A 72,089-nucleotide genomic window follows, 5' to 3' on the forward strand; every position below is an offset into this window, starting at 1 on the left:
ATTTGAAAAGAGGAATTGTTATTCCCTTTCTTTGGAATCAAAATCAATTAAGGCAAGCCCTGTTTGGTTTAATTTAAAATCAATTAGAACTAGAACCATTGTAATCGAGTACTGGACATTGAACTTGGACATTCAATCATCTACTTTGATTTGGTTCTACCGGGCTGCTACAACGAAGGAGATTTTCAGGTATTTTTACATATTGTAAATTCCTTTCTATTATTTTGGTTTCTTTCAAGATTTGCCAGAAAAATCTTGTTATTTTGGTTATCTGATGAGAGCCAGGAAAACTCAGAAGTGGGGGTTTTTTTAATTGTGTAAGCCCACATACAAAGACGCAATTGTAAGGGTTTTGGGTGAACCTAGGAAAACCTATCTTTAGTGAACGCTAATATCCCCTGTGTGAGGATATTGGAGTGGAGTAGCTTTTTGTGTGGCTGTTGGATAACAGTTGGTGAACACACAGGCGAACCACTATAAACCCTTGTGTTGTGGTTGATTGTTTTACTCTTCTAATTTTTATTTTTTTTGTGGGATGTATGTATGGTGGTGAATGTTGTAATTATTTCAAGCTTTGTGAGAATGTTGTAATAGCTTAGAATTTACTTTCTGCTATTCCTTTATAAGCTTGATTTTCAATTTCATTTGAAAGTTGTTCCAGCAAGGTTGCCCTGCCATTTTTATGGTGTATGACTGTCCCTAGAACAATACATCTTTAATTACAAGTTATTTCATTTCAGTTTATATTTAATTCTGTATTCCTCTTCGATTTGAGACTTGATACAAAGACCTTTTTAGAAATAAGGTTGTCCTACTATAAACTCTGTTTTTGGTGTAAAGTTGTCCTTAGAATAACGTTTGTATCAACCTCTCAAGATCTGAATTTTGAGGTTGTTTTACTTTCCTGCATTTTTATTTAATTTGGCTATCATTTTCTTTATTATTCCGCTGTTATAAGTTTTTATTTGGCATTGTCCTATTCACCCCCCCTCTAGGACATATAGCTTGGCCTTTTCACATAGATCCTGATGTTCGCACAACACATCTTTGAGCGAATGCTGCTCCTCATGCCCTCAGTGAATCGTCGCATCTTGGTCGCCTCTTCTGTAATCATTTGGGAAGCATAGCGCGACAATTCAGTGAAACAGTTCTCATATTGCGCTACAAACATCCCTCCTTATTGGAGGCATAAGAATTCATTCTCCCTTTCATGCCGGTATGTCTGTGGGAGGTACTTTTGATTGAAGCGGCTCTCAAACACCTCCCACGTCCATACGTGGTTCTTGGGAATGGCTCGGAGAACACTCTCCCACCATAGGTCCGCCTCTTTCTTAAAGAGATTCGAGAGGAGCTCGACACTCTTAGATTCAGAACAGTGGAGAGGTCGAAGTAGCTTGGTGACTCAGTTGAGCCAATATTCCACCTCCTCTGGGCGGTGGGTACCAGCAAAAGTAGGCAGCCTGAACCTTTGAAACCGGTCAAATAGATTGCTTGTGTGAGTTACGGGTGCGGCCAAGCCGGGTTGTTCCGGTTGTTGCATACCCATGTTATGGGCCATGGCTCTCATCATGGTGGCCATCGTTTACTGTTGTTGTTGCATGAGAAGTAACATCTGGCCTATTTGGTCCATAGCTGGCATCGAGGGAGGTGCGGGTGCCGTGGCTGGCATTGGCGGCACATTCGGGGCCGCTTCCTGGGTAGTACTACCCATATTTTGGGAACCGGTCGCCCCTTGGGGGCCTTGTTGGTCATCAGAAATTTGGTCCCTCTTGATTAGGCCGTCATGAGATAAGCGGACAAACGAGCTTCACTCCTAGGGGGCATCTTCCTAGAAAAATTTTCTTAGAGTGTTAATCGCTAGAGCATAGCGTACACCAGGCATACAAGACCTATAGATTTAATTTATGATTATAACAACCACACATGCAAGGCACTCGCAAGCAAGAAGGCAACTTCAAGTCAATCCATACATTCACATTGATTTCAAAATGCTATTAGTATGGCCAGTTACATGTTACAGCATAGATTACAAACATTACTAAACATGCTAGACGTAAAAGAGATACAATCTAGTTAAGCAAAAGCCCTTACTATCCTTCAGTACATGCAATTAGACCTAACCAACTTAAAGCAAACTACTAGCTGTTCGTAGAGTTAATCTATTATTCTTCTGAGTCAGACAAGAATGGGGGTGCTTCCTCCCCCTTGCTGCAGCAGATCAGGGTCTTTATGGCCCAATACATTTTCTTATTCCATTTTTCCTGCTTCGCATGGTGCCTGGCTTGGTTCTTCTTGATCTCTGCTACCTCAAACTTGAGCGCATCCAACCGCTCGCATATATCTGGGATGGTAAGGGGCTCCCTACCAACTTCTTCGATTTCCTCAGTTTGTTCAGCCCTTTCAGCATTTTCAGTTCCTTCTTCTTCCTCATTGCTCTCCACGTCTTCGTCGTCTTCGTCGCCTTCCTCTTCTTCCTCATCGGCATCCCCAAACTCCTCAATGTGAGCCTGTTTTTGTTTGGGGCCTATCCTCATATTATTCAACATCTCATCCCCCGATAGTGGCATCGGTATAAAATCTCCATCCAATCCACCTATCCCATAGTGTCAGGCCAGATGGGAGACTAAGCGACCATAGGGAAGGGCTACGTCCTTCTGTATCGCCTTGGCGGCCTTCACGATTTGATGGAGCACTATGCTAGGGGTGCACACATCCGTTCCATGACCCACTTGATACAAGAACTCCACCATGTAGCGGGTGCACTCGGTGCGGTTCTTCAATCTTGGGTATATATTGTAGGTAGCAATGCGGTGAAGTACCCAATATTCGGTGCCAGTGCTGTCACGTACAGGCCGACATCCCGCGTCCATGGGGTAGCTCGGCCACACAAGAAGCGAGTCCGCTCATCGCAGGCTTGACCTGATTCCAAATTCTTTTCATCGATTTGCACCTCCCCCAATGGCACTCCTATTAATTCAGATAATTCCTCAACCCCCAAGTGGATGTTCTTGCTACGTACTATAATATCGAATCCCAAGGGCTTGAGTTGAGGGTCTCTAATTCGAGTGTAGACGCCCTAGCCTGCCCTACATCGGCCTGCTGGCTTCCATATAACATAGGGCCCCAATCCTTCTCCATAAGCCGGTTGAGTAAAGAGTAATTACCTAACAAATGTTCCTCCATAGAAGCCTCAACAGCGACTTGGCGCATGCGGAAGTTTTTCAAATCTTCAACGAGTGTTCATCTATTTAGGGATCGTTTCGCCTCTTAGATCGAGTTTCCGAGCTTGTTTTCCCCTTTGGATCAGCCTTCTGCTTACTACGTCTTTCTCAGCTCGGTCCCGGCTCGGCGGGAGTTGGTCTCTTCTTCCTCATGAGGGAAAGAACCACCAGTTGGTGAAGGGGGAGACAAGGTTGAGAAGGTTTTGAGAACGAACTTGGGAAATGGGTCCTTGGTATGGGGTTTGGTGTTGGGTTTTAAGAATGGATTTTGTGAATGGAGTTTGGAAGGGTTGGAATATGGATTTAGGAAGGAGTTGAAAATGGGATGTGGAATGTGAGGATTTGGAAAGGTGGGTTTTCCTTGGAAGGGGTAAGGGGTTTCCTTGTTGAAGGTTTGAGGCCTTGAAACTGGTTGGGAGAGAAGTGTTGAAGGTGAGGTTGTTGAGGATGGGTTTTAGAGAAATGGGGTTTGAGGAGATGTTGGGTGAGATGGAATTGGGATTGAGTTGAGGAAATGGAGTTGGGGATGGATCTTGGAAATGGTGGGTTTTAGGATGGGTGTTAGGAATGTATTTGAAATGGGTTTGACAATGGGTTTGGAGAAGGTGAAGGGAAATGGGTGGAAGTTGGATGCTCTTAGATGTATTTCTTGAAGATGGGTTTGATGTTGGGTTTTGGAAGGGATTTAGAAAAGAAAGTTGAAAATGGGGTGTGAAACGTGAGGATTTGGAAGATGGGTTTTCAGGAGTTTGAGAGGGAGAGGGTTTTCTTTAGAAAGTTTGGAGAATGGGTCTTGGGAGGGGAGTGAGAAGAATAGAAGAAGGTTTGTGGGGAGTAAAGGAAGATGAGAGATTATTGGAGGAATGAGGTGTTGACAATGGTTGGGAGGCTGATTTTATGGAAAAGGTTTTGAGGATGGGTTTTAAGGGAATGCGATTTGTTGGAGGGAAGGGAAATAGGATGGTTGTGGAGGGATTTAAGAGATGGAGGAGGTGGGTTTTTGAGGTTTGGAGATGTAGGTTTGAGATTTTTCTCTCTTGGATGGCTAGTAGAAGAGTGTAATGAGAGAGAGAAGAGGGGTGGAGGTCTTTAATGTCTAATACAAGTGGGCCCCACACCAGATTTTGGGTGCAAAAAGGAGTGGCAATCGGCGGTCCGGCGGGGGCCACACCGATTCGCTGGACAAAAGGGCGAGGGCCACGTGACATCGGCAGGGGCCACGCGGTCAAGTGGCGGGGGGACAACAAACCCAGGCGGTGGGGGCAACACCGATCGGCGGGGGCCACGTGGTCCCCTGGACCAAAGGGCGTGGGCAACACAGTTTTGGAGGGGGCCACGCCGATCAGGGGTCTGGATACCTTTCGGCATTCCTGGGCGTGGGAAAAGCTCCCCGGGAAGTGTCATATATGATTTTGGGGTAGGAGAAGCTGATCTACGCAATGGACCTAGTTGTTTCACGAGATTCCTCCTGGTTAACAATCGAAATCCTATTTATTCCCATTTCTACTATTTTTGGTAAATTTTTATTCACCCTTAAGTCTTTATCCCAGAATGAGTCGGAATTATCAATTTCGGCCCAATATTAACTCGTTCGACCTAGGACGATGGTTTTGACCGTCCAATCATTCAGTTTCCGACTCGTTTCTCTCAATGGGTTGAGGTCCCTAAGACTTTCGGACCCATTCTCTAACGTCGCTACCTTCCCTTGCTACCCATTCCTAATTCCTTGGAAGCACTACGCTCTGTCTATGATTACCAGTTCAGGGTCTAGGATGGTTCCTATCATTCTAAGTCTCTGTTGCGTTTACTCTCGAGTCAGCGGATGCGTTAGTGAGTTCATGACCCATGGCCCAATTAATTCTAAACCATTGCTTTGATACCAACTTGTAACGCCCTGGAAATTGGGGGTCGTGCATACACTCGACTCCCAAGTTCCCGGGTATCACTTATGCTAATTTTTACTAATTGGCATTTAATTAAGTTTAAATGCGTAGCATGAAATTCCTTGGAACATGAAACATAATCACAACTGATCTGTTGACATGAAAGAGGTCAAATATATATATATATATATATATATATATATATATATATATATATATATATATATATATATATATATACAAGTCCAAAAGAATGTAAATGGGTCACACCAAGCGTCGCCTAACAAAATCACAAAAAGAATATCATGTCCAAAAGAATAGGGCTGAGTCCACTACTTAACAATCCAAATCCCATCTACTGGGCCGACGAGGAACCGTCCATCGGATAAAAGTAGGACAGCTCGTTCTCCTCCTCAAGGCTCGCACTGCTATGCTCCTCATACTCTACATCACCTGCGTCTACGAGAGAGTCTGGTTGATGTTTTAAAACACCGTCCTAGAGTGGGAGTGAGTGATCAACTCAGTGGGTGCTATTAATCTTAAGTTGTAACAGGCATCAATTATATTATGAATTTAATGAAAGAAGAGCATTCATAAATGCCTAACTAATCTTGTTAATACAGATGCATGAAAATGATATGATGCATGCCCTCGCCACAACACTCCCTCAAGCAACTCCGTCTAACGATCGCACATGACCAACACGCCCTCAATGCGACCTCGACTGCCAAGTCACCAACCTAACTAGTGTGATGTGTTATGATAGTGTTAACCAGGTTCTTAGTTAATCACATTCATTAAGCAGGTTGGGGAAACTGATACAACCCACGTATCAATGCCCTCAACTAGTTGCGATGCCAAAGCCCCTCAACGTGCGAGGTCAGGGCACCGTGATCCTTGATTCCGTCGGGTTCTCCATCCCCGACTTCAAGCATATGGGGAGTGCTAAGAAAAGGAATCTCTCGAGGTCACTACAGGGAGGTTAGTCACCCTAGCGTAGGCCGACAGCTCGAACACAGTGTCCCATTCCACCATGTCCGGCTCACGAGTCCGTGGATCAGCTTCAAATAGTTAGCAATGGGATACAATGGTTGAAGGGTATTCCAGGTTCTATACATATATGAGCAGACAGGGTTAATAAACAAAGTTGGTCAGTAAGTAGACTAAACCGCACGAGTTCAGGTAAGCACGTGGCAGACGACATGGGGTACGAGCGTCCCATGTAGTCTAACTACTGTCGCCCACACGCACCCGCCTAAATCCATGGGTTTAGTCTCAGGATAGTCCTACCAATGGGACCACCTTCACTTGCCTCATATTCCTAACCAACCCAAGGGTCCTGATGGTGAACCGTAACATGCCAACATTCAGGGTTATCATCTAGCATATGCAATATCACGCATTCATATTTCTCAACATATAACTCAATTTTACTACCAAGCAAAGCTAACATTGTTGTGACATCAAGTGTGTGTGTGTGTGTTGTGTGGATTAGTGAGGAAGCTAAGCATTTCACACACACACACACACATCATAGGAATGAACGCACATGGGTTAATAAATCATACATGCTACAAGGTAACATCATACCCAAATCAATAAGATATGTACATGCAACATCAAATTTATACCATTCATGGGAGAGAACGACATTCCATAACTATTCCATGTCGATTGAAAGAATCACTGTAAGGTCTTTCATAGGTTCTCTCTAGATCCTTCAAATACATCATCCAAGTAATCGAAATCATTAAACTCATACTAAAATTGGTGTTAGGTCACCTAAGGATAATAGTCCGCACCTATGGATCGTTGAACGCTTGGAAATTGACCTAGGAGCGCCGAACTTAGAGTCGATAGCCCGAAATCGTAAGACAATGTACTTGCATGTTAGAACTTCATGCTAATCCCTTCTCAACACAAGGGTTTCAAGAAAGGGATGAGAGATTTACCTACTCAATCGGTGGAGAGGGGTTCTCCCAGTTGTGAGTGAAGGATTTGTTGAGGAAGAGGTGAGGAGTTGCGAGAACCGGACTCCCTTGGGCCCCACCTCGATCTATGGTCCACCCTTGCTCTCCTTCAATTTCTCTTTCTTCTCTCCTTACTCTCTTTCTCTCCCTTTACTCTCTTCGGTGGTTGTAGTAAAGGAGGGAGTTATAAGAGAGCTAGGGCTTTATTTCCTAAACTTGGGCCCCTTGGCCTTAAGTTTCCTCAAATGCCCACAATGGCCCTCCAGGACTCCCTATTAGTTTAGGGGCGGCCCTATCACCCCCTTGGCCACTAAACTTGGTGTGTAAATGTCTCATAGCCCTGATGAAGGGCCATGCAAAATTTGGGGACAAACGGATGTGGGGTTCTATCGCACGATTCTGATCTTTAAATGGCCCTACGATGTCCATTCTGGTTATTGGGGTGGTTCTGGTGGCCCTCTGGCCCTAAAACTTATAGGGTAGGTGCTCCATGGCCCGATGAAGGGTCATGCCAAATTTGGGAATGATCGGATGTCGGGTTTAATCGTACGGGTCTGATTTGCGATCAACGGTCACCGTTCCATGATCGGGTCCAAGATTTTGTAGGCAGGCGTAGAAAAATACGATAGACCTTTACCGTAAATATAGAAGAGATCCGATGGCTGGAAAGCCTAAAATCTCAGTTTTATTTACAAGTGTCAAATTCAATTCCGGTCTGGGATGAGTTGCGTTTGGCAAGTGCCGCTGGAACGGAGCGGATAATTAATTTCTTGGTGTCCACTGAGTTCATGGTTCGCGATGGACCACAAGCCCAGTCAGATCTACGGTTCCCTAAATTTTTAGATTTTTCTAACCCTCCTTAGTCACTGTATAGCCCGCACGGGCTGATGTTAAGTGTAAACGGGTCATCTGGCTTGACGGCCTGCACTTGGTCCAATCATAACCAGGCTGGTCTACTCTAATGAGCTAATCTTAAATTAATTTACTTATGATATCCCACCACGAGTAGTTAAACGAACGGTCCTGCGGCAAATCCTACGTGAACGCCTCAGGATACTATTCTAGTTGGACAGGACGTTACACCAAGCTCGAGCTCAAACTCAAGGAGAGCATGGACGAGCCAATCCAACCTTAACCCACCTTGACTCGATGTACAACCCTAATCGTATCTTCCAATATCTTACCCGTCTATGGCCCTAATTTAAATGGGAAGCAAATTGCGTATTGAGTAAACTGTGAGGCCCATCGTAATTTATGTATTTTATCCATTCCGTTCATCCATTTTACAAGATAATTTTAGGGCTTGGCCCAAAAATGAAGCATATCCAAAGCTCAAGTGGACCACACCACATCCAAAGCTCAAGTGGACCACACCACAGGAAGAAACAGTGTGAATTGAACGTCTACCATTGAAAAGTTCATGGGGGTCACAGTTTTTGGATCTAGCTGATATTTGTGCTTTCCCTTCATCCACGTCGGTGTGATCTTATGAACAGGTTGGATGAGAAATAAACACTACTGTGGGCCCTAGGAAGATTTCAACGGTGGAAATCATTATTCCACTGTTTCCTGTGGTATGGTCCACTTGAGCTTTGAATATGCTTCAATTTTGCGCTCAGCCACTAAAATTAGCTGGAAAAACAAATGGACGGCGTGGATAAACCACATAATTCACGGTGGGGCTTTCAGAATTTACTCAGTACGCAATCTCATTTCATTTGAATGCACCTCTGCCCCTCTTGTTCTCAAGTGCCAATTTCCCTAGTTTTAGTTAATTGCCTTGATTATTTTAACTAAAGGAATTTTAAAGGTAGGTCTGAGATCAAGAGAGAGTTGATGGTGGGCCCGGGTTGGCCCATTTTGTGTGGCCCAAACCCAACCCATTAAATAGTCAGGTCTTATGTGGGCCAGGTCAGGTGATCTTTGAAGTTCCAAAAGTGACCCATCAGTAGTTAATCAGTCCATGTTTTTGACTCGGACCCAACCCAGTGAATTCGATTTCATATGCAGAACAGATTTTCACCCCTAGCAATAGCATTCCTGCTCTTCCCAAACTATTCTGAGCTGAATCATTGTAAAACTAGTCTCGGTAGAAAACAACATTGTAAATCCTAGATCCATAAATGATGGAAAACATCATAATCATCGAAGAGATGGATTCCAATTCCATAGAGGCTACTTTTTTTCCGAATTATTCTGGATGTTTTGCTTGCATTTCATTTCCTCCCAGTCTCCATGTTTCACCATGGTGATCCAGACCGTTGCCGTAGCACGTACGGCCCAACATGGATGAATTATCCCATCCATCAGATCCTCATTTTCCTCCAGAAGTTGAAATATTCATCAATATTTCTCATTATCAGAAGCATGAATGGTGCAGATCTCTGATTAGGGTGAGTTTTTCCATGTGTTCCAATCCAAGGATGGATCTTCTGGGTGAATGCTGGGAAATATAAAAGGAGATGCAATGATTTTTGTATGGCAATGCAAACAGGCAAGTTTAAAAAGAAACCCCAAATAGTCCCAAAATCAAACATTATCATACCGTTTGGCACGTCCAATCTCATCAGATTGGATGAGATTTTATTAGAGAAAGTATTGTTTGGCATATCCAATCTTATCGGATTGGATCAGATTTTATAAGAAAGAATTTTCCTAAAACAGATTTATTTGAAAACGAAATTGTCTGTTGTGTTTGGATAATGTGTGGGTGGTTGTGTGTGTGTGTGTGTGTGTGTGTGAGAGAGAGAGAGAGAGAGAGAGATGGATTCCAATTCAAACAACCCCTAATACAAGCCAGACACAAAAACTGATTCTCCCCAAGCATTTTCATCAACAGAAACCCAACAAAAAATCTCCCCACAGCTCCAGTGAAAACCACTGCACCTCTAGAAATTACCATGGTGAAAGAAAATGCTGATTTCCTCGCAAAATGATATAAAAAGCATATTCAAATTAAAAAATTAAAGAAAATACTACAGATGAGATTATTATGTTTGGCCCTTATTCTCGATGTCAGCTTCTTCAGAGCCCTCCATACTGCCCTGCATGTCGTGAGGACGGTGAAGATTTTCTCTGAATATTACACCGACGAAGACCTTGTGTGCTATTTGTATTGCTGAGAAACATCCCGCACCAGCTTATCCATGAACTGATATTTCTTGTCGAAACCCCACCCTGGATTGCTCTGCATGATAATTGTGGGGAAGAAATCAGGCATTAGGTTAATCTGATGTACTTCTTTTTTTTTTTTTTCAAAACCTACCCTAATAAGATCTGGACTGCTCACCTGCAATCCATGTGATTGATGAGGCACATGGAAAATGTCAGGCCACTAACAACTACTAAACTCTTGCAAGGAATAAATGACCACCACCCACTTTAAGGCCTCTTTCTGGTCTAGCAGTTAACATCATCTGACTGGCCTCATCTTTTGGGTGATGGCCTGCATATGGTGGAGGAAAAGCTGTTTGGTACATACCTAAAAATGAATTCATCTCGTTTTACTTAATGGTAATTATGAATTAGAGATCTTTATCTCTAACACATGATGAATTCATGTTAATGGAAATTATGTATTAGAGACCAAGATCTCTAATAGATCATTACTGCTAACTAAAATGAGATGAACTCATTTTTGGGCATCTACCAAACAGGGCTTTATCCCAGAGTTCCTAAAAAACTCAAGCGTATTAATCATCATCATCTAAGCCTCATCCCAACTAATTGAGGTCAGCTGCATGAATCTTTTTCCACCATTGCTGATTGCACCCTTTATCAAGGCTGGAAACAGAATTTAATCATTATCCCAAGAAATACTACGCCAACTCTAACATCCCCCACTAACATAAAAACCCGGGAATGAATTCCCCAACAACCAAACAGTAAGTTTGTTAGCAAATAGAAGTCACGATTTTGTAAGGCTCCCATTAAGTTCTCAAAGATGATTTTTTTTTTTCAAGAACTTCATGGTTATTCCACGTACTAAAGTATTAAAGCCCATTTCAGACACATAAGATTATATCATTATTTTCCATTGGTAAAAATAGTATAATTGAAATAGAAGTACTAATGGATACCCAGTTTGTACAGGACAAGATTTGTAACCAAGGATTTGTTAACTTATTCATAGATGCTTGCGAGTTGCGTCCTCATTTTACAAGTACAGAATCATCGCCATCATCATAGCCTTGTCCTGCTATTTGGGGTCAGATTTTCTCACAAGTGCTTGGCAAAAGCTTTAAAACCAGCTGCCTGATGAGATCAACTCCCATTTACCCAGGCTCAGGACTAGCCGCTGTGTTGCACCCAAGCAGAGTTCTATAATGATAATATGCAAACATGCATGAGCGTTCATGTCTTACATAGCATGGAAGCATGCTTGTATATCGCATGATACAAAATATTGAGACACATTTTTTATGAACATAATTCCAAGAACTGAAAAATAAAGTTTTCGAAAGCAGAAACATACTAACTACTAAAGTTAAATCTAAGAAACGCTGTATTAGAAAGCTATTAGATCACTAGCATGAGCCAACTACGAGTTTAGTCCATCATGCATATTCCTGCCGAAACATCATCATCATCTAACCCTTTCTCCCAATAACTTAGGGTTGGCTTTCAAATGGTAAGATTATCGTTGTTATGATCAGCTGCACGCTAGAGATATCAAACTTCCTCTTTTACCCAGGTCCTAGAACCAACCATGGTAAAGGCTCACATTGACACAACCCGTATGTCTACCCAATAGTAACCCCGAGCTGTCAAGCTTGCAAAAAAGATTAAGGGGCAGTTGCAGATAAACCATGTCAAGCACACTGGACACAACCATGGAGTTCCCTCACATTAGATAATAAACACCAATGTTCCTGGTGTCATCAACATTATTGATAACATCCATATCGAAGATATTCAATAACATTAATGGTGATCATGGCATTACAATATGGGCCATAATGGCTGTTACAGCTCCCTTTTTTTTCTTTTTTTCTTTTTCGAAAAAAAACAAACAATACCAGCCCACTACGGACCGTTTTCCCATAACGTGTAGCAGTCCCACTGTTACCATTACGTAACAGCTGTTACATAATCATTTTTACATACCTTGATAATATTGGCCAACATTACCTGTACCCCAAGTTAATGATACAGATATTGGGGGTAAAATAGAATTTGCAAAATATCATTGATATCATCGCTACTACACGTATCAATGATATCACGACATATAAGCAACATCCCTTTGAACAAGAAAAAATATATACATTGTATAGTCGATACTATTATATTAACAACAATACGAGCATTAATACCTGCAAAATTCCAGAAATAAAAATAAAAATAAAAGTCAAAAAAACCAAAACCAATCCAATTTTTTGAATATTTTGAGGGGATCTTTCCTAGGGGGGTTTTAAATTAGTGCATTATGTGTTGAATTATTTAGCATCATAGTGATTAATTAAATATTTTTATCCAGCAGCACATAATTTGGCCCTTATACAATGGAAACCTGTTATGTATAGTTGTTTCGTAATATTTTGAGTAATCATGTGTCTTTTAACATCTCCTAGAGTTTCATTGCAAAATTCCACCATTTTCCTTTTCCCCAATGTTTCCCTCAAAAATCGATAATTTTTTCCGTTGTATCTGTGGTTATATGGACGTATCAACACATGCTTCCAAATTCCCAAGTCATCAACACATGTAATGGTAACGACGTTCAGAATATTGATAAACGCAGGAACCCAAGTTAGCACCAGTGCACACACATTACTGCCTTTATACTGAAAGTGGAGAGGACGTGCTCAAGTAGTTGACTGCAAAGAATGTCGATAACCCACTGAAACATTATTACCGAAAGCCACTCACAGGACAATGTACTTCAGCCGATCTATTGTGTGTTACTCAAAATAATAAAAAGTAATATCAAGCAAAGTATTCGTCTATAAATCAACGTCGAATAAGAGGATGCAGGAAATGACTTGTGTGTTAACTTCAGGGCACGTTTGCAAAGAGAAGTTCCACAAATGTATAGAGCGCATGCAGAAAGAGAAGTTCCATAGCATGCAAGACTAACAAAAGAAAAGCAGGACTGGACTACTTTTCTATTCAATTCGAGTAGGCTTGGACATAGTTAATGTACTCAACTTGGAAAGAACTCAGATTGGATAATAATTAGCAATAACTTGCTGCGGCCAATTTCTTCAATGAATTTTTCACATATCATATTGTGGATATTCCCCTTCCAGTATCAAGATATTTCCAATATACTATTGTCAAGCAACACTTCTCTTGGCAGATTGGACTGATTAGGAGATTAGCAGCAACAGATCCGGGTGGAGGAGAAGGGAAGCATTTGTATGAAAATGTTTTCAAGTATAGATACGTGGGCAGTGAGAGAGGGAGCTTGAGTGACACGATTCGAAGCAAGAGCAACACCTAGTTAGAAGGTTCATGCAACTACGGATTCAACACATGGAGAGCCAAGCATAGGTTCAAGGAAGCAAATTGATGCAGACAGCAGTGATGCACCCTTTAGAGTGTACCAGAGGAGGAGGCGTCGCCGACAGAGTATCAGAGCGGAGGAGTTGATGTGAATGGACGTTGATGGACCCAATTTCTAACGCACTATGAGTGCAGGAGCGGCATGACCGTACCTTGACCATAAATCCATGGGTCGGATTTCACACCTTACCACACAAGTGTTTTAGTTTTAGGCATTTTTGTTATATTTCCTTATTTCAAGGACTTTATTGCACTTTCTTTACTTTTCATCTTTTTTTGTTATTTTTCTTGTTTTCAGGGGCTTTAGTGCACTTTTACTTTTTCCATAGCTTATATATACGTTGTGAGAAACCCTATTTTCATTATAATTGAATGAATAGAAATTCGTCTCTTTTCTTCCTCTTTATTCAAGAGATTAGGGTTTCAGGATTGGCCCTTGGGTGTTGAGGATTCCACCCCGATTTCAGGTTTCCTTCTTTCTAAATCTTCGAGGTGCAGAAAAAGGTAAGAATCATCCTCTTTCTTTTCTTTTGACAATAAAAGGACTTGTCATTTTAAACCCTTCATTCTTCACCCATTTTGTTCCTCTCTGGATATCCCCTTTCTAGTTTAAACGGAAAAGGGGAATGGTTAGTCAGTAAAATCAGATCCAAACTTGACTGTGGACTGACTTATGCTAGATCTAGGATATCCCCATATCCCTAGGTCCTCCCTTTTTACTGTTTATGCGATTTTATACTAAGTGGCATGATCCTGACGGAATGACCTCATCTTTGTTTTGAAATTTACCTAATTCCTTTAACTGGAAACAATTAGTTAATTGGTGTATTTATTTGAACATTCTTTAACTTGATTATACATGCATCTAGGATTAGGTTATCACATGTCCCTACATCACAAATGCAGCTGCAGATGTTAGGCCAAATCTGCAATTATTCGTTACCACGAATGGAGAAATGGCATTCCTCCCTTTCTCGCTTAATTGGATCAATACTCCCCCACCCCAGATGGACTAAAGAACAACTAGCAAGGCGACCCTCCATCTGGATCTACCCATACACCGACCTCCACCGACATGCCAAGAACAAAAAAGGCTCTCAATCAAGCTCGATATTCCCCAGGAAACATTCGAAGAGAGAAGAGTGTCGGACCAAACAACCCTGGAAAAGGGGCAATGAATAAGTGATCCACTCACTCCGCGTCATTAAGGCAAAGGGGAGACATTCAGCCGCACCATAACTCTTTTGCACAGGTTGTCAACTATAAGAATCCTCTTCCCACCAGCATGCCACGTGAAAGCCGTGATTTTGGGAGGAGCTCTGTAGGACCACACATGGCCAGTGCGATTGTACCAGAATTCTCAGACCAGGACAAGATCAAATAGGAGGACCACACTAAGAATTTTGGCTTTTTAAAATCACTTGCAACAATTGCTTTCCAATCCATAACAAAGACTAAGGTTCTTCCTTAACAAGAGCTCGATTAAAAACATAGTTCACAACCACTCTAATCTTTTTGCATTGACCCACTACATTGTCATAGATTCTTCCATTTCTTTCCAGCCATAATCCCCAGATAATAGCAAAGGGGGCACTTGCCACAAAATTCCAACTCATCCAGAAAGTTGGAGAATTACCGCCTGTGGTCCACTTTTAATGGAGGCCAAATTGAACAGTTAGGATAAGGGTATCACTCGTACAACATGGGTCCCACCATATGAATAATTTGGATACCAAGAGGGCCCCACATGTACAGTTGTTAGGCCAAGATTTTTATTTTTAATGGCAACTAAAATCTTGTTGGAAAAAAAAAAAAAAAAAGGAAAAATAAGAGATGATGAGCAATCATCTCCAAAAGAAAAATTACCCCTGCAATCAAAACATACTAAAAACAAATTAAAAGTCATCCTGCGAGAGAAAAGGATCTTGAGGGGAGGGACCCATTTAAATGATGAACTAGACATGGCCCACTCCAAACTCATGAAATAGATCCTCACCTTAAGAGAATCCACTGAAGCACATTTGTCATTAAAAAAATTCTGCAATTCCTCTTTCCGTAATTCCCACATCACTTCATAGGCAATCATCTCCCATATAGCCACTCATCTAGGATTAAGCAGACCTACGCGACCATTGCACATTTCCTCGCAAAAGAAAATGACAGAATTCCTGCCTTTAGATTACCTGCCTAGAAATCAACTCCATTTTGTTCCCAGAATTGTTTCTTTTTTTTCTTTGTTTTTTTTTTTTTCTTCTATCTTTTTTCTTTCTTTTTTTTTTTTTTGGCCCCTAAGATAGCATGTCTGAACAGTGAACACCACCTCCCACCCATTACTATAACTTTGTGATGTTCCTAAAACGTTCAAAACAAAACTATTAAGTAGTTAATATATGATAAACTATCTTCATCTTCCCAATCTAAACAATGGCATGATAATGTTGTAACTAGAATAATTAATCACAAAGAACATAGAGGATCATACACAGGTGGTGTTTTAGCGATATACAGATCTACTTGGGAGATCTGTAACCATAATTAACCAGTCCATGGCACTAGTAAAATACCCTAATTGAAAGATTTAAACCAAAAAAAAAAAAAAAAAACGCATGATGTCAATTAATACAAAATCTGAAATTACATGCGGAAGAGAACAAACCTGTAGAGAAAGAAGAGCACGATCAGTGAATCTCTTCACAGAGGAAGGTATGTTATCAGGTAGAGTTTTTGCTATTCTTTCTAACTCCTCTTGTTGTTCCTTTGCAGTTACTCTATCAGGCCCGGCATACATATCAATAATCTGTTTCAAATATGGTACCTTTTCCATCGTATCTTTCATAATTTCCTGATAAAGAAAGCAAGAAATTAGGAGAGAAAAAAAAAAGATGCCTTCAGAATCGACACATGAGTCCAATAGAATAGCAAATAGAAATGACTATGCAGGCCACGGAATCCTCCCCTTGTTCTGAACTAGAAATTGTCCACTCAAAAGGAAAGAAATAGCCATAACCAAGTCATATCTCATAGCAAGGAATTCATTAATTTTCATCTGATAGTGTAAATTACATGGAATATAAGTTGCACTGATTTGGTAGGTTAGAAGCAAACAACATTTACCGTAAAGAATTTTCCAAAATCCATGTCTTAAGTATTGAGCAATTTCAACGCAAAGGAAACTATACCAACCTTTCTGTCTTGATGATCGGAGCTTTGCAGCTTTGACACAAAGACAAGGGGTCAACGATGGTAATCGTCCTCCCAGCAATACAAAGGAAATTCTGAGCAATTACACGATGTGTTTCTTATGTTTGATGGAACCATTATTCCGTATTAGAAAAGGCTAAACATCATACCTATGGCTAGCAAATCATTTCATGAAGTGTGGAAGAGCTAAAACCTTTTATGAAAAAAAAAAAAAAAAAAACAAAACAAAACAAAAAAACAAAACAAAACAAAAAGGTGTATAAGAGCTAAAGGTATGTCCAACAATTAATCCTCAATTTCCAACATTTCGCTTCGGCTTCTGTGTAGCACTTGTTTCCTAAACAAAGTGACAGGCAACCTTGATTTCTGAATTCTGTAATCTGTAGCACACTGATGTCACAGTTCAAAACAGCAATCTAAATTAAAAGATAAACATTACACTATGTCATAATTAGCTCAGCTCCTGAATTCTCCATTTTCCAACATTCTGTTTTTGCACTTAACCTTGAAACATTATTCTTCTTACTTCTTATTGAACCATGATATTTAACCTTGAAACATTATTCTTCTTACTTCTCATTGAACCATGATATCACCTTATTTCCCAAGAACACCCAAATCACCAAAGTCAATTTTCTATCATTAAGTCACCCGATCAGTATTATGTTGTATGACAACAAATAATAATGATAATTGAGCATCATTCTTATAAAAAGATCCAACGCTAACAATGCATTTGCGGCATTCAGGTGAGAATGAGGCTGTTACGAAGTTGAAGGAGACTGATGCGCCCAAGTCTAGCGTGTTCGCAATTTGGCAGGTAAGACAGCAATCAACTCTCAGAAGTGGAAAGACAATGAGGATCTTGAGTAGGGAGGTTCTCTACGATACATCCAAAGTATTGCTATTCTTTATGTTAAAACTAGCTATTGGATCTAGGCTCATGCTGTAATGATCCAAACCATTAATAAGATGGAAACCACCATCTATGAGTGGTGCAAAAGATCTGATAGATTAGAAGATCCGATCAATGGCTCACAAAACAAAGTCTAAAAGGGGACAGTCAATAATCAAAGGAAAAGAGTTAATTGATCGAAGGGTTAAGTATTCCAATATGAGTCTTTTTTTGGTGCAAAATCCAATCCAATTTATCGTAATTGATTAGTTGACATGTTGATTAACCGTATTCTGAAACACGGAAAATAATCGTTGGTATACTCCCAATCCACGCTGAGTCCCATCACATAGATGGTTCGGACCATTGAAATGTGACTGGTCCTATGGCTAACATACCCATGTAGCAGTCCACTGGAGTCAGTTACCAAATGAATAAGAGGGAATTCCTACAATAGTTCACCACCATTTTGAAAATGATGGTGACTAAATCTCCTACATGTGTCGGCCGTGTATGGCTATCCAAACCATCCAAACCGTGGGGCACATTGTCAATAGAAATATCAAAAATAACACTGATCAAACAATCTAAACCATTCATCTACTTATGGATGGTTAAAGTAGTGACTGGTCCATATCCCAAGGGTAAAATCAGATGACTATGATCATATTCTTATTGTAAATTTTGTTTTATGCTCCATCAATAGTCTGGATTGTCATAGAACCATTTTTGTGCATGGTTACAGAATCACCACCATTTAGCATTGGTGAACTATCATAAATGTCTAACCAAAGAACATGGAATAATTGGAAATGTCATAAAAATCTAGTGGCCTTTTGTTGTTTTCTATCATGCAGAGACGTCAATGGGTTCGGTCGGAAAAAATAAAAACATGGGGTGGTTAGTCTAGGCAATGTTTTAAATATCGCATAGTGTATTGCGTAGTGTTCAGCCCTCTATAGCACGTAGCGTAAGCTACACGCATGTAGCGTAAGCTACAAGATACTTCTATTTTTTAATTAAAAAATAGGAAAATTATAATAAATAGTTTTAAAATATATTTTAAAAATCCAAAAAAAAATATTAAAAAAAAAGTGCCTAAAACATGCTTCATTTTTTCAAGTAAAAACATGTTTAGAACAAGTTATTAATTATCATTTATCGAAAGCCAACCCACTTGTATTTAAACCAAATCATGTCATTATCACATCAACAACTTTCTAAGCAAACTAGTTTGATTAATGATGTCTAATTGAAACCAAAGTCACAAGTATATGCAAACAGCATATGAGATGCCAGACCTTGTATAAATCGTACAAGCCTAATCCCCCTAATTAGCTTATCTATATGATGGCCTATTGAGTAGGGTTTGTCCATTCAGCCTCTTTAGTTTAGTTTCCCTATTCGGTTTGCTTTCTTCTTTTTCCATTTCAAAGCTTGCTCAAACAAAACTATAAGAGATATTATGAGAGCCAATATGCATTTAGCCTTGGATTCTTTAAACTGAAGCAAGATTGTAATTAGGTTGTTTGGCTCCTAGGCATGGTGTGCCTTAAAGGCCGTTACATAAAGGTAAAGTTGGCATCCATTACACATTACAAGGTCATAATGGTTGTAACAACTGTTATGGAAAAAAAAAATGACCTATAACCGCTGTTAACGGGCCCATTACGCCCCCTATAAAGGATATAACAACCTCATAATGGTCTGTTATGGGGCAATATAGGTTTTTTGGATTATTATTTTTCAATATTAAATAAAATAAAATAAAGAGAGAGAGAGAGAGAGAGAGAGAGAGAGAGAGAGAGAGAGAGAAAAGGAAGAAGAAGAAGAAGAAAGAAACTGTAACGGCCATTACGGGGGTTGTAATAGCCATAACAACTCGTATCGTAAAGGTAGTGGTGGTGGCCGTTATGGCCACTATTACTGTTACAGAATACCTTGCTCCTAGGAATCATAAAAAGGGTTGTGAACTGTTTCCGGAAATAGATTCCAAGAGCAAGAGATTCTGCCTATGGTGGGGAAAGCTATTCTCAGGAATCCAGTTTGTGTTTGGATAATGGGAAAGAGTTGTTAGGAGTGAAGAGGCCTTTCTATCGTTTTCAAAAGTATAATTGTAGCCAAACTTTGGGAATTGGATTCCAAAGGCCACCTTTCCCAAGACCTTGACACACATTCAACCCCTTGATCATTTTCCCAAGGGCTGGATTTCCATGAACCAAACAACCTCTAAACGATTGTGAGAGCCAATACGCTATTAGTTGTGGCTTCTTTAAACTTAAGTGCGATTGTAAAGGAAGCTTATAACTGCCATGAACATGTAATTTAGGATGGTTACATTGATATGAATGGTAATTTAAATGGATCTAGAGTTTTATTTGATCGTCGTGTACCACTCAAACTAAAAGGAAATCATATAGGATAGCTATAAGATCAGTCATGCTTTATGGACAGAATGTTGGGCAGCTAAGGTATAACATGTTCATAGGATGTGTAGCTGGAATCAAGGTGTTCCGTATCGGTATCGGTTGGCGTAACGATGCCCTCCAAAACCGATACGGATACGGGAGCGTAACGGCTCGTAACGGTGCAAATTTTATTTTTTTTTGCCAAAAAAATATGAAAAAATATGGATTAAATCCGGAATATTCCAAGCATTCCAAATATACATTCATTTATAAATTGGAACATGCTTATGGTGGTGTAACGGTCCACTCTTTGGTGAGAAGTTGTATCGGACTGTCTGATGAATTTATGAACCAGATAACTTGAATTTGACTACAAAATTCATATATTTAATTTTCTAAATATCTAATTTATATACTTAACAATTTGATATCATTTCTCCCAATAGTTCTTTTAAAAAATGAAATTAAATTCAGGTAGATCGCGTTGCCAATTTGGGGCTGACTTGGAGGACCAATCCATGCCCCAAATCAGCCTCAAATTCATGCAATTTATTGGCATTATCCCACTTGTGAATTGGTGAGCATTTATTGGATAATGAATCATGAAAGAAAAAAATCAAAAGGCCCTATTTTAAAAAATAAGCGTCCACAAATTAACAATTAAAACTATTCAAACAATTTGATTTTGGCATTTTGAGTTAGCAATTACAGTCCATAATTTAATTGGTAAATTTTAAGTTAATACATGTCTCGTGTACAATTTTTTAAGGGCCCGAATTAGGTAGGACTCAGATTGTGAAGTGTAGCACACGAGTGTCAAAGTTTTTTGGACCCCACTCGTGATGAATGTGTTATATCCACACTGTCCATCCATTTTGCCAAATAATTTTAGGGCATGAGCCCAAAAATGAGGCAGATCCAAAGCTCAGGTGGACCGCACCATAAGAAACAATAATAATTAAACGACTATCATTAAAAATTTATCGGGGCTACAAAAGTTTTAGATCAAGCTGACATGTGTGTTTTCCCTTCATCCACGTTAGTGTGACCCTATTAACAGGTTAGATGGAAAATTAACATTACAGTGGACCCTAAGAAATTTTTAATGGTGAGCATTCTATAACCACTGTTTCCTATGTTGTGGTCCACCTGAGATTTGGATCTTACTAATTTTTTGAATCATAACCTAAAATGATGTGGCAAAATGGATGGACGGCATGGATAAAATACATATAGCATGGTGGGGCCCATGCGGCACGTGTACATTTTATTAAATTGTGCAACGTGCTGCGTAACGCGTACTAGTCCATTCATTCGACGCAAGCAAGTCCTGTGGGTCTAATCATGAGGTATGTGTTATATCTAAACCGTCCATTCATTTGACGAGCTCGTCTTAAGGCTTGACACGAAAAATAATACAGATCTAATTATCAAGTGGACCACACTGCAAAAAGCAGTGGGGGATTGAACGTCTACCATTGAACCCTTTTTGGGATCACAGAACTTTTGGATCAATATGAAATTTGTTTTTCCTCTTCATTCAGGTCATTTTGACCTTTTGAATAGATTGGATGGAAAATAAACGTTATGGTGAGCCTACGAATTTTTTAACGGTGAAAATCATCATCTCGCTGCTATTTTTGGTGTGGTCCAGACGATCTTTGGATACGATTTATTTTTTGGCTAATGCTCTAAAATGATATTTAAAAATAGATGAACGGTGTAGATATAATAAATACATCACTGTGGAGCCCACGTAACTTTGATCTCCTTTGAACCGTTCGTACAACTCGGAGCTCGAGGACTGTCAGCGCTCGTCTTAGCATGACACGTACCTCCAGCTGGTGCGCGGTACACCTCCGAAAAAAAAAAAAAAAGAAGGGAGAAACCAAAAAGAAAAAAGAGGGAAAGAAGAGAGAGAGAGAGAGAGAGAAGAAGAAGAAGCAGCAGCAGCAGTAGGCCACCGCGACCGCAACCACAGCTTCCCGAGAAGAAGAAGAAGAAAAGAAAGAAAAAAAAAAAAAGGTAAGTATTTGTTTGTTTTTTTTTTTCCCTATTTTTTAAGGCCCGAAACAGCCGCTAGGGGTCAGTAACGGCCGTTACGGTAGCAAAATCGAGGCATCGCCCGTTACGCCCCCGTATCGCGTAACGGACCCCACCGTTACCGTTACGTATCGGCCGTTACGACCGATACGTAACCGATATGGGACACCTTGGCTGGAATGAGGATGTTGAGATGGATAGGTAGCAAGACGAGGAAGGATAGAATTAGAAATGAATGCATTCAAGGAAACTTAGGAGTAGCACTAACGAGTAATAAGATGAGGGGAAGTAAAATAGATAGTTTGGTCATGTGCAACAGAGACCAAGAACCCTGCCGGTTAGGTGTGAGTTGGTATAAGTCGGAGGCTCTAAATGGGTAAGGCGAAGGCCCAAAGGGACATGGATGGAGGTAGTCTTGTACGATACAAAATGCAAACAATGGATAGAAAGTTTATAAATTCTGTTTGGAGAGTTAAAAGAAAAGGAATGAGTGTCGTTGGATGTAGACAGTGCAGCAGGGTGTTTGGTAGTTATGTGGGATTCAAAGGTGTGAGGTTAAGGAGGATACATGTGGGAAAATTTTAATGTCAGTGTTGCTGAAAAGGGTCACATCAGGAGCAAGGTGGGTATTTTTACTTCTAGTTCCAAGGTTAGCATTTTGGGAGAGTTAGATTCAACTTGGAACATGTGGCAGATGCCATGGGTGGTGTGAGGTGACTTTAATGTAGTTAGATTCCAATTTGAGAGGTCAAATGAAGGGCATATAACGAGAAGCACGAGAGATTTTTCAAGATGGTGTACATTCTGATGGGTGATGTCAAGTTCACATGGAGCAACAATCGGGATAGGCCCATAATGTCAAAGCTCGATAGATTTTTGGTTTCCACGGATTGGGTGGATATAGACAGTGTTCGCAATATCGATACTATCGACCAATATTATCGGTATCACAATCCAGCGATACGAACGTCGGAAGAGACCAAGAAATTTTTTATTGTGCGTAAATATCTGGAAAAAAAAAGGAAAAAAATAAAAATAAAAGGAGAGAGTTTCAACAGGGTGGATTTTCGTACCTATAGAAGAGATTGCCCTGATCCGAAGCTGCATTTGTTGGGTCATTCGAATCGAAGCGCGTCGTTCATAGGTTGGTGCAAACAAAATATCTGATTCCCTTTTTTTCTTTCTCCAAATAGATCATTACTTGAAAACACAAAACGCAAGTGATTTCGGAAGATAATGTGAAAAAATCCGGAGAATTTCAGAGATTTGGGAGAGAATTTAGGGTTTTAGTGTTCCGAAAGGCCGAAACCTGCTCTGCTTCCAAAAATGGCTTCTGAGCCGTTCTTGATCGGGCGCAGATGGACGCGGATTTCGTGTGAAAGCCTTTTGCGCATGAAGTTTCTATGCTGGAATGCTAGGTGGGGCTCACCATGATGTTTGTGAGAAATCTTCCACGACCATCTGTTTTGCCAGCTCATTTTAGGACATGCAACCGAAAATGAGGTGGATTCAAAACTCAGGTGGGTCGTACGAGAGGAAACAATAGGGATTCAGTGACCACCGTTGAAACATTTTTATAGCCACAGAAGTTTCGTATTAGGATAAGTTTTTCATGTTTTCACTTCATCCTAGTGGGAATGACCTCATAAACGGTTTGGATGGCATATAAACATCAAGGTGAAGCCCAGGAAAGTTTCAATAGTAGGAAACTTTTTCCCCAGTTTTCCCTCTCATATGGCCCACTTGAGTTTTGAATCCACCTCATTTTTGGTCGCATGTACTAAAGTGAGTTCCCAAAATGGATGGACGGGGTGGATTTCTCACAACTTCACAGTGGGACCCACCTAGTATCCCAGCGTAGGAACTTCCTGCGGCTTTCGCAGGAAATCCGCGTCCGACGCGGATTGGGAGCCCTGGAGATGGACAGTCCTGTCAGGGGCTCTGTAAAACCCACCATGATATGTGTTTGATCCACTCTCCATCCATTTTGATAGGTCATTTTAGGGCATGAGCCTAAAAAGTTGGCAAATATAAGGCTCGACCACACCACATGAAGCCGTGGTGGCAATGATATCCACCATTGAAGCTTTCCTAGGGCCCACCGTGATGTTTATTTGCCATCCAATCTGTTCATAAGGTCTGACAGACATGGATGAAGGGAAAACATAAATATTAGCTTGATCTAAAACTTTTGTAGACCCCAAAAAAATTTTAATGGTGGCCATTCAATGACCACTTTTTTATATGGTGTGGTCCACTTCATAATTGGATTTGCCTCATTTTTTGGCCCATACCCTAAAATGATCTATGAAAATGAATTGACAGGGTAGATAAACCATATTACATCGAGGTGGCTTCACAGTCAAGGTCCCACCATATTACGTACGTCCTCTATTTAAAACCAATGGAAATACAACAGCACATTTCGACGTTATTTTATTACGGGAACTCTATGGGCTCCACAATGATGTATGTGTTATATCTACTCCGCCCATTCATTTCTTCAGATCATTCCAGCCAATGGGCTAAAAAATGGGGCAAAGCCAAAGCTCAAGTGGACCACACCAAAGAAAACAGTGGTTTCAATGGTGCCGTCATTATTCCCATTGTTTCCCATGATGTGGTCCACTTGATCTTTGGATCTGCCCCATTTTTTTGGCTCGAGCTTTAAAATGATTCGAAAAAATGAATGGACGGCATGGATACAATGCATGGGGCCCACACAATCTACCTCATCTTTTGAGCCAAGACCTATCAAAAAGTAAAGATGTCAACACCAGGAATTGGAGACTGGATTAGGTGTAACCCCGGACACCCAAGACTGGTGTGGCCCTTAACGTGGGGCCCACCTTAATGTATGTATTTTGTATCCATGTCATCCATCCATTTTAACAAATCATTTGTGTATTCTCCAAAAATGAAGCACATCCAATTATCAGGTGGACCATACAAAAGGAAAAGGTGGTGATTGACTATTAATGGGCCACAAAAGTTCTGGATCAATCTAATGTTTGTTTTTTTCCTTTCACTCAGGCTTATGTGAACTTATCAACAGATTGCATAGTAAATAAACACTATGAAACATTAAGGTGATCCCTAAGAACGTTTTAATGGTAGGGCCTTCAATCAATATTGTTTCCTATGGCATGGTCCACTTGTTAATTGGATCTGCTTCATTTTTAAGATGGTGCCATAAATTAAGGTGGCAAAACAGATGGACGATGTGGATATACATATCTTAATACATTTATAAATGTTATGCATTATATTTGAATATAGTTGCCTTAGTTCAATCAGATAGCACATGCTCAACACCCTGTACAAAGGAAACTTATTATGTGCACTTTTTTTAGATGTTATGATTTAAAAGTGTGTATTGAGGCCTTTTTTAACAATACTTGAAGTTTCATTGAAAAATTCAACCATATTCCCAATGTTTCCCCATGTTTTCCAAAAAGTGTGATAAATTGTGCAATACAAATGATATATCCCGTGCGATAATTGATATATAGTTGTATCCCAGGGGTGTAATACATTACGCAATACCGATATTTTGAACATTCTCTCGTTACAAGAAGAGGCTTCCTAGACCTATATCATATCATTTTCTGATAGTTTTGGAAGTGGATGAGGACAATTGAGGCCTTTTAGATTCAACTAATGTGTCTCAAGGTTAAAGGGTTTTCGGATCTTGTGAAGGAATGGTGGCATTCATTCCAAGTTGAAGGATTTGCAGGGTTAAGATTATATAAAAAGATGAACCTACTCAAAGGCAAGATCCGTTTTTGGAAAAAGGAAGTTTTGAGGGGCAAGGGAAGTAGAAACTAATGCCATATTGCAAGAAATTCAAGCTATATATGTGAAGGAAGAAAGCGGCGAACTAACGGCAGAAGAGATGACAACAAGAGTTAAACTATCCCAGGATTCCATGAGTCGAATCTTAAAAAAGGAGATAAAATGGAGGCAATGGCAACATGGCAAAGAATGGGATAAAAACAAAAATAAAAATAAAAATCTTTGATAGTATTGCAAGCGCGCACGCAAGAAACAATGGGATCCATAGTGTAATGGTGGAAGATAGGAGGATAGAAGACAAATTACAGATATGCAACACGGTTGTAGAATTCTATGAAAATTTGTTGTCTGATGAGGGATGGAAAAGACAGAGATTGGATAACCTGTCTTTCAACCAGTTTGTCAATGGCAGAAGCAAAAAGTTTTGAGATGAAAATTTCAATGGATGAGGTTAAGGCAGTTGTGGATTCTTTAAGAGGGGATAAAGCTCCTAGATCGGATGGTTTCCCGATGGCTTTTTTTCTTAAAAAAATTGGGATTTAGTTAAGGAAGACTTATTCAACTTTATTGAAGATGTTTGAGAGAGGGGACAGAACTTGGAGTTTCATTCATAGCACTCATTCCGAAAATATAAGGGTCGGAACATCTATACAACTTTTGCCCAATTAGTTAAGGGCCATGTAAAATTCCCACAAAAATTTTAGCGACAAGGTTTCGGGCAGTCTTGGACAAGGTAATCTCAGAGAACCAAGGTGCATTTATTGTGGGGAGGCAAATATTAGATAGTGCCCTAATTGCCAATGAGTGCTTGGATGCAAAGCATGAGTAGGGGTAGAATGGGATTGTCTGCAAATTTGATATTGAAAAGGTTTATGACCATGCAGATTGGGTTTTCCTCGATTACATGTAGGGGAGACTAGGTCGCAGTAAAAAAAAATGGAGTTGGATGAAAGAATATGTTAAGTCAGCAAGAATCTCAATATTGGCGAACGGCTCCCCTAAAGGATACTTCCAAGCTTCGAGAGGCCTAAGGCAAGGGGATCCACTTACCCCCTTCCTATTTATGGTGGTAGTTGATGCGCTAAGATGCTCAGCAAAGGACAGATAGTGGGTTTGATTAAAGGTTTTGAGGTGGGAAGTTTTGCTATCTCGATCTCCCACCTATAGTTTGTCGACGACACTATTCTCTTTTGTGACACAGAAGTTGAAAAGGTGGACCATTTGAGAAAGTTGGTGAGATGCTTTGAGGTGTTATCAGGTTTGAGTCAACATTTCCAAGAGTGAGCAGTTTGAGGTGTGCACATATAGGATGAGGTAGCCATATTGCGAAGATTTTTTGGTGCAAGGAAGGGTCTCTTTCATCACCGTATTTGGGGCTTCCGTTGTGCATTGGAAAAACCCACCAAACACTTTTGGGATAAGGTGATCGACAAGGCTTAAAGGAAGCTATCTAGGTGGAAAAGCAAACATCTATTATTAGGGAGCAAGTTGTCATTGATAAGGTGGTTGTGTCGAATCTACCAATATACTTTATGTCACTCTTTAGATGTCCAGCTTTAGTAATTGATAGACTAGAGCGGTTGAGAAGGAATTTCTTGTGGCAAGGAGCGGAGGTGAAGCACAAATTTCAACTATCAAGGAATGATGAGGTTTGCAAACCATACGAGGGAGGAATTGGTGTAATAAACTTTACGCGAATGAATCAAACTCTTCTAGGCAAATGGTTGTGGAGGCTCAAGATGAAAGAAGAAAGATTTTGGAGAGAAGTACTAGCAAGCATAGCCTCCAGGAAGGAAAGGTGGGTAAAGAACTCGTCTCTATACAAGGTGACGGGGTTATGGAGAGAAGTCACATCTTTGACTTGCAAGTTGAAGAGGGTGTTACGGACCATCACTCAGCCTATTTCTATGCGTTTAGCTCTCTTTATCTTAGCCTATTTTACATAAGTTTAGTTGTAGGAGATGTTGGGTATTCCTGCTTTTGTTACCAATAGCATTATTGTAAATATTGAAAAGTCTTTTTAAATCAAACATGAGAAAGTGGAGACATCCAAACCCTAACTCTCTCTTCTTTCTTTTATTTTTCTTCCTCTCTTTTCTTCTTTTCTTTCTCCTCATCAAAACATACATGGTAGCAAAGCATACGTGATTTGATTATGATATCCTTGTTACGTACTACATCTTCTTCTCTTCTTTCTTTTTTTAATTTTGTTTGAGGTGGGGATCTAAGATTTTTTATTTTATTTTTTTGAAAGATGATAAAGAAGACCATTTCTTTCCAACCATATAGTCCACAACACCGCTAAAGAAGACAACCCCCAAATCCTTTTCTCTAACTTCCCTGTTCCTCCTCCATGCCATGATAAAAGAAAAACATTTATAGAACCCGGAAGCACGCATAATACTCCAAAGAGCTGAAAAACAAAGCCCCACACCTCCCTAACAAAAGAACAGTGAAGGAAGAAATGATTCACTGATTCCGCATCTTGCAAACAGAACAAGCGAGCATTCAAAAGAACCATATTCCTTCTGCGAAGATTGTCGATAGCAAGCACCTTATTACTTCCAACTAGCACCCCAAAGACCGCTACCTTTAATGGAGCACCATATTACCAAACATATGTAGTCAAAGATATCCAGGTGTTTATCCACTCTTTGCTTAAAACCCAATCGAAAGATTTGACAGAGAATTTACCCGATTTATCTTTTAACCATCTTAAAGAATCCATGCTCAAGGCAACCAAAGAAGCCTTTTCTAAACACTGCAAGAGCGAAGCCAAATCTTGAATTTCTTCATGATTCAAGCTCCTCCTACATTTAGGGGCCCATATAGCTTTGTCACCCTTCCAAGAGAAACAACAACTAACCTTCATATTTGCTTCCTTTGCTATCCCCGCTAATCTAGGGAAGGTAGCACAAAGGGATGTCACCAAACCATTTATCCTCCCAGAACCGAATCTTTTCCCCATTCCCCAACTCTAAGCATATCCCTTCCCAAACATTTTTCTTTAAGGACACCACCAACCTCCATAAATAAGAAGCTCAATACAACGAAGAAGACTTGGTCTACCACCCAGAATCATCTAGCCCATATTTCTTTCCTATCAAAACCCTCTATTTAGATCCCCCTTCAACTCCAAACCTCCACACACATTTCCCTAGCAATGCTAGATTCATCTCAACTTTCAATCCTGTTCCTCCTTGATCCCGCAATTTGCACACATCTTCCCACTCCAACAGGTGAAACTTGTGATTCTCCTAACCCTTACCACCAAAAATCCCTCCTATGTGTTTCCAAAACATTTAAAACCGACTTTGGACAAGTGAAAAGCAACATGAAGTAAACTAGTAGATTAGACATCGACGCCCGCACCCTCCCTCCCCCCCCCCCCCCCCCTCTCTCTCTCTCTCTCTCAAGACAAATTGATTTCCATTTGGACATCTTCCTCTCACATCATTCAATGACTTTATCCCACAAATGTCCAGCCGACTTGCTAATGCATAACAGAAGCCCAAGATATGTGGTCGGAAAAATCCCCTCCCTACAACCAAAAGTAGATGCAAAAAATTGAATCTCTTCTTTAGAAAGGCCAACTCCAAGAATCTCACTTTTGTTAATATTCACCTTCAATCGGAAACCGCCTCAAAACTGACTATGATCGACTGGAGATTTTGCACTTTGAACTCGTCTGCCTTACAAAAAAAAAAAAGCGTATCATCCACATACTAGAGGTGAGATATCTGAAAATTTGATCTATCCACCCCAAGACCTTCCACCAAGCCTATCTCTTCACCTCTTTCTAACATTTTGTTAAGCACCTCCATTACAGTAACAAAAAAATAAGGAGATAGTGAATCACCTTGTTGAAGCCCTCTAGAAGCAAAAAAAAAACATTTGGCGAGCCTTTGACTAGAATCGAAAATTTTGCCGATCTAACACATGTTTGAATCCAAGCTCTCCATTTGGCCCCACAACCTAACCTTCCCAACATGTAATCAAGGAAGGCTCAATCCACATGATTATAAGCTTTTTCAATATCAAGTTTGCAAACTACTCCTCTTTCCCCTCTTCTCTTACAAGAATCTATACAGTCGTTAAGCTGGTAAGGACCCGTCGATAATTTGCCTCCCATCCACAAAAGCTCATTAAGACTCCGAAATTATACCCCCCCAACACCAAACGGAATCTAGAAGCCAACACCTTCACCAGAATCTTATATGGACCACCAAGCAAACAAATAGGGTGAAAGTCTTTAAGGCTTTCGGCCCCATCCTTCTTAAGAATCAAAGCTACAAACGTAGCCCCCATTTCTAACGTGATAAAACCTTTCTCAAAAAATTCATTCATAAAGCAAAGCACATCTCCCTTAACCAACTTCCAAAATTTTTGATAGAACGCTAATGGAAAACCGTCTGGACCCGGGGCTTTATCACCTCCCAATTCTACCGTTGCTTTCTTCACTTCTTCCTCTGTGAAAGGTTGCTCCAAGGAATCCGCCTTATCAGCCGAAATACCATTAAAACTTAGATCATCAAGCGAATGACGATGCCATGCGTCTTTAGATAAAAGATTCATGTAAAACTCCACGATAAGACCGCAAATATTATCCTTCCCCTCTAGCCTCACTCCGTCTTCCGTCAAAACTTTGATCTAGTTAGTGCGCGCTCTAGCATTAGCAATGGCATGAAAAGACTATATTTTTATCTCCTTTTAACCACAATGCCCTAGATCTTTGACACCATTTTATCCCTTCCTCTCGAAGTCCTGCACTATATTTCACACAATATACCTCCCGCCATGTTCTCTCCTCCTCTAACAGGTTCCTCGATTCTTCTTTTATATCCAATCTCTGCATTTCCTGAAGAAGAGAGAATGCTTCCTCCTCCCCACCTTGCAAAGCCACCTTTTTCCATTCACCAATTTTCTTATTCAAATCTACACAGATCTAAGATTGTTGGGGAGCTAATCTACACAAATCTCTCATACCCATCATATGGTGGGTTGCGTAATCGTAGTTCATGAAGCTGTGTGATGCCCTCTTTCACCTAAATCCATTGTAATGGATAAAAGTAGGGTATCATAAGTTTGTGGTCAGATTTATGGTCAGGTTTGAAGAAGTTTAGTATGTGTTGAACGTGGGTAAGACAAGTGTTGAAGAAGCAATGTGTGTGTCAAGGTGTCAAGGCAAGAAGCAGCATCAAACCATCATGTCCGTTGGTATACATTGATTTCTAATATACTCGTTGAGTAAGTTTAAGTCAAACATTCTTCCTTTGGTTATTTATTTCATTCCCTAAATTTATGGAAACAAAGAATGAAGCCAAGTCAAGTATTTTGTCTCCATCAAGTCAATGATCTTCCTTATTACATCGACCAAACCCAATGGATCGAATTACTTGCAATGGGTTACATCAGTGGAGGTATTTCTCACAGGAAAAAGAGAGTTGAAATATTTGACTTTGCCCAAACCTAAAGAAGGTTCATTGGAACATGAAGATTGGGTAGCGAAGAATGTTCAGATTAGAGCTTCACTCTGAAATCAATATGGAGCCTCAGATCAACAAATAAGAGAAGTATGGAAAAATCTAAGAGAAATGTATTCGGGTGCAAAGAATTTAACGCGAATCTATGAGTTGTTTGAAAACATATTTGCCCTACAAGGAGACAAGGTGTCAGTGAGTACTATTTCAGCCTTGAGAGGCATGTGGGAGGAATTAAAGGTATATCAACCGTTGACCATTGATTGTGATACTATGAGATGACAGAGAGAGGAATTTCACATGGATGACAGAGAGAGGAATTCCATGTTGTGAAATTCCTCTATGGACTTCGTCTCGAGCTTGTTCGGGCCTAGATTGTTGGAGGTAGCGAGATCCCCTCTATTACCGAGACATTTGCTCGTGTTCAATGAGCAATTAGCGCACAGAGTTAGTCTCCTTCAAGTTGTTCAACCCTTGTTTCTACGTCCAGCAGAGGTGATGGGGGAAGTCGAGGTCGTGGACGTGGTGACTGGTTTGGTGGCAAAGATTTAAAGAGACGAAGAAATAACTGGAAAGATGCAGTACAAATTTCAGTAGTAGTCGCGGTTGTGGTCAGGGTAACTGACAGTGCACTCATTGTGATCTTATAACAACACAATTAATACGTGTTGGAATCTTGTGGGCAAACCTGCTCTGACAGTGACACTGAAGATACTGCTCATAAGCCTATTCTCTCTGTTTCTAAGTTGAGTACCTCAAGTAAGACAGTTACTTTATCTAAGGAGGAATATGTTCGACTTCTAAAGGATTGTTCCACTCTTGCATCATCCTCTTCAACAACTTATGCTTAATTAGGTACAGTATGTCTTGCATCAAGTGATAGTACCCCTAGGTCATTAATTTATGTGCCTCTGATCACATGACCGGTAAACAAAACGCATTGTCTCGGTTAGTATAATTATCATTTATTTCTTCTATTACATTAGTAGACAGTTCATCAACCCATGTGTCAGGGTTGGGTATTATATGTGCTCTCCTATCACTTTTACTGACATCAGTACTTTACATTCCTAAATTTCCTTTTAAGATAATTATCAGTGAGTAAACTGATCAAGTTTCTAAATTGTTCCGTCACATTCTATTCCTCTAATTACCAATTTCAGGATCTAAAGATGGAAAGGATGATTGGTAGAGGGCGTGAAGCAAATGGAGTCTATTATCTTAATCGTGGACTAATTGGAGCTACTATGCAAGTAGAAGTCTCTACAAATCAATGGCATTCGAGGCTTGGTCATCCGTCTTTAAATACATTGAAAAGTCTAACCCTTTTTTTGTCACATGTGCGAGGCTTATGAGTTGAGCAAGCACCATAGAGTATCATTTCTTCCTCGTGTTGACAAAAAGAGTGATAAACCTTTTCAATTAGTATATTTGGATATTTAGGGTCCAGTTCATTTTACTACTTTATCAACCTTCAAATAATTTATTATATTTGTGGAAGATTACTCTAGAATGACTTGGATATATTTTATAAAAGATAGATCAAAAGTGTTTTCATGTTTTAAATAATTTGATATGAAAGTTTAGAGACAATTTAACTCTAAGGTGTGTCAAAAGTTTTGATAATGGTGTTTTCTTGTTTTAAATAATTTCATATGGAAGTTCAGACACAATTTAACTCTACGGTGTGTCCTACGTTCTGATAATGGTTGAAAATATATCCAATGACCTTAATTCATAACTTCCATCTTATACATCATCCACTAAACATCATGTGCACTCACACCACAACAAAATGGAATACCCGAGCATAAGAATCAACACTTGCTTGAAGTTGCTAGGGCATTGTTATTGAATATGAAGGTTTCTGCAGCTTTAACTTCATGCTACTTAATAAATATGATGCCTTCATCTGTCTTGGATGAAAAATCACACACACATCCCATCCACCCCATGTCCTCACACCTCTACCTTTTGTACGTCCGACAATATTTGGTCGTGTGTTTTATGCATCAGCTTGATCATGCACATAATAAGTTTGAACAAAAGGCGATCAACTGTATCTTTTTTTAGTATTCTCGTATTCAAAAAGGATTCAAGTGTTACAATCCTATTAACACAATCGATGATCTGCAGCAGTCTCCAAGAGCTTGGTTTGACAAGCTTATTAAAGTGAAGCTCGAATTTGTTATGAAGCGTAGCCAGGCATATCATTATGTGTTTGTAAGAAAGAGTGAGGCAGGCATTATCATGTTAGTAGTGGATGTTGACAGGAATTGAAAAGCTAAAACGGTTACGTAAAAGCCGTTCGTTATGGGGCTGAAATGGTCGTAACAGTTGTTACAAAAAAAAAAAGGGCATGTAACAGTCTGGTAACAGCCACATAATAGTTTTTTTAAGGGCCATAACAACCGTTATGGCCTGTATCATAACGGTAACGGCCACCGTTACCATTATGGAACACCTTGGACTTAGGTTGTCTTTGATACTTTTTAGGCATTAAGTTGCAAGGTCCAAGTTGGAAATTAATCTGTCACAACAAAAATATGTAATGGATTTATTAGAGGCAGTGGGTCTTCTAGGAGCTAAGCCCACTAAACGTCCTATGGATAAAAAGTCAATAGTTGACTGTGGATCAAGGAGAACTGATTGATGATCCAGCAACATATTGCAGTCTGATGGGAAAATTAATCTAACTAGTACTCAACCTGATATCACATGTCCAGTAAATGTGGTTAGTCAATTTATACAAGCTCCATAGGTTCCTCATAGGGAGGCGGTGTTTGATATCCTCAAGTATTTGACAGGAGCGCCTGGTCGCAGTATCCTCTAAAGGGATGGTCATCTCCATGTAGAATGATACTCGGATGCAGATTGGGTTGGCTCTCCATTTGATAGGTGGTCAACCGCTAGCTACTGTATTTTTTCTAGGGGGTAATCTTGTTACCTAGAAAATTAAAAAACTGACTGGCGATGGCTCGTTGAAGTGCTGAAACAGAGTATAAGACTATGGCTCATGCAATGTGTGAACTCATGTGGCTAAAAATATTAATAGGTGAGCTTGGATTTGTGGTAGATACTGCTACGAAGCAATATTGTGATAAGCAAGCAACTTCCCACATTGCTAACATCCTGTCTATCATGAAAGAACCAAGCACATCGGGGCTGATTGGTCCTTTATTAGGGAGAAGGTTACCGGCAAGGAAATTTGTATTCCATTTGTCAAGTCGCAAAATCAATTGGCAGATATGTTCACTCAAGCTCTTAGCCATCCTCTTTTGGATTGTGTCACTGTCAAGCTGAGAATTTGTGATATGCTCCAGCTTGAGGGAGTGTTAAAGACCATCACTCAGCCCATTTCCATGTGTTAGCTCTCTTTATTTAGCCTATTTACATAAGTTAATTTGTAGGAAATGTTGGGTATTCCTACTTTTGTTACTAACGGCATTATTGTAAATATTAAAAAGTCTCTTCAAATAAAACATGAGAAAGTGGGGGACGTCCAAACCCCAACTCTCTCTTCTTCCTCTCTTCTTCTCTTCTTCCTCTCTTCTTCTCATCCAAACATAGGGGGAATTAGTTTTTCTTTGGGTGCTGGGAAAATAATCCGGTTTTGGAAGGATTTGTTAATAGGAGAGCGCACACTCTTATCCGAATTTCCGACCAAAGTAGTTGTAGATTTGGTGGTGATTGTTGAACGATGATTCTGGCTCATTGATGACTTGGCGGTATAGTCCATTTCATGTCGAAGAAACTCATCAAATGAGGAAGCAGGGGAATTTGCTTGACTTTTGGAGTAGCTTCACCGGCTCAGGTTCTATCCAGGTGAGAAGGATTCTTTGGTGTCGGCATTGGAGAAATCAGGAGATTTTCGATCCGATATTTCTATGAGATACTGGAGTACCCTTCATTGGGTGAGGAAAGCAGGGCATTGGCTTCTGTTGGCATTTACGATCTTGGTGCATAGGAACAAGATCCTTACCAGCAACCATCGATAATCTCCAGATAAGATCGCTAGGAATCCCTAATTGCTCCATGATGTGTATGAGGGAAGTAGAAACAGTGGCTCATTTATTTATCCACTGTTCTTTTGTCAAAAGGGTGTCGGAAAGATCCATCGCTCAGGTGATGCCAGGATCCATTGTGGCTCTCTTACTAGCTTGGCCTGGAAGGGGTACAAGGAAAAAAGAGGCTAAGATGTGGGAACTTGTCATGTTGGATGTATTATGAGCTATTTGAGGAGAAATGAATGATCGGTGCTTCCAAAACAAGAGCAGGTCAGGGATGAATGTATATAAAAAAGCTAAAATTTACGTAATAGTTTGAGCTTCTTAGGTTAAGGATTTTGACCAAAATGATTGGTCGTTCTTAGCCGAGATGTAATTTGTAATTTATATTTGAGCCTTTGTGCTCTGTTGATAAAATGCCATTACCTTTTTAAAAAAGGAGATGAAAGATATGAGTTAAATGATGAGATACATGTTCCCTAGCATTGTCTGAATATGGAATACACACTTTAGTATCGAACTGAGTTTGTACTTGCATATGAAAAAAAAAAATCTTAAAATAGGAGAACACTTAAGAACAATCCTTCATTGAGCATAACAATGTCATTCGAGAAAAATGATCCACAAAGATAATAAAATACTTAAAATCATAAACTAGTAACGCGAACAAGACACAAAGCATCAGAATGTATCAAATAGAAAGGTTTATCACTTCTTTTGTCCGCATGAGGAAGAAACAACACTCTATAATGCTTACTTAACTCACAAACTCACACTCTACCTAGACACATATGACAATAACAAAACAAGACTCTTTAAACTACTCAAGGAAGAGTGACCAAGCCTGGAATACCACTGATGAGGAGAGAGATATGTCTGCAATGCAACTCTAGTTATTCCACTATTGAGGTAATGCAGTCCATTCACTTCATATACACCACCAATCATCCTCCCCATATTTAGATCATGAAATTCACAATAGGAGGGATAAAATATGACAAAGCAGTTTAAGGATTTGGTTAGCTTACTCATTGACAATGCACTTAAAGGAATCTTATGAATATAAAGTACTAACAATAATGAAAGAGATGGGTACGGCGCGTAGTACCCAACCCAGACATACAGCTTGACATACCATCCACTGATGTCACGAAATAAATGGACGAAGACCTGACTAACTGAGACAACGAACTATGCTTACCAGTCAAGTGATCGAAAGCTCCAGAGTCAATAACCCAAGTGAGACTCTCGAAAGAAGCAAAAAATCATACCTGACTGAAAAAGAGTAGTTGTGGAGAATGAAGCATGAGAAGAGTGATGTTTTAGAAGCTTGGCATACTCTTCCTTAGAAAATGTAACCATATTGCTTGTAATATTGGATTCGGAATTGGTGGAGATGGGATTGGAGACGTAACCTTAGAGCCATCATCCAAAGAGCGAACCCGATTTGACCAAGCTGATTTACCAAAAAGATCCCAACGTATCAACTGTGTGGTTACTAAGACCATAATGAGTACACTGCCCATTAAAATGACCACAACCGCAGCAGCCACCAAAGTTGTGTCTTGGCCACCCCATGTATTCCTACCTCCAAAACGACCTCCTTAAAATCTCTACCACCAGATTGTACGCCACGACCACAACCACCTTGACTTCCTCCATGTCCTCTACCAGATGTAAAGACAAACACAAAACAATCATACCAGGACGAATTCTATGCATTTGTACTAGCTGCATATTGAACTCAGGGCAAATGCCTTGGCAGATGGAATCTCACTATCTCCAAAGATTTGAACTCTCACAGGCTCAAACTCAAGACCAGTGTTCAAAATATCGGTATCGCGCTATGTATTGCACCCTTGGGATACAGATACGTATCGGTTATCGCACGGGATATATCATTTGTATTGGATAATTTATCGCACTTTTTGGGAAACATTAGGAAAATGGTTGAATTTTTCAATGGAACTTCGAGGATTATTAAAAAGACCTTAATTTACACTTTTAGATCATAACATCTCAAAAAAGAAGTGCACATAATAGGTTGCCTTTGTATAGGGTCCTAAGCCATGCATCATCTCACTGAAGAATGCAACTATATTCAAATTGAATGCATAACATTTATAAATGTATCAAGACATGTGTGATCTGCACTAATGCACAGTAATACATGAGATTTGCACTGTTCATAACAATAAGTGAGCCCCGGAAGCTTTTCAATTGTAAGTTTTCATTCCCACTATCCTGCTATAGTGGGGGCCATTTGAACTCCAGATCCACCTCATGAGTGGGCCCTAGCCCATGTCCACATCCAGTGGACTTAATCAATGGTTGGATGTCGAACAGGCACCATGGTGGGCATAAGGTGCTTAAACACCACTTTTTCCAATATTTGGGACCATGTTTCTTATAATGTGGTCCACCTGAAGCCTCATTGGTGCACGATTGTTTGGGACCATACATATAAGGCAGCGTTTAGGACCATACAAGGCAACATGCAAATAAACTTCATTGGTGGACCACTATTTCTTACAATGTGGTCCACTTGAAACTTGTATTTGCTTCATTGTTTGGACCATGCCCTACACTAATATGTAAAAATAGATGGACGGCGTGGATATGCAATACATAGGGAAAACACAAATATCACCTTAATTCAAAACATTGGTGGCCCCTAAGAATTTTTCAACATTAGCCGTTTAATTCACACTGTTTCCTGTGGTGTGGTTCACTAGAGCTTTGGATATGCTTCATCTTTGGGGCCACCATCCAACTATTTTCAAAGCACATTTTAGGGCATGATCCCAAAAATGAAGCATGCCCAAATCTTAGGTAGACCACAAAAATATGATCCAAAGCTTTTGTGGCCCACGAGAAGTTTTTAATGGTCAATTACTACTGTTTCATGTATTATGGTCCGTTTGAGATTTGGATCTGCTTCATTTTTTAGATCATGCCCTAAAATAAGTTTTCAATGCAGATGGATAGTGTGGATATAGTCACATACATCTAGGTGGGCCACGGGTCCCACACACCTAGGTAGATCCAAGGTCTCACCTAATCAATTCCCACTTCCGACGGAGTTGGGTAGTACCCGCATGCAACACGAAAGACCACCAATGTGGGTGGGACCTTGACTATGGGCCCCACCATGATGTGTGTGTTGTATCCACACCGTCCATCCATCTGGAGACATTTTTTTAGGACATGAGCCAAAGAATGAGACCGATCCAAAGGTCAAGTGGACCCCACCACAGAAAATAGTGTGGACAGTGACACCCACCGGCCACCATTGAAACCTTCCTAAGGCCCACCATGATGTTTATTTGAGATCCAACATGTTCATAAGTTCACACGGATATGGACAAAGGGAAAACACAAATATCAGCTTGGTCGAAAACTTTTGTGGCCCCCTAGAATTTTTTAATGGTAGGCGTTGAATCCCCACTGTTTTCTATGGTGGGGTCCACTCGAACTTTGGATCGGCCTCATTCTTTAGCTCATGCACTAAAATGATCTCTCAAAATGAATGGACGGTGTGGATATAACACACACCATGGTAGGGCCCACATAAACATAGTTTTATTATTTTTAAGGAAGAGTGCTGCCTTGGCCTGACCCAATACAATGTGCCACTTATGGTGGGGTACACCTTGGTATATTTATTGCATATCCAAGCCGTCCATATGTTTTTACAAATCATTTTAGGACATGAACCCAAAAATGAAGCAGCTTCAAATATCAGGTGGACCACACTGTAGGAAATAGTGGTGATGGCTCATTAAAACTTGCGAATGGCTCGAAAAAGTTTTGCATCCACCTAATCTTTGTTATTTTCCCTTCATCCACGTTTTTGTGACCTTATCAACAGATTGGATGACAAATAAACGTTGCGGTAGGCCTTAGCAAGTTTTTAATGGTGGAGGTTCAAATACCATTCTTTCTTAAGAGTATGGTCCACCTGAGATTTGGATCTAATTCATTTTTTAGATCATGCCATAGAATGACCTGACAAAACGTATGAACGAAATGGATATACAATACATACATAAATGTGGGCCACACCGTATTTGGTGCAGCCAAGTCGCACCAAATACAGTCCTTTAATTAAGGCAAAGGGCGAGAGGCTCTCGTCGTCTTCTCCGTTAAAGCCGTGAATGCGCAAGCCCTCATGCCTCACCTCGAGACTTCCGAATTTGTTAAAATCCCAAAAATCTCTCCCTAATTTCATCTTTTTTTCAAAATCCAACCCAAATCCCCATAAACCTCGGCGGAAATCTGGTTTCCTTTCGAAGCAATTCTCTTCAAAGAAAAAAAAGGGGGGGGGGGTTTAGGTTTTCTTACATGATCTGGCACTGTCAATCGTGATTGGCCCACCAAATCCATGCAAATCTTGAGTAACAAGGTAAGAGAGATTTTTTCCTATATATATTTTTTATTTTCTTCGAATTTCTAGAATGGTAAAGAGGATTGTCACCTATGTCGCCGAAGATATCAAATGATATCTGTTTTTTTTTTTGTACTCCTAGGCAGTTTCGTATCGCTAGACCGCGATACCGATAATATCGGCCAATAGTATCGATATTGTGAACACTGCTCAAGATAAAGGCTAGAGAAAAATTTAGCAACACAAAATTCGTTTCTCTGTCATCTTATGGTCTCATAATCTGTCAACAAGGGTTGGTACATTCGGTTCTTCCCACATGCCTTGCAAGGTTGAATAATATCCCCCGACACTCTTATCTCGTTGTTTGAGAGCAAAAATATTTTGGCGTAACTCATAGATACAAGTTAATTTCTTCTCACACTCAATGCATCTCGCTCAAGTTTCTCCACACTTCTTTAGCCGTCTTAAAGAAAATATTTGCACTGATGTGAAGTTCCATACTATTCCACAACAAAGCTCTAATTTGAGCATCTTCTGCCATTCAATCTTCATATTCTGTCGAATTTTCTACAGGCTTGGGTTAAGTCAAATACTTTAACTTTCTCTTAGCCAAAAGAAATACATCTACAGATGTAGCCCACTGTAGGTAATTTGCTCCGTTAAGTTTAGTCGATATGATTTGCAGATTCATCAACTCCGATGGAGAAAGGAGATTATTCTTGGCTTCATTCTTGACATCCATATTCAGGGGGATAAAGAAATCAAACACACAAGGGAATAAATTTCAACTTGAACTTACCAAACACATACTTCAAGATAACATATAGTCACAAACACAATCAATCAGGAAAAATACTTCCTTCATACCTTTCACACGTACACTTAATCTTCAATCCTAGCCATAAATAAATTCCACATGCACTTTTATCTTCAAATCTGACCATAGACACACGACGGCTGACTTTGACCCATCACAATGATTGTATATGAAATGGACCTCATGCACCTTCACAGGACATGATTACACAACCCATCAAATGGTGGCACAAGGATGAAAACGGATTTGGGGAAAATCAGCTCCCAAGCAATTTAGGGTTTCACCTCAAGGGGATGAAAGAAGAAGAAAAAGAGAAGGAACAGTGAAAAAGAGAAGATGAAACACGGTATCGGATCAATGATGCTCTGAAATCATGTTCCAAAGCATGAAATAGATAGAGAGAGAGAGAGAGGGAGAGAGAGAGAGAAACTGAGAATGAAGGGAGAGGACAGCAGCAGCCTCTCATGCCCCCATCTCCTTGTTTTATTATTAGTGCTTCACTCATTAAAATCAAAATTACAAGTATGCCTTTACACACTTAAGTTATTATATTACATCAGCGCATGAGCATAAACCATAACCCAACCATGTTTAAGCCTAGAAAACAAAGGAAACCACGTGAGAAACCAAGCTGACCCACTGGACCACACCTGCATGGGACCACACATGCGATCAATATGGGCCATCAACACTATGGATTATGGTACCCTTTTCCATCATGTGGTGAGTGAGAAGAAGAAGAAGAAAAAAGGAAATGGACGGATCATTAAAACAAGATCTCATCTGTTGAGAAAATTTGTCGCATCAATGGTGGATTGGCCAGCCTACAGTGAAATAGGAATTTTATGCACCATGTGCTTCAATAGTGGAATTCGTCCAAGAATGTAGAGTTGTGATGGCAGAGGGAGTGGCAAATGCCTAGTCTTCGAAGGGCCTCTTTCTGAGATGTCAATCTTCAAGAAACTAGTTTCTTCATTCGTTTTTTCCTCATATTCTTGTAGTTTTCAGCTGTTGTTTCTTTCTGGTCTTTTGGAGAATGTTCGCAAGGTGGCTTTTCAGCATTCATTTTTGTTGGCTCTTGTAAGATTCATTCCCCTCTTGTTTTGCTTGTTCTCTGATTTTAATAAGTTGGCGGTAATATTTCAAATTATATTAAAAATAAAATAAAAATAAAAATAAAAAAGTTCAATGACAACACACTCCCAAGAGTAGTACTGCAGGAACTCATACCATGGTGAGGCTCATGCCAATGACGAGGCAATGGAAGATGCACCCAAGCAAGGAGGAGGTGGCAATCATATATATGATACAGAACAGGGTGAAAGACATGCAAGTAGGGGGCGAAGATTTTGTTTTAATCCATCAAAGAAGAAACCAACAAAAGCAGGCTTTCTTTCTTTCCTTCTTCCTTTTTTTAAGGGCCCCTAGACGAAGTAGACATGACACTAAACCCACAAAATCAAAGTTGCCAACTGAGCAGATGACATCTGAAGTCCCATGCGAGGTCTATCCTACACGAGCAGGAATGTGCAGGGGCCAATGGGCATATTGAGACTATGACAAGAAACAGTGGGGAGGAGCTAGAGGACCTCATATGGGACTTCGGATGAGTCTATCCTACTCGTGAGCATGAACATGCAGGGGCCTATGGGCATATTGAGACTACGACAAGAAACAATGTGGGGGAGCTAGAGGAACTTATGTGCAACAATAGCAGTATGGCATGGGAGCAATAATAATATCGTAAAGATGAAGATAATGACATGTTTGAGCCGACACAAATTCCAGTGGTATTGACTATTCAGTCTTATCAGGGTAGCAGGCCTAGGTATAACCAATATCCATCTATATTCTACGTAGGGGAGACTACGTATAACCAATATCCATCTATATTCTACCTAGGGGAGACTGTTAAGCTGTGTGGATTTGTGTGGTTCCCTATGTTTATTGACTAATTTTTATGAATTTAGATTTAAATTGTTGTAATGAGTTTTATGAATTTGGTTTTAAATTTGTGTTAATTTTAAATTTCTAATTTTCTGATTTCTTCCGTTTTTCAATTTTTTGTTGACATCAGTTTCACGAATTTGGTTTTAAATTTGTGTGAATTTTAATTTCGAATTTTCTACTTTCTTTCTTTTTTTCTAATTTTTTGTTGAATTTTCTATTTTATTTTTAAAATAACTTCTAAATATTTTCTGGTATCCATTCCCCATCTCAGCCACTTTCGGATGAGTCAAATCAGTTTCAGTGATACAACACAGTTTCGGTCCCAGGTGAGTTGCAGACTGAAACTGATTTTAAACTGTGATCCAAGGGGGATCACAGACAGACAAGTGGGCTTGATATGCAAAGCACGGTTCCTACATGTTAGATGTGAAAACATGCATACTATACAACGCCTTGAGTCATGTATCATGTAAATCCCCACCAACTAGTTAGTTGGTGGTGTAATAGGAAGCTGGAAATATAGAACAAACAAATAAAAGTTTGACAGGTAAAAGTAAAGTGAATTTCCTGTAGTAGCCTAGTAGTAGGTAGAAGTGCCCTTTTGAGTAACAGCACCGATATCATAACATCAAAATCTCAAATAATTAAAGTGTTAAACCATGATGCCGTCGATCATTATCTATGCCTAAAATTGCAATCATAAGTTTTAGCAATTCAAATTTCTAAAATAAGAGCTTTGTTTAGCCCACACGCATGTGCAATAAAACCTGTGTACATGCCAGACATGTGCCAATTTGGCAGGATGGGTCCAAGATCCAATCCATCCATAAGAAAGGCACCACCATATTGATGCCCTAGCGCAAGAATCAGGTTGAACTACTAGTCAAGGGCCACAGTTTGCAAAACAAATGTACAGCTCTGAAAAACTTGGCTGAATTTTTTTAACCCATCCACCTGTTTCCAATATCAGGGTCCACGTGTTGAGCGGACCGGATCTATTTTTTTGGGAAAACATGTAGAAGGTCGGACCAACCCGATGGATGGATTGGATCTCGCACCTATTTGCCATGCTTACACTTGTGTGGCATGTACATGAGCTTTATTGCACACATGGGCTGGCTTAGTAAAGCTCTCTATAATAAAATACATAATAGATGTTTGGGAGTTTAAATGTAGAACATGTTTCAATCATTCAGCTTGAGTTGAAAAAGAAAACTAGAGTGGATTGAAAGCAAGGTGATTTCTAAGATTATCTCACATTGTCAGTCCACTTACCATGTTGAAAGCATCATAACTCTGATCTGGCAATAGAACAGCGATGGATGCTAATTATGAACTAGGAAATTAGAAAAAACCGATGCACATACCTCCCACTCCTCTTGACTCTGTATCCCCTCATATGCCATCAGGAATGGCTTCATCTTTTCTAAAGCATCCCTAAGAGGAATTGGCGGTTTCTCGTCGATATCTGGATTTGTACCAAACTCCTCCATCAAATACTCCGGTTCGAACTCTATCTACATCCCCAAAATCAAAACATATCAAGACCCAATGCATTGAAACCACTCCTTCCATCTAATCAAACTAAAGTCAAAACAAATTAAGATCCAATTGCCATACAAAAAAAAATAAGATCAGATTTATCAAAACCATCAACTCGCAAAAAATCAAAAGAAATCAAGACCAAGTTCATCAAAGATAGTGATGCTCAAGCTGAACTAACAGCACCATAGTTTGTACAAGGCAGGGCCCACTCTTCCATTATCGGGACTGCCCATCTAGTGGGTCCCACCATGGATGGGTGATAGACAAAAATTTCCACACAGAACCATCCAGCCATCTGATTGGTGGGCAATTTCCAATCGCATATCAACCAACGGTAGCTCAGGCCAGTGATCGGATGGTTAGGATTCTCCAAGATTTGTGCCCTACAAAACATCATCCATCAGCAGTAGGGCCCACAGGATAAAGGGTCCAGATCACTGAAAGGTGGGGCCTACCTATTCGGAATGCTTGCCCAAAACAAAATCTGGATCTAATTCAGACTCGTCGCCATATTATTTCATAGGTGTGGCCCAGATATGTACGGTCCAAATGAACAGCGAAAGGCGGGCCTCACCTATCCTCTTTACCAAAGCCACTCATTAATCCAATTATTCAGATAAAACTTACAAGGAAATTCGTATCGACGGCATCCAAATACTTCTCATCCATTGGCGATGGCAACACACTGCTGCTCATCTCTTCGAACCCTTCAATCAGCTTATTCATATTCTCATCTCCTAACCTCTGCACCAGCTTATCCCCATCAGCATTGTCGCCAAGGTAAAGCCCAGTACCAGCATCATCAATTTCCGCAACTACGAACCGCCGGGCCCCACCTCTACCACCTCTCCCTCTAAAATCACGCATTCCTCTCCCGCCTCTACCTCGCCAACGCCCTCCTCTTCCCCTCCCACCATCTTCAGGCCTCATGACTGCCCTATCACCCACCTCCCGACGACTCGGCCGGGGCGGGCTGGGAGAACCTGGCTGCAGCCCGCCCCTCGTGGGGCCTGTGGCCTGTGGCCGTTGGCGAAGGTGACGATTCTCTTCGCGAACACGAGTGTCTGAATCTGAAGGCTTCGCAGGCATTCCACGGCCCGCTCCGGGTAGGCCCGACTGGAGGTTCCGTGGGAGAATACCTTCTTTTATGGTGCCGAAATTCAGGGCAGGTTCGGAATCATCGTCGTCGCGGCGAAAGAAAATTGGTTTCTTGGAAGGGGGATCTGTGGCGGGCTGCTGCGGGTGCGGAAAGGAAACGGACGGTAGGGATCCACCGCGGCCGGCGGAAGGATTGGTGGGAGAGATCCACGAAGAGAAGGAATTGATAACTGGGGTGGGAGGGATGGGCTTGCCGCGGCCATGGCCAACGCCGGGAGGGAATAACGGGTCGGATTCGGCGCTGGCATCAGGATCGGTGCGGCCCACCTTTCCAGGGGGCTGAGAGATGAAGGGTGGAGAGAAGCCTCTGCCTCTGCCTCTGCCGCTGCTGCCTGAGGAGGAGGAGAAGGAGGAGGAGGAGGAGAGGAGGAGGGCTTGTTTGGTGGTGGTGGGGCCCGCAGGGGTGGTGGACAGTCTTCCAACGGCTCTCATTTGGCGGGCTGCGTTTATTTGGAAGGGTCTGTGCTGCAGCGGGATGGGCTGGGAGTGAGTAGAGTTCTGCCCTTTCAGGAAATCTCATCCAGGAATGCCAATTTCCTACAGCCCCTGTTGCAGGGAGGCCGACTAAAAGGATCTGTGGCCCACCGCAGTGTCCGTGTGGGACGCAGATTGAATACTGTGAACTCTGTGGACCCTGTTGTGGTGTATGTATTTTATCCCCGTCGCCCATCCGTTTTTCTATATCATTTCAAGACATGAGCCTCAAAATTGAATTATATTCAAAGCTCAAGTGGAATTGAATGCCTACGTTGAAAACTTCTTAGGAGCCACTGAACAGGATCAAGTGGATATTTTTGCTTTTGGGCCCTCAATGCCTGTATTAAGGCTGAAAGCCCCGTGGGTTGGGTCGTGATCAACCCTAGCCCAACCCAAGGTTCCTATACCCCAACCCTAACCCAACCTAAGTGGGCTTTGTCGGTTGGCCAGGTGGATATATGCTAATATTTTTGTTAATACATTAGTCTATTATATTTTCAATATGAGTCTTATTTTTTATACCTTTGAATTTATTAATTATATGTATAATTATTTATTATAAAAAAGTTTTTTTTTCTAAACAAACAAGTTAAAATATAAGACAACTACTTTAAAAGTCGTGTTATGTAGCGCCCAATCTATTGGGAGAGAGAAATCCAGCGTAACTTGTTAGCTTGAGTCATCATAAATGATGTGGACCAATGAGACCTGACAGCATTGGAATTTCATGTGCCTTCAACATATATTATAATTTATAACTAAGTTATATATCAATGGGGTTCAGGTTAGGTCGAGCAACTCGAGACCTCAACCCGAACCAGACCCAAGTTTTATCGGGTTTGTGTTTGTATATGTTGAGGTCAAAATTCGGACCACCCTCCACTCAATGCGGCGGACCTTCGATGAACCCTGGTCCTGCACAAAAGGGTGAGCAAAGGAGACCCTAGCTAAGTCGAGAGACCCTCTGATGCCTAAGTAAAGCTAGGGAATCTAGGTCTAAGTCGTATGTAGAGAGAGGGTGCAAGATCTTGTGTACCTGTGGTAATAGGATCCCTTGGTATTTATACTTGTGGGTAGAGAGGATCACGTCCGTTAATCTCGGCACGATTTACTCAATCACGCGGATGCTGTAATCGTGAAGATATTATCTACAATCTTTGGGTCATGTGGCATATCGTGTCTTAAGGGTGCGTATCCTTGAACGAGATCTTCGGTCACGTTTGCATTTAGGTTAGTCTTCAGGATCGGCACACGGAGTGTCCTCACCCGGGCTCGGCCTCAACCTGTCCAAACCCAAGGCCAAGTACTAGTATTCAGAGTATCAGCCTAGGCTTGACTTTGTCTTGTCTAAGCCTGAGACCGAGTAGTTGAAGTTTACTATCGGAATGCTCGGGGTCGGAGTTCATGGGATGTCGTCCTCAGATGGGGACGGGGACGAGGATGAGAGCTCGCCTCGGCCTACTAATAGTCGTAACTCAGAGGTCGGCTCACACTTGATGTGATATTCTTCTTCCTAGGCTACAATAACTGACTCAGGTTGCTCAAATCGACCCTGATTATCCTTGTTCAGATTTCTCCATAACAGAAGCCTCTTACTCTCTAGGTCCGAGCCTGGATCTGGAGAGTAAAAACTCGGATAAATGAAACGACGTCACCCTTCCCTAGCTCATGATGGCGATTGGAGTGATTGAAGCGTATTCAATGTCATTCGTACACCTCCGATTCCACATGTGAAGCAATAACCATAACTCTTCGGTTTCTGTCCTCTTAGTAAAGGACACGTGGCGACGGTTACGATTTGCAGACGGCGGGACGAAGGAAACGGCACCACGTGTGTCAGAGGAGTGAGGAGGTGCCTGCGTCTTTAATGACATTAAATGCTGAGAAGATTCTGACCTCGAAGCACGGGTTCGGACGTATCGCACTCTTTCATGTGTCCCTCGGCACCAGTGTCGAGTCGTATCGGCTTTTGGAACGGTCGCTTGTAATGATGGCACCGAGCAATGAGGTGGCTATATAAACCCCTCCCTCCCTCGCTCTCACACTTCTCGCATTCTCATTTTCTCTGCTCCTTCCTTCTAAATCGCCTTCTGCCGGAAATCACCTCCGCTAGAAATCACCCTTCGCCGGAAATCACCTTCTGTTGGAAAAGGCGTTTTGATCGCCGGATAAAGGATTCTCGACCATCGGAGGGGAGATTCAGCCTAGTGGAAGACGTCAAAGTTAGAAAAACTTCTGTCAGAGGAAATCACCTGCAACGCTGTGAGTCCTCCAATAATTTAACGCATTTTTTCCTTCATGTCGAGCAACTCTGACGAGATAGGCGTGGTTCAAGGAGCTGGTTCAGAGTCCGAAACATAGACTTCAGCCTCGGGGCCCAGGGAATCTGAAGGCCCTCTCGAGGCCGTACCCCTTTACACTCTAGCCCCGACCCGAGGAGCCACAAGTTAGAGGACCAAGAGTTGAGGTAAAGGGTCGAAGAGGGTCCTCAGAGATCCCGCGAGGCAGTAGCAGGCGGGCCCCAAGGGAGGTAGAACAAAACCATTAGTCCCTGGGGGATCGATCATGGTTGAGTCCCACATGGACCAACTTCGTGAAGATTATCAGATCCCCGACTCGGTTCACATTCGAGCCCCTGCCCCCACAAATCAAGAGGGATCTCAAGCTAAGGGGGAGATTGTTATCTTCGTTTGCGCCCTCCAATGCGGGCTTCAATTCTCCATCCATCCTTTCTTGTGCGAGCTAACAGCGCAGCTAAAAATCACGCTGGGGCAGGTGGGCCCGAATTCCTGGAGGATCCTAGCCTCCACTTTCGTCCTCTGGCATCAGGCAGGGAACCAGAGGTTGACGCCAGATGAGTTTTTATTTTTGTACATGGCCAAATATGATAACACGGATAAGGCCTGGTGGTATTTCTCGGCTAGGCCCCCATGCCTTCTTAGTCTGGTAACCCAACTCCCTTCTTCCAACAAAGACTGGAAGGGGAAGTGGTTCTAGGCCTCGGGAGAATAGGAGGCTCCTGCCTCCGAATTGGACCAACTACGGATCCGAGTCCCTACCCGATTCACCAATCCATGTCGGACGTTTCTTCTAATTGCCTTGCATACTTAATTCATTTTTCTATATCTAACTCATTCTTTACTTCTGTTTGCAGTCCAGCCGAAGGGGACCCCTGACCTCTCTGTCCTCCAGAAGTGGCAGGTCAACCGAGTCCGAGTGCTTCCTCCGAATCAGCGCGCCTGGTTCGACCTCATTAATTAGGAGAACTTGGTCTCTTCTCGCTTTTGTAGAATTCGGTTCACCCTCTTTGCCTTGGGTAAGAGCAGTTAGGGCCTTCGGAGACTAATTCACTAACCTTTATCCATTCTGTGAATCTTACTGGGCTGATCCCTCTTTCTTTTACAAGGATGGAGGCAGGCGGTTCAAAGAGGAGAAGGCCCCCGCGTTCTCCGATGGACGTCATCCTCTCCTCCGAACCAAAGAAGAAGGTGACATCAAGGAAGAGGAAGGCTTTTTAAGCCGAGGCTACCTCGGCTGTAAAACTAGCTGGAGCTAGACCTACCACAGCCCCTTCTGAGGTTGTTCCTGACATTGTTCTGACCCCTGCTCCCAAGGTTCCAGCTACTGAGGCTTCTGCTAGAATCAAGCCTATCACCATCTCGTCACCTTCTGCGGAGGAGCAAGTCCCCAAAGCTTTCCCTTTGGCAGTCGCGGGTCCTTTTGGGGTAAGGAGAGAAGTAGTAGGAGAGACCCCTGGCATGGTTGTCACTACACGATCTACAGTCCCCCCTGCTGCTACCGAGGCTGAGACCTTGGTCGGCCAAGGTGACGTCCTCATCGAGTATGCGAACACACCCAAAGCGGCTGCCCAAGCTTCCGTAGCCAGTGGGGTTGGAGGAGCTTTCGCACCCTCTTCAGGGGTCCTACCTCCTAGTTTTCACATGGCTCAGCTGAACTCTTTGGCGGCTAAGCATGCACCAAAGACGCGGATAGCCGACACGCTCTCCCGCTGCCACGTCAGCTTCATGAACGATTATACCGCTGTATGTTACCAGTCGCTGCCAATGATGGTGGAGGTGAAGGAAAGGCTGAAGGAGATGGAGCAGCTCGAAGCAAAGTAGGCCAAGTTCGTGGTCGAGAAGGCAGAGCAAGACGCACTGTGGGTCGAGCTCAAGAAGAAGCTGGAAGCTTCGGTTACAGAGCAAGAGGAGCTGAAGAAGGCTGTTGTTGAGGGTTAGGTAAGAGAACTCGCGCTTCAGGACGAGGTCAACCAACTCCAAGCTCGCTTGGATTTGACTGAACCCGAAGTCAGACGTTTACGCCGGACTAACGAAGACCTGGAGTTTAGGGCCATGGAAGCCGAGTCGGGGCTCGAGGTGGCAAAAGAGAAGCTCAAGACGGCACAACAAATGGTGGCGAACTAGTTGGTTCAACAACGGATTGTCCTTGAGTCTTTTACATTTACGAACAAGGCGTCTCTACGGGGCTCGAGCGGTCTCGAAGGTGGCCGCGGTAGTGGCCGAATACAAGGATTCGGCTGAAAGGGCCAAGGAGCTGGATAAATTGTATTACTTTGGCTATGATACTGGCTTTGATGCTTGCTTGGTTGGGGTTAAAAGGCTTTATCTGACTCTCAACCTTGATGCCTTCACGGCAGACACCGCTAATGACGTCAAGTCTGTTGTGGCAGACGAGCCCGAGAATGCCCCTCCTGCTGTGGAAATAGTCACAGATGCTCCTGCCGCCGAAGCCACCGTCGACGCTTAGCCCCCCAGCTCAGTAGCTGGTCCCTTTACTCGGAGGGAATGATGAAAAAAAATTATTTTTATTTTTTTTACAATGTAAATAGATTTTTTTATCAATGATGATTACTAACAGACGGCTTGTTTGCGTGTGTTGATTGTCGTGATAATTCTTAGATGTTATTGTATTAAGGACCAACCCCTTGAGGGGCCAACCCCCCCATGAATGGCGTGCTCAGTTGCTTTTGTAGATTAGTCATTGCGTGACAAGCCAACCCCTTTCTCAGGGAATCAGGTCGTCTTTGGGCTTTTTCCCTGCATGTAAGGGGATCCCCATGTAGATTTTCGTGGGTTTAACATCTCGACCCCTTCTTAAAGGGATCGGTCCGTTAAGTTAACCTCTGCTTGTGAGAGGTAACTTCTTCTGTTTATGGATTGCACATGTAAGAAAGGAGAAACTTTTATTAGAGGCCTCAAAAGGCTAGTAGCTCTGGGCAGTACATTCACTGAGGGCTTTCAATGGCTGGTAGATTCTCACTAATAGTATATCTTCAAGTGCTCGACATTCTAGGGATGGGGGAGTGGACGCCACTCGAGGTCTTCCAAGTGATAAGAGACTGGTTGGGTTGATCTGATCACACGATAAGGCCCTTCCCAGTTGGGTCCGAGTGCCCCAGCCCCCGGTTCTGCCGTATTTTGAAAGACACAACAGAGGACCAAGTCCCTTGGCTGGAACCGCCTTGTCTTGACCCTTGAGTTATAGAATTGTGCCACTTTATGATGTCTAGCAACTACTTGGAGTCAGGTGATATCTCTGGCTTCTTCAAGCAAGTTGAGGCTTGCTGTGATGTGCTCTGTATTCTAATCTTCCTGATAGTTTCTGACCCAAGCTGTCGGGAGACCAATCTGGACTGGGACGATCGCTTTCGAGCCGTAGGATAACGGAAAGGGGGTCTCCCCAGTAGATGACTGAGCCCTGGTCCGATATGTCCATAGGACAAATGGGAGCTCCTCAACCCAGTTGCCCGTCGCTTTTTCTAACTTCATTTTCAGGTGATGCTTGATGACCTTGTTTACAGCTTTCACCTGCCCATTGGACTGCGAATGCTGAGGCGAGGAATAAGCGTTCAAGATGCCAAGCCCCCTGCACATGCCCCTGAACTTATCATTATCGAACTGCTTGCGGTTGTTAGAAACGATGGTGCGCGGGTTTCCGAATCGACAAATGATATTCTTCCAGACAAAGTCATCCACTTTTTGTTTGGTTATCTTAGCCACGGGTTCAGCCTCGGCTCATTTGGTGAAGTAATCGACAGCAACAATAACACACTTCACTTGTCCTTTCCCTTTGGGTAAAGGTCCAATGATGTTGATCCCCCACTGAGCGAACGGCCACGACCCACTCACAGGGGTCATTTCTTCCACGGGTTGCCTCGGTATTGCTGCAAACCTCTGACATTTGTCGCACCTTCGGACATAATCTTTCGAGTCCTCTCGGATGGTTGGCCAGAAGTACTCTTGGCGGAGTATCTTCAGAGCTAAGGCTCGGCCACCGGAATGATAACCGCAGATGCACTCATGGATTTCTCATAACACGTAATCCGATTCTTTGGGTCGAAGGCATCTGAGGTAGGGCTATGAGTACCCCTTCTTGTATAAGACCCCCTCCAAGATAGTATATCGGGATGCTTTGATCTTCAGGCGTCGAGCGTCCAGCTTGTCTTGGGGGACCTCACTAGATACAAGGTAGTCGTAGATCGGGTCCATTCAACTTGGTGCGGTCTCGATTGGGTTAACTACTTCTCGTTCCATTTGACCGATGCTCAGGCTCTCCATGAATTCTACAGGAATGATCTGAGGAATCTTTCCCTCTGTGGCTAAGGCTAACCTTGCCAGGGCATCAGCCCAAGAGTTTTTTACCCTCGGAATTTGGTTAATGGTTCAACTCCAGAACTTCTCGATCAATTTTCGGGCTTTGGCCAAATAAGCCACCATCCTGGTTTCCTTAGCTTCGTACTCAATGGAGATATGATTCACCACAAGTTGGGAATCACATCGCACTTCAAGGGATTGAACCCCCAGACTCGCATCCAGCTTGAGTCCTGCCAATGGAGCCTCATATTCTGCTTTGTTATTGAAGGCTCTAAAGCTGAGCCTGATGGCATATTGGACAGTTGTAGAGTCGGGCGCGACAAGGACGATTCTCGCCTCAGCTCGCTTGGCGTTTGAAGACCTGTCGACATAAAGGACCCACCTCCGCTCCAGCTCCAGATTTTTGGTAGGCGATGAAATCGGTGGGGTCGTCAAGGCTGCTTCTGCTTTGGTATTGTCAGTCAGGATAGTGAATTCAGCTATGAAGTCAGCCACAGCTTAGCCCTTTATCGCAATCCTCGAACGATATTGAATGTCAAACTCTCCAAGTTCTATTGCCCATTTTGTAAGCCGTCCGGAGACATTTGGTTTCTGAAGGACCTGCCTGAGGGGGGAGTCGGTTACGACGATGATGGTGTGTGCCTGGAAGTACGGACGAAGCCTCCATGCCGAAAAAATAAAGCTGAGCGCCAACTTTTCGATGCTCGGGTATCTGGTCTCGGCGGGCATCATTGTATTGCTCGTATAGTAAACAGGATACTATTTATTTCCTACATCCCTGATGAGTACAGAGCTAACAGCTGAGGCCGAGACCGTCAGGTATAATATTAGGGGCTCACCCTCTTCTGGTTTCGACAGCAAGGTAGGCGAACCCAGGTATTGCTTCAACTCTTGGAATGTCTGTTCACATTCAAAGGTCCACCCAGCCTTCTTGTGACCTTTCAATTGCTGGAAGAAGGGGAGACACCTATCGGTAGCTCTGCAGATAAACCGTCCGAGTGTTACCACTCGACCAGTTTGGCATTTGATTTCCTTCATTGTTCGCAGGGAGCTCATGTCGAGCAGCACTTTTATCTTCTCAGGATTTACCTCGATGCCTCTCTGGCTGACTTAAAACCCAAGGAACTTGCCAGAACCGACTTCGAAGACACATTCGGCTGGGTTCAGCTTCATGCGACACTTCCAGAGGATTAAAAACATCACTTTGAGGTTGGCGAGGTGGTCGGATGCTCTGACGCTCTTGACGAGTATGTCATCGACGTAAACTTCCATTGTTTATCCGATCTGTTTGGCAAACATCTGATTTACCAGTCTCTGATATGTTGCCCCAGCGTTCTTCGGGTCAAAAGGCATGACCCGGTAACAGTAGAGCCTTTTTTCGGTGTGTAACGTCTCGAAAAAATCCATATAAAGACCCGAGTACCACCTCAGGCAGAAATCACCCAGGACTAAAAACCTTTAGAAATTAGGTTAAAGTTAGCAAGTGTTGAACTAGAGTGCTTATGAAATTAGCACTAATCACTTTAAATATGATCTGCAAGACCCAAAACGTGTAGAATTATTGACGCTACGTTACCCTGAAATCTAGAATCCATCGCAAAATCCAGTTACTCTCGGGAGCATCTTGAAACTCCGTATCAAACCTGGACCACACGTCGAAAGTTCAATTACCCTAAAACTATACGGATATGTCACTTTTGTTCGAACTTCTTTAGGTCTAATTATGTTAAAATGCACAACTTGAACCTAGAGCGAAGTGCTAAACTGAAAATTCAGAAATAAAATTTGAATTTAATAATATGTGCTGCCATGGCAAATTAAGGATTGTCCGTTCACGACCCAAATGACCCTGATCGGAGAAATGTCCACAATGTCGGTGTACTTGTGATCCGATCGGTGACCGTGACCGTTGAATCGAAATGTCGCCTGGTGATCTACAAACCCATCGAAGAAAACTCAACCTACCTGATCATTGGGGAGCTTAAGCTCGACCACACATGAAAAAGGGGCACCAAATGTCGTTGGACCCAACCCAGGATATAACCTAAGTTCCTTGGCCCTGGGGCCATTTCCATCAAATCGGGCCTTAAAGGACCTTAAACCCTTTGTCATATCCCAATAATTGAAATCCTAGGAGAGAAGAAGGAAAAGAAAGGGAAAAGAGAGAAGTGAGAGCAAGAGTTGGAGAATCTTCCGGGATAATCCGTTACTCCACGATTTAGCCACCCTCTGATCGCAAATAGGGTTCACTCGAGTTGGGTAAGAAAACCTAACTCTAACTTGTCTTAGGGTTGATAGTGTAAGATTTGAAATAGCTAACCTAATTTATGCTATAGGTTGCCAATCTACGTAGACAAAGACTTGACTTAAAACGAGTTCGTTGCTAGTGAAGGGAGCGGATATAAACATATAGTTAGGTTTTGACGATGTTAATGCAAAAGTAACTTTTGGTGTAATTTCAAATGCCAAATGCGATGTTTGTATCGCGTTTCTGATATATATGATTATTGTGTATTCCATGTATAGGTATAAAGTATCGTATACATATGAAATTTGAACATGTGTTTGATAAACTAGAATACATGACTGTTATATGTGTAACAACTCCATAGCAAAAGGATTTACCCTAATACATGCTATACCCAACGTACATAATATAGGTTGTGATATGTAGTCTAAGTGTTTATAGAAATGTTTGAATGATCAGGCATGTAGTAAATTGTACTTTATACGGGCGTTGAGAAGAGATTCTCAACTACCATAACGATGTGTATGATTTCCTCCATGTAACTTATATTTATTGTTTATTTTACTTAGACACCGCATATGTGTGAATTCATGTTTAAGTTGAAATCCATCAAGTGCTCACATGCTAGTATGATTGAAATTGTTGATCCATTACTGTTCTGATTAGCATGTATGATTATCTGTATAATCGAATGTGTTTGAGACTACGGAATAGTCCAGGCAATCGGTAGCAAGCATTGAATAGGTGATTGAGGTTAATTTCGCCACATTGGACATGTTCGATGAACCCGAGTTGTACCTTAGTTGTCGGCAGTGGTTAGGCCACACAGAGTGCTTACGCATTTCATGTCGGTCAATTCAACGTGCGCTCGTACTAGTCGAGCTCGTCAAGTAACCCGATTGACCCGATGTATGTTCACCATGTATGAACGCTACTGCTTGAATCTAAGGTACCAAACTCACCAGTGAAATCCTTTTAAACCTTGGTAACTCGATCCGCTAAGACTCATGAGCCGGGCATGGTGCTATGGGACACCATGGTCGAGCTGTCGGCCTATGCTGGGGTGACGAGCCTCCCCGTAATGACCAGTGAGCAACCCAAACTCGTGAGCCGAATGCGGTGGTATGAGATACTGTATTTGAGCTATCGGCCTACACTGATCAGGTGACGAGCCCTTTGTAGTGACCTCGAGCATACTCTGAGACTGCGTAGAGGCGACGAGCCTTTCCGTAGCAATAAGAGTACAAACTAAGCCTGCATTGATCAGGTGACGAGCCCTTTGTAGCGACCTAGAACCGTAGCATCATATGAGATTTACTAGGATTGACGACCCTAGAATGGATCATTGTTTGAGAATTGATATAAGGGAGGTACCTTAGCTTCCCAATCCTGTTGTATGAAAAGGACTAATAAGAACTGGGTAATCACGCTCATGCATCACATTGCATGTGCCGTTTGGCGATGTGTAGCACGAGAAAGTGACTGACATACGCGGCCGTTAGATGAAGATCGCTGAGGGAGTGCAGGTGAGAGCATGCATCATTTATTCATACCATCCTACATTAATCAGAGTATCTAGGGATGTTCGATTGTATTGCTTTATCATTACTACTTGACTGAATTGATAACATGTTAACCTTTGCTTTATTATTCCACTGAGCTGATCACTCACTCCCACGTTACAGGACAGTGTCTTGAACACCAACCAGACCCTATTGCAGGTTCAGGCGATGGCGCAGCCTGCGAGGCGGAGCCGGACTTCGAGGATGATGAGGAGGCATTTCATATATGCACTATTCAGGCAGTTTACATAGACCGCTCTGATCGACGGGGGCTTCAGGGTTATACTTATAGTGGACTGTTACATTTTTGATATTTTACATTTTAAAATAATACATGTAATTATTGACCTGGCAATGCACACATATTTTGGGGACTTATACTGATTTGTAAACTTATATATATTCGTTTCAGTCTTCCGCTCGCGTATTACAATTGTCCCTGAATTTTGTTTTCTAGTTTTAGCTTAATCTTATTCATGTTTATGCACTAATACAGACAACATTTAATCATCATTAAATATGTTGCATAAGTGATGGTTGAACTCGGGAATTGGACTTTTACTCAACCTCCGATTTTCAGGGCGTTACACGGTGATAAAGGTAATCTTCTGCCTGTCTGGGGGATGCATCAGGATTTGATAATAACCAAAATAGGCATCTAGGAAGGAGAGGCGTTCGTGACCAGCCGTGCTGTCGACCAGTTGATCGATTCGAGGTAAGGGGAAACTATCTTTAGGGCAGGCTTTGTTCAGATCTGAGTAGTCGACACAAACCCGCCACTTCCCGCTTGCTTTCTTCACTAGGACCACGTTGGCAATCTGGTTCGGATAATGTATTTCCTCAATGAAGTAGACGCTAAGAAGGTTGGAAACTTCATCGGTTATGGCTGTGTATCTTTCGGCATCGAACACTCTTCTCTTCTGTTTCACCGATTTATGATCTGTGTCCACATGCAACATGTGGACCATGACATCAGGAGAAATGCATGGCATATCCCCGTGTGACCACGCGAAGATGTCCTTGTGCTATTGTAAGAAAGTTAGCATTTGAGATCTCTGCTCGGAATTCAGCGAAGATCTGAGCTGAACAGTTTTGCTCGGGTCTGCGTCCTCGAGTGGAACGGTCTCCAAGTCCTCGAGGGGATCCTTCATAGGGTTGAGGGTGTTGATGGTGAGGGCTTGCTTTACCGACCCTTTTCTCACAGCTATCGTACAACATCTCCGGGCTTCACGTTGATCCCCTCGGAGGTATCCGACCCCTCCTTCGGCGGGAAACTTCATCATCAGATGGTATGTGGACACGACCGCCCTCATTGCATTAAGGGAAGGTCGGCCCAGAATGATGTTGTGCACCGACGGCACATTGACGACAAGAAAGTCCATAAAAAGTGTGGCTTAGTGTTGTCCTTTGCCGGTTGTCACGGGAAGAGTAATGGCTCCCTTGGAGATCACCCTATCTCTGGCAAAGCCGTGCAGGGGGGTTTTCACGGGTCGGAGTTATGACCTATTGATACCCATTCTCTTAAATGCCTTACAGTAAATGACGTTGACTGAGCTTCCCATGTCGACCAAGATACGGAAGACCTTGCGGTTAACTATGGTCATAGCCATCACAAGAGCATCGTCGTGTGGATGTTGGATTCTGTGCGCATCATCTTCTGTGAAAGTCAAGTTGCAAGGGCTAAGATGGAACTCTTTCCTTGGCCTTTCGGTTAAATGGACGTAGTGGTCGGGGTCTAAACTCCGAGAGTGGGCTTTGTGAGCCCTGTTCAAATCGCCTCCACCAGATGAACTGCCATAGATGGTTCGGATTTCAACAGGTTCTTTTGCAGTTTTGCTCAGCCGCTCTTCTTTTCGTGCCAACTTCTCCTCCTTAGCGTATCGGTGCAAGTGACCCTTACGGATAAGGGTCTCGATTACATCTTTGAGGTATACACAGTGGCTCATGTTGTGGCCATGATCACGGTGGAACCGACAGTACTTATGCTTATCCCGATTCTCAGCGTCGGTCTTCATGCAGACAGGCCAGTTCAGGAGTCTCTGACCCCTAATTTCTAAAAAGATCTGCTTCGCGGAGGTGTTGAGGAGGGTATCAGAACAGAATTTGCCCTCAGGTCTCCGGCTTGGCCGACGATCACGAGGGGCTCGGTCGTCGGGCTTTTTGTTGGACGATTGAGGTTCTTCGTTCCTCTACCTTTTTTCTTTTGATGACGTTTCAACAGCTTGGATGTTCCTGTGAGAGTTGGAGAATTCCTCGACATTGGTGTACTTCTGAGCCCTGCTGATGAGCTCGGCCAAGGTGGTCGGTGGATTTTTTCCAATTGAGAAGGTGAACTTTCCTTCTTTGAGGCCGCTGAACATGGCTGAGAGAGCCATCTTGTCGTCGTAATCTTCCACTAACAACGCTTGCTCATTGAAGCGGGCAATGTAATCCTTCAGTAGTTCTTTGTTCCCCTGTTTGAGGGTAAATAGATGAGTAGTCGGCTTCCGACTCTTCTTACCAGAGATGAACTGGGTAAGGAACAATCTGCTGAGCTCCGTGAAGGAGCAGATCAATTTTGGTTTAAGTTGTCGATACCAACTCCGAGCAGACCCAGAGAGAGTTATCGAGAAGGCTCGGCACATCATGACATCCGTGGCCGACTGGATCTACATCTACGAACGGTATGATTCCACATGTTCTGAGGGGTCTCCGGATCCGGAGAATTGGATGACAGGGGGCATCCTGAACCTCGACGGCATCACCTCGTCCATGATTGCTGAGGTGAAAGGAGGCTCGGTCTCTTCCATCATCGTTTGGACTGCAGTTGGGACAGATGCAGATCGCTAGTTCTTGTGAAACGCCTTAAACTGGTCTCGGAGCTCCTTAAGCTATGCTTCCAGAAGATTCTGATTCTCAGCTTTGTCTCTTGGGAGGCACCCACCATCTCGGATGTTCTGCCACGTCTGCTCCTCTCTAGCCGATGGCGGAGGTCGGTAGGTGCTAGAGCTGAAGTGGCAGACACATAAGACTGTCCCTCATCTAGAGCAGGTTCTAGGATTCTGACGGATCGATCTTGGGGCACTGTGATGTGCGCAGGGTCGGGAGCAAGTGCGGACTGTGCTTGGGATCCTCTCACCCGGGAGCTGACTGGCTTCGGTCGTACTTCGGGCATTGGGGTGGCTTCCACTAGGTTTAATGGCGGCTGCTGATTCTACAGCGCCTTCATTTGGCTGATTTCGTCTTTTAGTATGTAGACTTCGTTTTGCAATGCCTTATATTTTCCCCCTCGGCTCCGAGTCCGTTGAGACAGTTCTATCAGAGCCAACTTGGTGTGCAATAACGAAGAGGACTGGTGTTGCCCGCTGGGTTTGGGTTCCACCACTATCGCCTTTTTTTTTCCTCTTGCCATTTTCGGTAAAACCTTCTATCTTTTCATTTGCGTTTCCCACAGACGGCGCAAAAAATGTTGAGGTCAAAATCCAAACCACCCTCCACTCAATGCAGCGAACCTTCGACGAACCCTGGTCCTACATAAAAGGGTGAGCAAATGAGACCCTGACTAAACCGGTGGACCCTCCGATGCCTAAGTCAAGCTAGGGAATCAAGGTCTAAGTCATATGTAGAGAGAGGGTGCGAGATCTTGGATCCCCCGGTATTTATACTTGTGGGTAGAGAGGATCGCGTCCGTTAATCTCGGCACGATTTACTCAATCACGCGGATAGTGTAATCATGAAGATATTATCCGCAATCTTTGGGTCGTGTGGCGTATCGTGTCTTAAGGGCGCTTATCCTTGGACGAGATCTTCGGTCACGTTCGTATTTAGGTTAGTCTCTAGGATCTACTCACGGAGTGTCCTCACCTGGGCTCGGCCTCAACCTGTCCATACCCGAGGCCAAGTACTAGTATTCAAAGTGTAAGCCCAAGCTTGACTTCGTCTTTTCTAAGCCTGAGACCGAGCAATTGGAGTTCACTGTCGGAATACTCGGGGTCGGAGTTCATGGGATGTCGTCCTCAGACGAGGACGAGGACGAGAGCTCGCCTCGGCCTGCTAATAGTCATAACTCAAAGGTCGGCTCACACTTGATGTGATATTCTTCTTCCGAGGCTTCAATAACTGACTCGGGTATCTCAGACCGACCCTGATTATCCTTGTTCAGATTTCCCCATAACAGTATAGCCCAAGCCCAAGATCGAACCTGATACATCCTGCCCAGGCCCAACCCAATGTTGGGTTGGTCGGGTTGAACCCACCCGACTTTCAGCCCACTGCATGGCCTTAAGAGGAAGTTGGATTACAAATAAACATCATTGTGAGCTTAAGAAGGTTTTAATGGTAGATGTCATTATTTCTATTGTTTTTTTGGTCCACTTGAGCTTTGGATAACTTATGGACATGGATGAGACACATGTATCAATTGTGGGCTTCACAGAGTTCGCTCAATACCCTAACACGTTACTCAACACGTAATCATATTTTATAGATTGAAAACTCAAGTAGACTAAAACATAAGAAACGTATGGATGAAAAATCACACCGTAGAAAACCTTCCTAATACCCTGTCTATATTCATAGGGCGTGATTACCTGCAAAAGCCTGATAGGAAATTAGGTGGGGGCCACTGTGATGCCGGTGAGAAATCCACCCCATCTATTTTACCAGGTAATACTAGTACTTAGGCTCAAAAATAGACCGATCTAAAACTCAAATGGGCCATACCACACGAAAGAAATGGTGAGGAGTAAACGTCCACCATTGAAACATTCGTCAGGCCACATAAGCTTGGATCAGGCTAATGTTTTTGTTTTTTTAGTTCATGCATTAGGAACGAACTTATGAATGGTATGGATGGCATGGACAAGAGAAGTTTTCAATAGTAGGCATTTCCCTACCTACTTTTCCTATCCTACAACCGACTGAAGTTTTAGATCTGCCTCCTTTTGGCCCGTCCTAACTTGATCCAGTAAAACAGATAACTAGGATTGATTTCTCACAAAAATCAAAGTGGGGTATTGATTTCTCACAAAAATCACAGTGGACCCCACTTACTATCCTATTGGAGTAAGTTCATGTAGTAACCTGACTATTTATATGCCGTGTGGGTGAAGAGGAAAAAACATCCATCAATCTGATTGAAAACTACTGTTGTCTCAAGAATGTTTTAATGGTGGGCTTTCATTCCTTGCTTGTTCTTTTTTTTTTTTTATTAACGTGGCTCACTTGAGTATTGAAATGCCTATTTTTTTGCCCAAATGTTTAGCCGTAGCTGGCATAATGGATGGAGAGAGTGGATTTCTCACAAGGCCCTTTTGTTACACAGGCTCTTTGTAACATGGGCATCCCAGATGTAGTGGCTACTAGCTTTGCGAGTTGATGGTGTCAAATCCCACACGCAGCACGAGTTTAAAGTGGCACTCGTATGGTAACCCCGATTCATCAAGTGAGGCACATTGGTGTATATGGTGCAGCCTGTAAATGTTTCTGGTTCAGTCGTTGGATGGGTTAATGTAAGAAATGATTATAAAGAACCAATCAGACGAGCATATTTGGTGTTTACGAACATAGCATTCTCAATGTGTCAGGTTCAGGTCGAATTGGGTTAGGCTCTTGTCGGTTCAAGTCTTGCTTTTAGGATTAGATATTGACTGTTGATACCGGTTGGGTATAACATTAAGTATTTGGACCATATTTAAACTAAGTTATGTTGTTCTAGTGTTTACAAGATCAAGCCCATGTAATTGATAGACAAATTTGCATATATGTTTGCCACTTTGACCCATGCAAGGTGTTGTTGTTCAATCTAAACACATGGTTGGGTCATGAATGGCCCGAATTTGGTCAAGCATGTGAGATTAGGGATAGTGTCATATGTGTTAGAGTCGTATTTAATTTCAATTGATTAAAGGCTTGTGACCCTAGGTACCAAACTAGTTAGATTATGATCAAATATATGAAAATTGATATAACCTTTCTGCTATCAATTATTATAGCAATCAAGCAATTTTAGAATGAGAGAATTAGTCCTTCAAAATGGGATATTTTTGCCTTGAGTTAAGGACTTTTCTTTCAATGGTGATGGTGTATCAGGTTTCTTGGTGAGTTAATAATAAGTGTGCAGGCTTTAAAAAAATAAGGTTGATCGCCAATTTTATTGATTTGTATAGAAAACTAGTATAAGCAATGGGAAAAAAAAAAAACAACTAAGCAGAGAAGAAAATAAACACCTATGGTTGTTGGTGCTAGCAAAATAGTCATGAAAAACGTATCAGATGGTCGTGAGACAGTTGTGGTGTGAAGTCAACAAGATGTGCCTGATGGTCTGCCAAGTAAGGACTTGATGATCGGGATCCGATAATGGTGGTCGTGGATATTTAACTTACTCCTAGCGCGTACTGCGGCAATAGCCTTGGATAATAGAAAATCTAAATCAATGATTCTGAATTTGCTTCAGTGTAGCTGGACAGAAGTGGAATATCCAAGATAAACTAAAGATATACAACGTTACGTTATATAGAGATTAATTATTTGGTGAGTGCCCAAATCTCTTCTTTTAATGTTATTTTTCTAGGCTTTTGAGAGGCGGTGATGTAACGCCTCGTGCTCGCCCCATGCTTTTCCATACTCGGGTATTACCGGGTAACCCAACTTAGTATGAATACTAACATAACTTAGTTGAATATTCACCTATGTTCTATTGTAAATTAGACTGATAGGGTAACATGCATCCTTTCCTTGAGCTACCCAACTATTCATCAACACTTGGACAATCAAGCTTACTCGAATTCATGTCTTGAAAACAGTTAGATCACCTGACTAACTCTTTTAAACGCGTGTCTTAGAATTAATTATAATGCTTAGTTAGTTAGAATACTAGGTTAGTTTACTTAAACAAGTGCCTAGAGTTAGTTAAAATACTTGATTATTTTACTTAACAAATGTCTAAAAATTAACTACAATGCTTGATTAGCTACCAAATAAATGTCATGCCCTAAACTCGAAAACCGGGCTCACAAAATTCCCGATCACCGAATTCGGCACCGACAGCCTCCGTAGTGCCCCATTCTCGGATTCCGGCACTCATATGCCAGATTCCAATCCTGGGATCCTACAAGGAGGATTTTCCAACGTACATTTGTCTCATAAGAAGCATAACCATAAGTATACCCAAATCATAAAGGCAACATCATCACCACATATCCACTAATATAAATATTTGAATACAATGCTGAAAGGAAAATACATATATCGAAATCAAAGCTCCAGAGGACAACTGCACGCTCTAAGCTCAATGCTGCTGTAACCTAACACCACCTGCACGCATCTATCGTGCATAAGCTTACAAAAGCTTAAAGGGTGGTAAAAGTATGTGCACAAGATAAGTGCCAAGTATACCATAAAGCCCATAAATCATACATCATCGGAATAAGCGGAAATACTGACAAGATCATGAATCATACGATATCAGAGTAAGCGAAAATATACTGGTAAGTCCATGAGTGCTATCAGCCGTACTAAGGCTATGCGATGCAAAACATAATAAGACAATAACAGATGTTGAGGATGCAATGCAATATGCAAATCCTGACGAGTCACGAATACCATCAACCTCATCTAAGCCATATAAGTACAAAAACGTAGTAACCCAAAATGCTAAGTACTGCGGATGTAATGTGATATGCGGTGCGAATGAAATGACCATGCTGGAATGTGAAGTCGGGATGATAGTACGAAGTAGCACAGGCTATGGGGTCCATCACAAGGGACTTCTATCCAAACTAGTCCCATACCTAAATTTGGATAGTCAGACATAATGTGGTAAACTCTTGATCTCAGGTCAGTCGTGCGCCCAACTGAAATCCTGGCCATGCGATGGTGCACGTAACACATAGTTACGCACCACCAGTCCGAGTGGATAGTGAATGAATGAATGAATGGATATGCAATTCCTGCTCAATAAGTCCACATATCAGTACGGTTGCTCTCTGGGAAAATCACCGGGGTCTATTACACTCAACACCAACTGCCTCCTCCCTAGCTGCATAGCCCAGTGAGCGGAATGGACCTCACTATCCGCCTGACCAGTAGTCTGTCAATACCTACCCGGCTCGTCGATAGCGGACCCATTTACAAGCTGGTCATACTCAGCCTACCTTACAGCCCCCTCACTCGGTGGATAAGGCCACACCCCCTTCCAACCGACCACGACACAGTGGGAGATACTACCTCATGGTATAGGCACCGACGCTCATATTTCACTCGGTCTAGACGTTGGAGCAACTCCTGGTACCAAGGAGGTTCTGGGATTTTCACCCAAGGACATCTTAAGTACCTACGGTGCTAGAAACAAATATTTTCAGTGTCCCATTTGGCCATCCATGATGTGCCTGTAGAGGCCACAGCCCTGATGTCGCTAGGGCATATAATGATCATGTCACATGTATGCGAGATGCATGAGTCACACTATCCAGTCATGCAACAATCCTGCGCGTACGGTATGATAATGTGGGCACTCCATCTAATAAGGAGTCCCATAAATAGTCCGCCCAATGGCGTATGCTATGATCAAACATTCCTTATATCAGGCATACATATGATGCGTATGGGCATGAATCATGGAGTTATACTATGCATTTTATATGGTGATGAACTATCCTCACAACAAAGATGGGCCTTGATGGCCTATACACAACAAGTATGGGCCTACCAATGGGCCCTAGGGAGGGTTATAATGTGGACATTTAACCAACATTATTCTTACAATGTGGACGTCAAACCAACATTGCTCTCAAAGCATGACCCGCCATAAATGTCATTTCTTAACCCATGGTGGAATCACGCAATGCAATAGACCTTATATACATCCCATTGGGCCTCGACCCATGGGCCTCAAATACATCAAATGGGCCTCAACCCACGAGCCATAATACAGCACAATGGGCCTTAACCCATGGACTCTAAATACAGCACAATGGGTGTCAACCCACAGGCCCTTATACATCACAATGGGCCTTAACCCATGGGCCTTAATACATCACAATGGGCTGTAACCCATGGGCCTCATACACATCAAGGTGCCCTCATAATGGTCCTCATACACATCAAGGTGGCCTCAACAATGGGCCTCATACACATCAAGGTGGGCTTGACAGGTAGATGGTGTGAATAAAACACATACATCAAGGGTGAGTCTCACATCCCACATGTGGAAAGAGAGGATATAACATATATATCACGTGTGCCCCACTGTCCCATACATCTGGATGGTGGAGATCAAATACATAAACCAGGGTAGGGTCCACTCGAACTCTAGATCTAACTTATTTTTAGTCTCAAGCCTATAAGACAAGCTTGTCAAAGGGTTGGACGGCTTGGGTGCAACACATGCACCATGGTGGGTCCCATTCTGGCAAAACAGGTGGACGACTAGGGTAAAACACATATACCAGGGTGGGCCCCACCCCCTAGACGAGGTGGATATAATAAGTACATCTAGGTGTGGCCCACCGTCCAAATCTGCTGGACGGTGTGAATACAATAAATAAATCAAAGTGTGGTCCACCTGATAGATCTGCCCCACTTTTTGTCTCAAGCCTTAAAGCAAGCTCGTTAACTGGATGGATGGTTTGGATGCATCACATACATCAGATGAGGGCCCCACCGTCCAAGGGTCTGGACGATGTGGCAAAACACATGCATCAAGTGGTGCCACGTGCTGCACTGAGCACGTCACTAGGGTGGGTTCCACCGTCCATACATCAGTGGGTCCCATGTGGGGCCCACCATAATGTCTATATCCCATCCAATCCGTTGATAAGGTCGCACATACCCGTATGAAGAGGAAAAATAAATTTCATAATGATCCAAAGCCCTTGTGACAACCGAAAAGGGTTTCAAGGGCAGACATTCAATCCATTATTCCCTGCTGTGTGGGCCACTTAAGCTGTGGATATGGCTGATTTTTGGGGGGCCCACTTTCCCAAAGGGGAACCAACAAATGCACGGTTTGGATGTCCTAAGCACATCATAACGAGGCCCACAGCTGGGACCGTGGTCCCTGCTCGCCCGCCAGACATAGCAGCATCCTGCTGTAGCAGCAGCAGGCGCTGCCTAATATATTATTTATTTATTTATTTTTTAAAGATAGTTTTTCAGTGGTTTTTCCTATGTGGGGCCCTCATTTGGTGAATCCACCCCACCCAATGGCCCCTATGGCTCAAGACAAGTCAAACAAGTCCAATATCCGATATACTTTGATGTATAGAAACGTCAGGGGATATTTCAACAGTAAAAATGTTGTTTGCTATATTATGGCCCGCCTGAAAGTTGGATTGGCCCCATCTTTCGGTTCAATGCTTAAAATGGTCTGGGGAAAAGGATGGATGGCGTGGATTGAATTTATACATCAAGGTGGGGCCTGCATGAGGGGTCCACCCCAAAACCTTGAAAATATATAAACATTTCCTTTTTGTTTTTACCGTCAGTACACTGGAGGGTCAGTGCACATTTCACCCTTCACCTTGTAGTAACGTCCAGCGTCCCTGGACGCTGGACGGTCTAGATATAACACATATTTCAGGTGGGCCCCTCCTACAGGCATGCTGCCTAGGTGGGCCACCAATGGTTGGATGGTGTGGGTACTACATACATCTGAGGTGGGGTCCATCCGAGTGGGCCACGCAGCCACTCCATCACACACAATAACAATATATATATATATAAAGGGAGAGAGAGAAAGAGAGAAGGGGGACACGGGTGTGATGGAGGGACCCCGACACTATGGGCCCTCCTTTTTAAGCATCCAATCCTACATCAAGTGGGTCCCAATACATGTGGGCTCACTAAATCAAAAAAATCAACGGTGGAGATTACTTCTCCACCAAAATGGAAGGTCTAGATGACCTCTTTAGATCTTAGGAAAGTAAACATCATGATGGGGTCCATGGAGAATGGCCCCATCATGGAATGATAATGAAAATGAAGGTGAGCCATCGGCCACATCAAGGGTCCAAAGTGAGATCCATACCATCAATCGGTAAGCCTCACTTGGCCCATCATAAAAAATATAAAAATTAGCCTATAGAAGCACTCACCGTTCGATCTTCTTGGTCTGTTGGAACGTCGATCTCCTTATGTCTCACTTTGATGGAGAGGATGAGAAATGAAGGGCTAGGATGATGGATTTTTGTGATGGAAAGTGGGCCACACAACTCACTTTTCTCTCATGGAAGAGCTTGGACGTGTGATGCTCTTCCTAGCTTGGGAGTTGTGTTGAGAAATGAGAGAGAGAGAAAGGGTTGTAAGAGAAGTGAGGGATGGGTGTGATGGGTGAAAGGGTGAGTGATGTGTGATATGTACTTGACATGTATGGTTGTGTAAGAGAGAGGGTGAGAAAGAGTTGACTTGGTGGTTACTTGACTTGTGGAGAAAGAAGCATGGGTTACTTTGTACTTGACATGAGATGATTGATTGATAGGACATGTTGTAGAGATTCTCTTGGGATTGCAAATATGCGGTGTTTCTTCGAAATAAATGCCGGCTCACACCTTCTGACCTGGGTATCAAATCGGTGCGCGAGACGCGGCATTGGAACGATGGCGACGGTGCGATCGCAATGGTATAAGTCTCGGATTAAGCCGACTCAATTCTACAGGATACGACTTAAGGTCGTGTGCAAACGTCAATTATCGGTTGTAGGTTGCCGAAATTTGACGGGAAGGATCGCTAGATTCGACGGAACAGTACGGTCTATGATATAGATCTTACATAAATATCTTGGAATGGGTTAGAATACTTGATGGGTTGACGTAAACTGATGCCTTTGAAGTGATTGGATACCTGGTAAGCTGGCTTAAATACATGTCTTAGATTAATTAAAAGATTTGATTAGTTTAATTAAGTTCATGTGTAGGAATTTGATTTACTACTCTAAACACATGAATAGTGAATATGAAGTAATTTATAATAATGTAATTAGTAATTAATAGAATTATTTAAATAGTAACATATGTTGGTGCATATAATTGGAAATTAATAGAATTATTTAAATGGTGACATATGTTGGCGCACTTAAACGTATAAATGACCCTATAGGACCTTTTGACCTTTGATACTCGGATTGGAATCGATCCGACCATTGAAACAATGCAATCAGCACTAAAGGACTCTAGTTTCGTTAATAAGGCTCACCTAAATCTTTGCTATGCCTGATCCTTAGTCGGGGGACCCATTTAGGCCCCTAAAACCTACTGAATGGGGTGGATTTCCCACAAACATCACGGTGGGCCCCACACGTTCGTTGCATGTGCACGGGAGGAGCGTGCCTCGCTGTGCACCAGTCCGGGCAACCTGGTCAAAGCAGTATGACCCGCAATTCATTTTAAAAGAGGGAATTCCCTCTCTTGCTCTGGCTTTTAACAGAGAACGGACAGACGTCCGTTTCGGTGGTAAGTGGACCACTTGTGTCGACCATCAGGATGATCCAAACCGTCCATCTGATGGAGAGGCCTCGACCTACTAAAACCTCTGCTATTTCACACGGAAGCGCACGCATGTGAGGACACAATGATGGGCTCAACGGAACCGTGTGTGTAGATTTTTCCAAAAATGGAAACCTTATCCTGCTGTTGCCAAACGGGCAATCCAAGTGCGTTACTCTCCTTCATTTGCAGTCGTTAGATGCAAAGCATCTCAGCCATCCATCTACTTAGGGTTTTCTAAATAAAACCGTATTCGGTTTTGGTTTTTACCCACCATTTGGGGAAGCTATTTCTACCAGATCGGATCTGGTTCGACCATTGTTCATCCAATGGTCCTTGGACATTAGGGTAAGGGAATAAAAGAGCTGGGGATCGAGCTACAACAAACCTCCTCCCTTCTTGTAGCTGCGGGAGAGAAACCAACCGTTTCCTCCTACCTTTGAACCCACTGACCTTGTCACCTCCAACCTTCGAAGAAGCTCATATATAAGCTTCATAGGGTTCATATGGACTGCCTGAAAGAAGTAGATCAAAGGAAGAAGCTCTCTTTTGCAAGACGCCATTAATGGTTGTCTTCTTCTCCATCGAGAAACAGGTGGTTGCTGGTGGTTTTAACCTTCATCTGGCCTCGTCTAGGACTCGTGGGACAAGTCTGAAAAGTAAAGAAGAAAAGAGAAGAAGGAAGAAGTAGGTGCATGGGTGCGGTTCGCCACACTGCCTTAGCCCAACCGAGTCGCTGGCCATGTGCACGAGTTGCTATCGACTTCGAACTAAGTTGGGGGTTGTTGTTCGACCTCCTACTGCACCGGCTCGAGTCGAGATGACTCACTCCAGGCATTGCTGGAAGCAGACAGTAGAAAGGAAGAAGAAAATAGAGTAAAGAGAGAGAGAGGAGGTGGGTGCGACTGTTGCACCACTTCACTCTACTCACTGGTGCGAATTGCTGTTTGGGTTTCGGCCCAGCGATCTCACTAAGGTGAGAAAATGAGAAAGAAGGGAGAGAGATAGGAAGAGAAGAAAAGAAAAGGGCAGAGAGGAGACAGAGAGGGTGAGATGGGGCTGAGTTATGGGCTGACTCGTTGCCGAGTCAACTAGGTCGAGTTCGGCCTGAGTGGGCCTGTTTCAATTGAGTTGGGCTGGTTCACTCTCGCAACCTTGTTGGACGTGTGGGTCTATGTAAGGGCAACAATAGAAGAGAGAAGAAGAAGAAAGGAGAGGAAGGAAAGAGAGTAGAGGAGGAAAGAGAGAGTCTGGGTCTAAGCTATGGGCTGACTCGCTCAGTCAGCTGGGACGAGTTGACCATGGGATTGGCCTGGTTGTAGCTGGGTTCTAGTAGGAAGAGAGAGAAGAAGAAAGCAGAAAAAGAGAAGATAGGGAAGAAGAAGAAAGAGAGAGGAAAGATGAGAAACTTGAAGAAAGGCCGAGTTGACTCGGTTAGAATCGAGTCAGGGCCGAGTTCAGCTGGGCCAGATAATGCTTGGGCCTGGTCCAGGCTTTGCTGAGGTTGAGTTGGGTCAACTCAGTTGAGTCGAGTCCCGGAGCGGGTCTATGGCTCGAATGGAGGACGAGTTGAACTACCAAGTCAATCATGTGAGTAAATTTCCTCTCCCTAAGTAAGCTCCATGATTTATCATCTTCATTAGCATTACTACAATTATTGCAATATGATTAACCACTAGTAGGATAACTTTGCTAATAATAATTATTACAAAAGCTTGACATTAACAATTATCGTTATTAATGCTATTCTTATTTTGTCATTGATTATAATGTTAGTATTGTTAGTATATATAAGTGGATAATTACTGATTATTTTACTTCATTCAAATATTATTACAATTAATTATATAAGTTAGATTTCAAACCCTAAACCTAGATAGAGTGTTACGTCTGGATCTAGTTATGGAAGCTCGTAATTTATGGTAGACCATAATGCTTACTATCATGACTAGACTCACTGTGGATAGCCTAGAGCTATTAGTGTAAGGCCCGTATCCTAGACCGTACCGTTTCGTAGTCTTCCGCGGTCCCCCCGGTCGAATTCCGGTGACCCGCTATCTGTTATCGGTGTTTGCGCGCGATCCTAGGTCGTGTCTCATATATCAGGGTCGGCTCGACCCGAGACTTCTACCCTTGCGATCGCGTCGTCGCCGCGGTTCCAACGGTGCGTCTCACGCACCAAGGTAATGTGGGTCCGCGTTTAGTTCGAGAAAAACACTGTGCTTTGCAAATCTAAGAGAATCCATCACATCAATCACATCACTTGCCAAAAGTACACCCATCACTCAACCCATTACTCTTCCCATTCCCAAGTATAAAAGCAACCCCCAAAAAAAAGTCAACTTTCCAATCACCTCACCATCTCTCTCCCATCACTTCTCTTACATCACTTTCTCTCTCATCTCTTTTTCTCCAAGCAATCCCTCCATGGAGCAACCCAGGTCCATGGCTAGTATGGCCCACCTCCCTATCTCCCATCTCCACCATCCAATGACCACCTTTGAAATTGTCTCTTTGGGACTCTATCATGCATTTGCGGAAGAAGGAAGAAGAGATCTCAAGGTGGGTAATTTTATGCTTTGATTTTGTGATTTAAGGGCCCATTTATGGTAGGACCCATCTTGATGTATGTCGTAATGCATGGAAAGGAGGGCCCATAGTGTCGGGGTCCCTCCATCACCGCTCGTCTCTCTCTTTCTCTCTCTTCTTTTTTTATTGAGGGCCGGGATGGCCCACCCATGTGGGACCCACCATGATGCGTATCCTATCCATGCCATTCATCCAGATGTCAGGGTTCACCGTGCCGCTGAATTGACCATCCAGATGGACAGTCTGGATGATGGGAAAACACAAGTATCAACTTCATCCAAAACTTTGGTGGGCCACGTGTGTGGGACCCACCGCGATATATATTCCATGTCGTCCATCTATGGTACCTCACCGTCCCTCTGGACGCGAGGCAGACCCATATTTCTGGTGGGCCACATGTGTGGGACCTACCGTGATGATGTATCCACATCGTCCAGTGTCCTGGGTCTGGAAGCTAGCCTTGTTGGCTTAAATAACAATAATAATAATAATAATTATTATTATATTAAAGCATCCAAAAGATATATCTGGTGGCCCCACGTGGGACCCACCTGCTGAACGAAGTGGACGGCTAGTGTATCTCACACCAGCGAACATCAACAAGTTCCGTGGAACCCACCTTGATGAGTTGTAAATCCACACCGTCCAGACCTTTGGATGGTGGGCTGGACATGAGATATGCGTTGTATCTAAACTATTCATTCACTGAATGAGGCAGATCCAGATCTCTGGTGGGCCACGTGTGGGCCCACTTGATGTACGTGTTCCATCACTGTTGTCCATCTATGGACGTGGAGTCCCACACGTCTAGAGCCTACCTTGATATATATGTTATATATCCACTCCATCCACCACCGTCCATCCATTTCCTCTG

The 72,089-nt window shown here is 42.4% G+C and overlaps 1 protein-coding gene across 1 annotated transcript; it reads right to left on the reverse strand.

Moving 5' to 3' along the window:
* Positions 1 to 9,873: 9,873 nt before the first annotated feature.
* Positions 9,874 to 45,839, reverse strand: LOC131221140 (uncharacterized). Its single transcript, XM_058216289.1, has 4 exons — positions 44,737 to 45,839; positions 43,932 to 44,081; positions 16,238 to 16,423; positions 9,874 to 10,261 (listed from the first exon to the last, which is right to left on the reverse strand). Exons 1-4 carry the CDS (start codon positions 45,697 to 45,699, stop codon positions 10,181 to 10,183), a joined length of 1,380 nt encoding a protein of 459 aa, XP_058072272.1. The 5' UTR covers positions 45,700 to 45,839; the 3' UTR covers positions 9,874 to 10,180.
* Positions 45,840 to 72,089: the final 26,250 nt, after the last annotated feature.

Source organism: Magnolia sinica, chromosome 12 (assembly GCF_029962835.1).
Source record: "Magnolia sinica isolate HGM2019 chromosome 12, MsV1, whole genome shotgun sequence".
NCBI classification, from domain to species: Eukaryota; Viridiplantae; Streptophyta; class Magnoliopsida; order Magnoliales; family Magnoliaceae; genus Magnolia; species Magnolia sinica.

Coding starts and splice junctions, on each gene's coding strand:
- LOC131221140 (XM_058216289.1), bottom strand. CDS start 45,699: ATGAGAGCCGTTGGAAGACTGTCCACCACCCCTGCGGGCCCCACCACC. Junction 44,082..44,736: donor CCGTCGATACGAATTTCCTT/GTAAGTTTTATC, acceptor TTGGGGATGTAG/ATAGAGTTCGAACCGGAGTA. Junction 10,262..16,237: donor GTGCTCTTCTTTCTCTACAG/GTTTGTTCTCTT, acceptor ATTATCATGCAG/AGCAATCCAGGGTGGGGTTT.